This window comes from Dermacentor albipictus, chromosome 1 (assembly GCF_038994185.2).
Source record: "Dermacentor albipictus isolate Rhodes 1998 colony chromosome 1, USDA_Dalb.pri_finalv2, whole genome shotgun sequence".
Classification (NCBI taxonomy): domain Eukaryota; kingdom Metazoa; phylum Arthropoda; class Arachnida; order Ixodida; family Ixodidae; genus Dermacentor; species Dermacentor albipictus.
The window spans coordinates 31,223,154-31,295,242 of NC_091821.1; the positions used below are offsets into that span (position 1 = coordinate 31,223,154).

The 72,089-nt window shown below is 45.9% G+C and overlaps 2 protein-coding genes across 2 annotated transcripts; both read left to right on the plus strand.

Annotated features, from left to right (window-relative positions):
* Positions 1-8,743: 8,743 nt before the first annotated feature.
* On the plus strand, positions 8,744-23,498 carry LOC135906064 (cation channel sperm-associated protein 1-like). The gene is made up of 2 exons (XM_065437213.1): positions 8,744-9,413; positions 22,566-23,498. The coding sequence occupies exon 2, from the start codon at positions 22,641-22,643 to the stop codon at positions 23,496-23,498; it is 858 nt and encodes a 285-aa protein (XP_065293285.1). The 5' UTR covers positions 8,744-9,413; positions 22,566-22,640.
* Positions 21,476-22,255, plus strand: LOC135906065 (spore coat protein SP65-like). The gene has a single exon (XM_065437214.1). The coding sequence runs from the start codon at positions 21,476-21,478 to the stop codon at positions 22,253-22,255; it is 780 nt and encodes a 259-aa protein (XP_065293286.1).
* Positions 23,499-72,089: the final 48,591 nt, after the last annotated feature.

Sequence of the window (72,089 nt, forward strand, 5' to 3'; positions counted from 1 at the left end):
GATTAACGCTATCGAAGCAGTGCAAAATCATGCTGCTCGCTTCATTCATTCTTCTTATTCATGATATCAGTGTGTCATCCCTTAAGAATGACTCTGGTCTGCCCACTCTTTCCTCTCGCCGCAGGATCGCCACACTATCACTTTACCACAAGTTTTATCACAGTTCTTTCAGCCATCCACCTTACATCGCTCCCGCCGCTCACACATCCCCCCGCACGGGCCATCCACTTCAAAGTCACCTGACCCCGTTCTGGCACCACTACTTTTTCTGCATCTTTTTTTTTTTGCCGCACAGCTTCAGAATGGAATGGCCTTCCCCACGACATTGTTTCAATCACCTGTCCATCACGTTTTATTCAAAGTGTATCCATATACCTGCCTTGTTAAAAACCTGTGGCATTTGTAGCATCTCTGTACAACCCACCCCATGTAACACCCCCTTGTGGGGTCTTTAAGGAAATAAAGTGAAGTGAAGTGAACTGGACTGCTACAATGTAAGAAGCCAACAAAAACACTAAATACAGCACAGGGAAAATTGCTTGTACTCATTAATTGAATTAAAGAAATTATAAATTAATGGAAATGAAAGTGGATGGAAAGACAGCTGGCCGCAGGTGGGGCATGAACCCACATCTTCGCATTACGCATGTGATGCTCCTATGCGGTCCTTGGTGTCTTTGTTGGGTTGTTATAACTAGTCAACATACGGCCTTTTGTTTCGTTTCTTTTTGTCTGCTACAAACTACACAAACATTTGCTATTCGTGTGAATACTGTTTTCGCGAGTCAACACGAAGGCATGCAGCAAAATGTGCTGAGTTAAATACCACCTACGTCATATGGCAATCAACTGCTCGCTTGAACTGACATTGGACAACACTCTTGCAACTTCATTTTTCTTTATCCGTCCACTACGAAACAACATCACGCTTTCAGTTTTGACACGTGTGCTTTCCCTTTGGAGGTACCCGGGAGAACTATATGACTGTGCAGCAAAAGCACTGGTACACGACTACCCGACTCTCAGAGACTGCATCGATACAAGCTATGAAAGCTTCTTATAATCTTTGAGGGTTAGCTATGGAGAGGCAGCATTTTATAACCACCCAATGTGTGTTTTGTGGTCATTAAAAGCATTGGTGATAGAACTTTTCAGGCAATAGGAAAAATTGCCTCAGTGTGAAAATGTGGAGTGCTGTTCCCTTTTCTGTTCACTCCTGCTGTCTAAGCTTTTATTGTGTGACATTTTTGCTGTAGCATATTTTATGTGAATACTATCCGATTGCCTTGATGTGAAAGTAATCATTACCCAAGTGCTTTCAGTCCAGTTTTGCGAGATTTTCACACTATGAAATTACTATTTATCCACAGGACTCACGCATAGAATGGGCAATGTTCATAAACTGATGTGCAATGTACTTTCTGTGGAAGCGACCAAAAGAAAATTTGGCCACAAAAGAAGTGTGCAGGACACATCTCGGACTTTGAAACAATGCCGCGTGGTCAGTCAAAACCTTTTATTTTCCATACACTTAAGTGTGCAGTTACAAGCCTTTCTATAGTAATGCACAATCCACTACATTATTGTGTGTATCATGCAAAAACATTGACAAGTACAATTTTCACCTTCAGTATGCCAAAACCCGCATGTGCAGCCCGTCACTCGACAAGTCGATCACTATCACTGAGGTGCAGTAAGCACTCCATGCACTCACACGAAACACCATGCCAGGCAAGGACAAAATAAATAACAAGCTCCTGTGCAACCTGGCTGATGACACCATTCCATCTCTTACTGACCTCTTTCATCATCATTGGGAAGCGGGTATGCTACCAGCAGACTGGAAGCACGCGGACATCATACTCATTCCTAAGCCAGGCAAACTCTCCAGCTTAGAAAATATGAGACTGACATCACTGACTTCATGCCTATAGGCAAGCTTCTGGAACATGTCATTCTGAACCTACTTCAACGTTACCTAGAATCCAGCGATCTCTTTCCCGAAACAATGTTCGGATTCCGGCCCCACCTTTCTACCCACGACATTCTTCTTCAGCTAAAGGAACAAGTCCTTGAACACATGTCACCACAGAACACCGGAGCGATTCTAGCACTCGATTTCAAAGGCGCTTTCGACAATGTGGCTCACCAAACCATCTTTACAAACCTAAGCCTCACGAACTGTGGTCGTAAAACTTACAATTACATACGCGCCTTTCAAAGCAACCGCACGGCCACATTAGGCATTGGCTCACTCAGAACTCCGACGTTATCTCCCCGCAACAAAGGAACCCCAAAAGGTGCTGTTGTGTCACCTACCTTTTTCAACATTGCTATGATGAAATTACCTGACAAACTCAACGCAATACAAGGAATCAGGCATGCAATATACGCAATAGCAAGCGACCGACGTCGTCCAGCAATATGCAAGAACACGCGGTCTCCGGTGCTCCCCCGAGAAGTCGGAACTATTAGTCGTTCGACATAAATCACGAAGAAAACTCAATCAAATACCCCACATCACACTTACCCTCGACGACAAAGAAATACCCACAGTAAACCCTGTCTGCATTCTCGGCCTCCACGTACAGCAGGGCGCCGGAGGCGAATACACCATCTAACGTCTCAAGCAGACCACCTCCCAAGTCATGCAAATGGTCAGCCGCATCACCGCCAAAGAATACGGACTGAAATAAGACGACATAATACAGCTCGTCCAGGCCCTGATAATCAACCACATTGCCTACGCTGCCCCGTACTTACCCCTCACTCCCAAGGAGATAGACCAATTAGATGCACTTCTTCGGAAAGCATACAAGCAAGCGCTCAGCCTACCACCGGGAACACCGACACTCAAGCTTGAAGCCCTAGGAGTCCATAACACAATAAGAGAAATTATAAACGCCCACCTCACAAGCCAACGAGAACGCCTAGCCCTCACACCAACAGCAAAGTCCAAATCCAGGTCCAGGTCCAAGAACTTAGCGCTCAGAACCTGCACTTTTACGGCATTATCGCTTTCATTGACGCCATAGAAAACCAAATTGCAACGCCTACTCTGGTTTTTCAGAGTGTCGACTTTTGCAGACAAAGATTTAATCAATCGACGCTGGTCGTCCCATTGTTTCTTGCACTCACTGACGGTTGTGCAAAGCTGATCGAAGTTGGATAACTTTGCTTCCAGTGATGTAATGCGTCTGCTAAGGTCATCTATGGCATGCTTATTCTTTGTCTGTATTACTTCGATAGCCGTAAGTTTTGTTTTAATATCTTTCTGACCGTCAAGCAGGAGCTCTAGTTTTTCTCGAGTTGTGGGTCCCGGGTTAATTACGACGTTTCCGCACAAAAAAAGCAAAATGAAGTAGAAAGCGTAACGTTGCAAAAGATGGAAACGACATTTAAGCTGTTTCCTGAGTTTGAAGCTTTTTTTTCACGCATGGCACTGTTTGGGGTGGAACCGGCAAAAGAAAGACCCCAGTGAAATCAGACCATTTCGTGTCACTAACCTGGAAGAACAGTGAAAACAGCGTGAGCGGCATCGTCTTTGCCGTGCCGGCAGTGCCGGTTCCAGCAGACGGCTGCCTTACTTAGCTCGGTGATAAGCTCGTAGCACTGCCAATGTTCGTAGACTGGTACAGAACACCGACAAACTCAGCTGAACTGAACACAGCCGCAAAGTCCGAGGCCACGTCCATCCTGTTCTGCAGAGCGTCAGTTCCACTGGCTGTCGAAGGTGAACTGTCGGTCTACTGATTAATGGTAAAAGCATCACGATGGCCAAGGGGAAGCCTCAGACAAATGGAAGCGCTGACTTGGAAGAACAGTAAAAACAGCGTGAGCGGCATCGTCGTTGCCGTGCCGGTTCCACGCCCCTCATACCGCTCAAAGTTTTAATTCAGCCCTAAGTCGAAGCGACGTAGTGTGTGTGTCCATGGTTTTGCCTATCCTGGAGCTGACCGTGTGAGCGAACGTATGCGTGCCATGGACGGCACACTTGTCTATGATACGAAGCGGCACGTCAATCTGATGACATATAAATAAAAAAAATGACGAATAAAAATCAGATACCACCATTGATGCACGTTATTGATCAGAAGCTTTTTCTTAGGCCCCGTTTTCTTCTAGCCGTTTGAATGTAGTGTATTAAGTGTTGGCGGCGGTGGCGACGTAAACTAGCGCACTGTGGGCGGTACAATACTTTGTTCTTTCTTGGAAACGTGCCGTCGACGAGTACTTCGCATTCTAAAAAGCGTAACAGCTTCTTTATGTGATAAGTCATCCCTCACTATTTTTCTCAGTGTGCTCCTCTCCTTGATTCCTGGACCCTCATTTGATGAAGCATCGTTAGTATATTATGGTAGATTCTACATTTCAGGATGGTCACTTGGCAGTACTCTGTGCAGTGAAGTTCGGCCCATTGCGAGCAGGTTGGCTTGTCTTTACAGACGCCCTTCTGGCATGGCATACCCTTCTGGCACTAAAGAGGCCTTGCAAGAAGGGACTAATGGCAGGGCGAAATTGAGCCACATCCCTATGCGAAGAAATCCAGTCACCTCTGAAGATCAACTTGACACAATGGGAGTGGACAATGCCCCAAATGTGCGTTATGTCTGTAGCGTCGTTGACTAGGACTGGAAGCCCAACATTTGGAATGGAAATGACGACAATAGACAGTTTCAGAATAGCGTCTGTCGCCTTATGTACGTTAAACGCAACCACATTTGCGTGACGTTACTGTGCGCGGCCCTTGAAGACGTTTAGCTTAAAGCACGGGAACGCAAACGTAAGGAACACGTTAGAAATCAGGGCAGCGTCAGGTGGCTCGTGCCAAACATGTCCTAGCCAAGACAATCTATTAGCAACAACACTGACATTGCCATATGCAACGCGTCTCGTTAATCCCACGGACGGCAGAATCGCCGAACGGTCTGCGAAATTTGATGCGCTATGCACTCACAACTAACGTGTCAGGCAAGTTTAGAGGAAGCTAAAACTCATTTTAATAGTTATTGGCAATCAACGACAGCGAGAGCGTACCCATCACAAGAATTCATGCTGAAGTGGAGCCATGGGTGCCGCTATATTCGACAACGCTATTCCTTAGCATGAGTAAACGTTACGAACGTGAAACTCCCGAACAACGTACGTTATCATAGCGTACGTCAACCATGAAAATCCAATACCGTTCGGAGCATGCACAGCGAACACAACGCAATTTCTTTACGTACGTAATGCGTTTACGTTGGTTGCAAGCGTTAACTATGTTCACACTACGGTCGTAACACGCGTAACAGCTCTTTCGGCGTATCGAACGTAACGATTGTAAAAAAAGTAACCGTTAAGCCGACACCTTTGTTCACATTTACTGCTGCGTAAATTACGGCTTTTACAACAGGCCAATCAAATTTGGAGCTGCAGAATCGACGTCACCACGGGTCCAATATGGCTCAAGTCAACATGCGAGCGCTGGCCGAGATCGAAGAAATTCACGCTCAAAACAAACTTATAGTCATGTATTCAATTGCACAAAGACGACGAAGGCGATGCAGAAGGGTTTGGGAGTGGCAAGTATTTTTCGACAGGGCCGTGGACGGCGATTTTCACAACCTTTTCGCCAAGCTCCGAGTTGGTGACGCTGTTATGTTTCATAACTTCATGCGCATGTCGCCCCAGCAGTTCCGCTTCCTTGAAAACCTAGTGAGACCACTCATCGAAGTTCGGAGCGCGCATTTGCGGCCATCGATTTCCTCGGCGGATAAACCAGATGAACTGAAAACAGTCTCGCAAGGCGCACTGCAAAAATTTTCACGAACACAGCCAACCTAATCGTGCGCACGGAATGGCGGAATGGTACTTCCCGCGCCCAGAGCTGTCTGCAGACGGGAGGATGGAAGTGTCGTCACCGGTTGTTGAAAACTGAAAGCTTATCGGTCATTGGCTGTGTCGCAACGGTCGTAACATCACAGTCGTAAATGTTGCCAACCCTTTAATACTCTCACCCACAATTTTTGCGTGAATTGCGCACGTTGCTACCTTTACGTTCGCAGTCTGAACTAGACGCATACGCTTGTTGCGCTTCCGCTTACGCATGTTACGAAAAATCGGCGCCTTACGAACGTAGTCTGAACATAGCATTAGTCTGAAGCTCTCTATTACATGACGCCCGTTGTCGTGTCTCTGTCCTTAGGAATATAAGTGCGAAATTTGATGTCCCCAAGGTCCGTAACATATCGCAAGGTATCTAATGCGATCGGGCGCCCGATGCCTATGGCCAAGATTTCTTTCTGTTGGCCATTTATCTAGTTCGGTACGAGAGTCTCGAGTCGTGCCGATATGGATTCCAATTTATTTACATCAGGTTATCCGAAGATTCAACGGCAACAAACAGTACAGTGTGGCGCGGGGCACCACAACTGGCCTTGATGGGTGATGTACGTGTTGGTGACGAAGCACAAGGATCCTCCTGTTCGCTATGCTCTCCACCACAGTCACGAAACCGCTGTCACTGTCGTCGCTAGTCGCCGTTTACAGCTCCGTGATGTCATTGGTGGTGTCACAATATCGACTGCGTTACTTCCTTGAGGCAGCATCACTGCCAAGTCGGCATCACGTACAATGGGGTCAGAATTCATCATCGCCCCTAGGATAGCGATGAGTACTAGAAAACGAGAAAAATTGGCAAAAAGTCAGAAGACTGAACAAGCGGGGTTTTACAGGAGAAACACTTTGTCGTCAATTCAGTAACTTTTTAACATTCTTGCTTATCGTGCAAGCGCGAGATACATCTCAACTATTCCTAATTCATCCAGAAACTCTACTGTTGCGCGAGCGTTGCGTAGCAATATGTCTGATCGCCGTGGATCCAAGATCTTCTCTAATGACATCGGTCGCCTTTTACAGCGAAAGCAGCACATGACTAACCTTCCGTAGTTTTTCGGCGTCTGGAAACAGAAACGGACTTACCGATCTCTAACAAACCCACACACAATGGGTTTCATTGTTTGCTTTGTGTGTGATCACATACGGGTGCAGTGCGGTGACACAGATGTCAAAATGTGGAACAGATTAGAGGGCTCGCCATGAAAAATAGCGTGACGTCAATATTGTCGCAGTATATAAGCAGGAGAGGTACCGGCGCTAAAAACTGCTGTATTATCGATGGGGTGAAGAAGTATAGTTCGTACACCCGAGGAACAACATGAGTACCAGGAGCGCCGGAAGGAGCAGCAACGAGAATGTAAACGCCCCCCCCCCCCCCCGGCACGAAACGACCACCGACGAAGAACGTTCCCACCATGCTGAACAAATAAGTGACAACCATTTCACTCTGTGAAGATGGGATGTCAGCGAAAGCACATTGCTTTTCGTTTGAGAGCTTTGACTGTCGTCAGTTTTCGCTTCCATTCCATCTTCACAGAGTGGAATGGTTGTCATTTTTTCGTTCGCGTCGTACGATGTTTATGTAAGCATCTGCGTTGCGGTCATTACTGCCTGTGATGGCGCAACAGCCTTGTAGCCCCTGAAAAACAATGCAATGGTACTTTTCATACTTACGTTAGCGCATTTCCGTGGTCTCAAGTGCCCCGAAAAGTGAAGTGGAGTGCAAAAGAACGTGGCAAAGCCGAGAATTAATCGCGCTAAACGTCTGTACAAGCAAAACTACAAACATAAAGTGGATTACGTAAAACCGTGCGTGAAATCGAGGCTTGACGTGAATCCTCTCGGATTATATTTTTGTGCTATTCCCACCCCGTATGTAATTCCCCATGTATGGAGTCCATAAAAAAAAGGCTAAGTGAAACTCAAAGGTGACTAAAAAGAGCTACATCCAAACACGTGCCCCTTATCAGCACTTATGAGCTAGGTCTCACCTAACCGAAAAATTCTGCTCAGCACTCAACGACCTCCTTGCAGTGTCTGAGAAAGGCCGTGGTTAGACGTTAGTCCCTAAAGAAAGCGTACGATTCCGTGGCGCACTACTCTGACACCCAGAGTTCTCGCCTCTCATTTACATAAATATCATAAGAGATGTCCTCACCTGGTTCCCCACAAGCTTATGAGGAGAATTACGTGCGTCCAATTTCACATAGAAATTGCTGGGTGAAGGCGTCACCTGACCATAGACGCTTGAACAATGTTTCTATGACTCTCACAATGTTAGTCAAAAGTCTGTTGATTTTCCATTCAGGGTCCACTGCATAAGTGACCCTATCGCGGAATCGTCGAACCACCTCTTTAAAGATAACAGCATGTGCCATATCTCACGAGCATCTGCTGTAGTCATAGCAACTCCAAATTCTATCTTGGTGGGCTTTTTTCTGCGTGCTATTTTCAGGGATAGCTGAAAATAGCAGACATTATGTCATTGTAGGTATATAAGGCCCACGCTGCCAAGATTAAACTCCTTGCATGCAATGTATTCACAATCAGTCAACCGACAGTGAGAGTTTCGTGCAGTTTTGGACCTCGTGTCAGTGGCGTTATTCTAAAAGGTACCTGCTACACGACTGCCAATTTGGACGCCTCGTCTTGCAAATTGCACTATAAATATGTTGGACATTCGTATAAACCATAAACGCATTCACAAAACTACACGACGTCGACAAGACTTCGATTATAGTTAGCTTTAGAGAAATGAATGCTGAACTCGAGGCATAGCAGGAAAACGCGCACCCATCGCAATGTAATTCTTCAACAGATGTCATATATACAGCTGGTGGGACTCATATATTTGAGTAGTATACGTGTTGCTGGGCTAGTCGGCTCATACTGAACAATTTCAGACCATAAGATTTATGTCCAGTTAGCGCAACCGGAAGTTTTCAAAGCAACGGGCTGCACCATGCACCTAGACTCTTCTCTCCGCCTTCGCATTCCACCTGTACTCTGCAGCAGTGGCAGCGTGTCGGCACTGTCTAATTCACATGCTCTGCGTTTTTGCAGTTGATTGCGCATCGGCTGGGAATCACGATTGTGTGATAGCTCCTTCCACCACCAGACTGCCAGGAAGCTGAGACGATCGCCTGGAAAGTACATCGGCGCATGCGGACTGGAGAGCGACATCAGCGCGCTTGGGACCGTCACAGTATAAGAAGGGACGCAAGAACATCGGACCACCATTTGGCAGCAGTGGCAGCGTGTCGGCACTGTCTAATTCACATGCTCTGCGTTTTTGCAGTTGATTGCGCATCGGCTGGGAATCACGATTGTGTGATAGCTCCTTCCACCACCAGACTGCCAGGAAGCTGAGACGATCGCCTGGAAAGTACATCGGCGCATGCGGACTGGAGAGCGACATCAGCGCGCTTGGGACCGTCACAGTATAAGAAGGGACGCAAGAACATCGGACCACCATTTGGCAGCAGTGGCAGCGTGTCGGCACTGTCTAATTCACATGCTCTGCGTTTTTGCAGGTTAGTCATCGATTTGTGCATTTTCACTTTACCAATCGTCTAAAACCGCTGCCACTGCTGCCTTGGCATTTTAGCGTTGCTGTAGTAATAGCAAATGCTGTAAAGGTATTATTCTATTTTTTTTTCTCTGCCATGGCTTCCACGGAAAAAGAGATCTGTTTGTGTTGTAACGAGGAGTGTTTGGATAGCGAAGGACTGCTTTGCGCGGAGTGTGGCTACCGATACCATTTTGGAAATTGTTCTAACGTGTCTGGGAGCACATTTAAGTCAAAAGGCGAGTCATGGAGAAAGGCATGGCGGTGCCCTACTTGTAGAACGGGCCGGACGAGGGGTGTTCAGGAAACCAAGCCCAGGATTGAAGCTGAACTAGCAACACTCCTGGTTGCTCTAAATGAAAAGGTGGACGGACTTGCAACGCTTAAAGATACTGTTGAAAATATCGAAAAATCAGTTCAGCTGATGTCAAGTCAGTATGACGAAATCCTGATCCACATGCGTCGCCAGGATAACGAAATAGGCGAACTGAAGAAACGTGTTGAAACAATTGAAAGGCAAGAAAAAAGCTTTGATACCTCCCAGATCATGAAAGAGGTTGACCAGCTAGAATGGCAAAGCAGGAAAATGAATCTCGAGTTTCACGGCATTCCGGTAACTGAAAAAGAAAACTTGTTGTCAAAGGTAAATGAAGTGGCAAGGAAGATTAAAATCCCGGAGTTGACTGATCATGATGTCGCTATTCACAGGCTGCCAGCCGCTAAAGATAAGGTGCCAGGAATTATCATCCGTTTTGGAAGGCAGTCGACAAAGGAGGCGTTTATGAAACGAAGAAAGGAACTAAATGCGTTGAATGAGCGATTTCACATCCTTGAAAATCTGACGAAAAGAAACAGGACACTTCTTGCAAACATGAAAAACTGGGCACGAACGCATGGCTTCAAATATGCGTGGCATTGAAATGGAAACGTATATCTTCGCCAGAAAGACGGTGACAACGCCATCAACGTCCGCCACGAGGAGGACCTAGATAAGCTTGTTTAGTTCGTTTGATCTCTTGTTCTAACCTTGGTCCCACAGTTTGCCATGGCTGAGTCCGATTATGTCTTACCGTCCGATCTTGCCAAACAATCTTGCAATCTACACTCTAATTTTTTAAAGTTTTTCCACTTGAATGTACAGTCTGCCAGAAACAAGGTCGCTCAACTCGAAACGTTGTTCTCTGAAATTCCGTCGCATTTCGACTTTGTAATGTTAACGGAAACGTGGTACGTTGACGATTCAAACGCCTTTCGCTTGAAGGAATACAGTAATTTTTATCTCAACAGAACTACCGGCCGTGGGGGCGGTGTAGCAGTGCTTGTTAAAAAAACAGTTTTCATGTGAAATCTTGCCGGCCTACTCATGTATTCACACAGACTATGAAATCCTGTCATTAAAAATAGACAGAAATATTATTGCTGTTGTTTACAGGCCCCCGAGCGGAGACGCACGCAACTGGTTTATTTTTCTGGAGTCTTTACTGGCTTTTGTCGGTGATAATAAGTACACTATTATAATGGGCGGAGATTTCAATATCAACATGCTTACTGATACTCCCGCTAAAAGAGAAATGGAGCAGCTCATTCTGTCCTTTGGATGCTCAAATGTTATCAGTTCCCCCACCCGAATTACCGCTACATCTGTAACACTACTTGACCTATTTATAACAAATAACTACACACCTTCTTGCAAAGCCGGAGTAATATGCAGGGATGTTAGCGATCACAATGCCATATACATGTACCTTGAAAAGAACCACGCACGCCCAAAGAGCACACAGCGTATTCAGTTCCAAGAAATAACACCTAAAAACTTAGAACTTTTCAGACAAAGACTCAATAATTTTGATTGGAGCAATGTGCTGTGCGAAACAGAAGCAGATCATGCATATAACTTATTCTTGAGTAGCTTTGTGAAATTATATAATGCATCATTTCCTTACAAGTACCTTACGCAGTCAAAAAAAAATACGTAAACCCTGGATAACGCCAAATCTACTTACTAGAATTCAAGCGAAGGATAGGATGTATAAGAAGTTCCTGAAAACTCGCGATTCTGATCTCTTTAAAACATACAAATGCCTTCGTAATAAACTAACGAAAGATATCAGAACCGCTAGAGACGAGTATTATTGCAATTTCTTTTTTAACTCAACCTCTAGGACTGACGTGACGTGGAAAAAGTTAAAAAGTGTGCTTCATCCTCCCTCTCTATCAAACCAAGTTATAAAAATTAGTCGGGAAAATGAAGAATTGTCAGGCAGGAAGTTGGCTGATGCGTTTAATGATTTTTTTATTGATCTCCAGAGAAGTGATTATGATGTGATGGCTCTGGACTACATAAATTGTACCATGAATCAGACATGTTTCCTAAGTCCTGTCACTCAGTCCGAAGTAATGACCGTATTTTTTTCCTTAAATAATTCCGGGAGTTGTGACAAAGACGGTATTAAGGTGAAACCTGTGAAATATGTTATGGATGTAATAGCACCGAGTCTCACCCATATATTTAACCTTTGTCTGGCAAATGGTGTCTTTCCTCGGCAAATGCAGATTGCAAGAGTAGCAGTTGTTTATAAGAAAGGTGACAAGAATGACTTTGCAAACTATAGGCCTTTGTCAATACTACCCGTTTTCTCGAAAGGGCTTGAGAAAGTAATTTTGACCCGGATGAATAACTTTTGTAGTAAGCATAATATACTGATACCTTCACAATTTGGTTTTCGGAAACACCGGTCCACCGAACTCGCTCTATTAGAACAAAAAGAATACATTCTAAAATCACTTGATGACAGGAATTTAGCATTAGGTGTATATGTAGATTTTTCGAAGGCTTTTGACCACCTGAACCACAAGTTACTTTTAAAAAAGCTTCAAGTATATGGCTTTAGAGGAACGTCATTGATGCTTTTGAGCAGCTATCTCGGAAGTCGACAACAGTATGTTGAAATAAACGGTCACCGATCCAATGTTAAAACTCTCTCTTCCGGCGTACTGCAAGGCAGCATAATGGGCCCGTTTCTTTTTAATATATACGTGAATGACATAACACAGATAGACAGAGAAATGAAAATGGTCATATATGCTGATGACACCACCTTATTCTTTTCAGCCTCGTCTGCCTCGAACGTGATCATGAAAGCAAATACAGCACTTAGGCAGCTTGAGAAGTGGACAAAATATAACGCTCTAAAAATTAACACTTCCAAAACAAAGGCCATTATTTACCGTCCAAAAAACAAAGATGTTCCTATTAACGATGATATCATTCTTAATAATTTAAAAATAGAGATAGTAAATTTCTTTAAAGTACTAGGTGTACTTTTCAATGAGAAAATGACGTGGGATGACCACACAAACTACGTAGCATCTAAACTGTCACGTGTCATCGGATCGATTTATACTCATAAGAACATCCTCCCTATAAAAGTAAAATTGCTCCTTCACAATTGATTGTTCTGTTCGCATCTAAATTATTGTCATTTGGTCTGGGGGGGGAACATCCTTGGCGAATCTACGACAATTACACATTCAGCAGAAAAGAATGCTCAGGATAATATACAATGTAGCATATGACCACCCATCTAAACCGCTCTTTATGAAAGACAACATAATGCCAATTCATGATCTGTACGCATACCGCCTAATAACTAAATACATTACAGAGGTCAAAAATAACGTCTCGTTCATTGCACAACTGGCATCACTGCAGAAAAGAAATTTAGCCTACGCAACCAGAAACACCGATATTTGGCACATACATTCATTCAGAACAGGTTACGGACAACATATGCTCAGAAACACTCTTCCACATCTCTTAAACCTGTGCCAACATTACAATTTAAATCTCCAACGCACCCGGTCAAAAGATTTGCGTCATTTTGTTTCAGTTATTAAAGTTTCGCATCCATCCATCCATCCATTTTGTTTCAGTTATAAGTGAAAGGGCGGCACTTTCTGTCTGAAATGTACGACATATTATGCACATCACTTTGTTTTTTGGAATTGTACATTTTTGTAAAAATTGCCATTTGTAATATTCCTTTTTGACTGTACTGATATGCTTGTACTGTTTGCCTTTTTTTTTCTAAACATCATGCATTGTATCGGGGAGGCGAGAGCCCGTCAAGCTGGATATGTAGCTTTTTCTCTCCCCCTCCCACATCCTTGAGATGGAAAATAAAGGCATTATTATTATTATTATACCCTGCTTTGTCGAATATGGCTAGGAGTAGCCTTTACGAAGTCTTTTGCATTGCGTGTGATGAATGTAGTAGCGAGGAGACTCTTCAACAACTTCTCTGTGACTGTCCTCGCTACAATTTACAGAGACCATCGCGCACACTCGTGATAGCGCATTTTGATCAAAGACCTTTAACAGAGGAAATATTCTAGAATACCGACAGCCCAAGACATTGCAGGGGAGGGCGACGAGATTACTGTTACAGTTTTTTTTTTAAGAAAACAGACTTGTACAAGCGGCTGCAGTCTGAACTGATGTTTATACTGCTGTAACTGCTATTGTGCTGTGCGCTGAAAGTGTGGGGTGACAGTGACCTCACTGTGATCCTATATCTGTGTTCCCTTTCTTTCTCTCTCTCTACTTTCCTGTCACTTTGCCTCTCCATCCCTCTCCCCCCAGCGTAGGGTAGGAAACCGCATCTTCCCACCTGGTCAAATTCCCTGGCTTTCCCCTTTAAGCTGCCTCTCTCTCTCTAGCGCGAAATCAAAACAGAGAGAGAGAGGGAGAGAGGGGACAAGATGAGCGCTACCTTGCGCTGATTGCGCTCAATTTGTCCCTTCCCCCTTTCTGTTTCGATTTTGCACAAAGTGGCCATAAATCTCCTGGCCTGAAATTGTTCATATCTTCGACACTAGCTGCGCGGTAAGGCACTGAGGAAAACCCTGACAGCAGTACAACCCTCCACTCCCGGATTATAGTCGTGTCTGCCTTTCACTGGCCGGAGGAGCACGCGCAAACATATCACGGATTGATCCCTCTCCACAGCCCGGCTCCCCGTGTTGGGCTGCTGCTGGCAGCGACACCCTCGAGACCCGGAATGTGCGCAGCGCTTCCGCCCAGCTGGCGCCCAAGTTATCTACCTGCCGACCGCGATGTGCGTGGCACTTTCATTCGCTTCCGACTGCTGGTTGTGTTTTGCCAGGCCCGGCTATCTTGACGCCGAGCGTGGTCCTACCCGCCGCGGCTGCTGCGACCGGGTTGGAAGCGCGAATGCGAGAACGATCGGCGCGCGCGTGCGTGTTGTCCTCACCAGACTGTGCACAAACAGCCCCCAGCCACGTGCACAAATGACAAGCGGCGGCGCGGTTTGGCGACACGCAGCACCGCCACCGGCCCCCACGGGGACACACTCATTTGCATGCGCAGTTGGCCATTTCCCATGGAGGCACCCCTGTGGACGGGCGGCAATCGATCAGGCCGCGTCGCGAGTTATGATGAGCGGGGCACGCGCCAGCCCCGCTATAGGTATAGCAGCAGCTATACGCGCGCATGCATGCCTCTCCGTCTTCGTGAGCACGCGGCAGGACACCGGCGTATAGCGCTTCGCGCGGCGACCGCTGCTGCCAATTACGAGCTGCCCCCGACATAAGTTGCATTAAGGGGGCGCGTGCCGAAAGGCGCTCTACCTCCCCCAAGCCTATGCGCTCTCCCTGCTCGACCCCCACCTCTCACCTCCCCATCGAATTTGCATCACGAAGGCGACACAAACTTGGTTAGGAGGCTTTCGCATCGCGATGATTTTGTTCCTCCGGCTCCACTCTTCCCTACTTGTCGGAGGACCACGCGGTGCTCGGGCAGTCTTTCTTTGGTCCGGTCGCTTCTGATACTGGCGCCTCGCGTCTCGCCGCGCTGTTTGCAGGCTTTGCGAGGTGATTCCATCACGCGGGGGTTGAGCGCCGCTGTCCGTGCGTGAACCGTGTACGGCTTCGATCGGTGCGAGAAGCTCGTTCTCCTGTGATCTCCACTCTTCCGGGTGGCCTGGAAGCAAAAGCAACAAAAATAAATCCGAAGGAATAAAAACACATAAGAAAACAAAAACAATGGTGAAACAGAAATAGGTTCAAGGAGGGGTGCAGGGAAGGAGGGAATCGTGAATGTTCTTTCGCGTCGACGTTGTCTTTCATTACCTATGACATGAATAAAAAGCCACCGAAAAAATATAAAAGTGCGACAATTACTCCACACCGGCGTGTGTCAAAGGAAGGAAAAAGAATGAATGAGCAGAGGCCGTGGTTGCGCCTACTGTGAGAACCGTTCTATACGGTATCCATCGAGAATATCTGTTGGTGAATTAGAAATTCTCTCTTCCTTACCGTCACCAGAAAACTTCCTGGCAATCAAATACCTGTCCGTAAATTTCATCTCATTTCCGAGAAAGCTCGAAATGGTGAGCCTTCGATTCTTTTAAGGCCGTCGATGAATGAGGACTCTACGACGACTTATTTTTCGAGCGTGTTTACGCAGAAAGTGGGCAGATTGTTCTTTTCTTTTTTGTTGCTGTTGCTACTACGTAATTTCTTGCGACGTCAATCCTTTCACTCTACTGACAACCTGGGAGAATATAAAGTTCGAAGGGATTTATATTGAAGTTAAATGGGATTCTCATTTAAAAAACAAAGAAACGGCGAATGCGCATTAGACCTGGCGGCACGTAAATCTGAAGAACGTTTGAGAAAACACGACTGATGAAGGTAAATATTTGATGCATTATGTATTATGTATTAAATATGTATTTAAAATGTCTCGTTCTTCAACTGACTCAATGAAATCTTTGTTGTTGTCATTCCTTAATATTAGTAAATATAATCACCCCTCTTGCACCGAATTCCTATGAGTTGCTTGCTGTCTTTGCTAACTGACCTGTCCTTTTTTTTTTCACGCTAGGAGTTCGCTCTAGACTTTGCAGTGGCTGCTTTCATATTAAAGCACTTAGGTTAGTTGACTGCCACTTTTGGAGCTAAAAAACATGCCCGGTAAATACAAGCTAATGTCACTGATCTCCTTCAAGGCGTGACAGCATCGTTAACACCTCAAGTAAAAATTATCCAATCATAGAGCTAAAAAAAGGCAAGCTGCGTCACTTTTTATGACGTGGCAGGACTAGAATGTAAGCGGTTGAAAAAGACATTGAAAATTTAGGGGGAAAAACTTTTTTTTTCGACCGGGATAAAATTGGAAAAAAAGAGAAGGGACAGAGCTTCCCCGTAGTATTCTTCTGTTGGGATGCGACACCCTTTCAACGTATCTATGAGTTTGTTCAAAAGAAGGAGTTTGGGGAGCCTGCTAATCACCTGGATTCATCCACATGGTGGCAAGGACTTTGCTTCAACCAACGCTTGAGCCCCCTCGCCTGCCGCGTACTGCAATTTCTCCCTTCTTTCTTTTTCTTCTTCTTCTTCTCTCTCTCTTTCTCTCGTTTCTCTTCTCCCTTCCCCCAGCGTAGGGTAGCTGACCGGACTCCTGACGGTTTAACATCCCTGCCGTCCTCATATCCCTCTCTGTCTCTGTCCCCCTTCTTCTGCGGCATGTGAAAGAAACTGGTCCGACTTTGGAAATGTGCCCGCCAAGCTACGCAAAAGCCTCGCAGGGGATCGCGCGCAAGAACTTGTGTACGCGCACTCGAACCTCAATGTCCGGAAGCCTTCGTCCGCTGCACGGCGAAGCGTTGAAGCGTTGATTGACAATTGTCTGTATTAACGCTGTGACGTGAAATCGGGCCTAAATTTTGAACCCGAAAGCTCTGCTGGTACTTTTGTGATGCAATAATGTAACGATTATATTCTTTTCATCGTTAGAGAAATAAATGTGTCGGGTTTTTGATATCTCTGTGCGGGATCGTCTTTCTTCCTTCAGTTTTTCCTATTTTTCTTAAAATATATGGCATGAAAGAAACCAGCTTTTTTTATTTTCCCGCCCCTCAAAATTTAACGAAATTTTACATATTTAGGCAGGACTTGGTATAGAGGCATCGTCACGAATCTCAAAGCATCGAAAAGTGCTCACAGCTGCGGGAATGAGCGACGTACGCAGTAGAATTCCTCCCGGGCGCCGTCATTTTCGTCCTAACGAGGCGCACTTAAAGACCAATTACGCGCCCCAGGCTTATACGTCGCTGGTCGCCCGAACAGTCTACAGAAGCAGCTCTCGTCGATCAGAAAGAACGATGCAGGCGCGCGCATGCGCCTTGTCATTTCCGGTGGCAGCTCAAACCGCCACAACAGCCCCGTGAACCAACGAAATCGCACGTTCGTCAACGCACCTCTGCGCTTAACCGCTCAAGGGGACGACCGTTTCCGGTAGTATGCCAGCGCAGAAACGAAACATCTACGAAAGTAACAGGACTTGTTGCTTTCATTTCGCGCTGCTGCCTCTCTTCCGACCTGCCATTGAAGCTCTCGCCACGTTAGCTTTTTCTTTTTTCGATTTTCCAATTTCCCGTCGATTGAGGTAGCATCAACATTAGAATTCCTTGCCCCCTAAAAAAGAAAAGAAAGAACTATTCTATAAAGTAATGGTTCTGCTGCTTTCACCTTAATCATTTGTTTCTTGTGTGCCGACTTTCGGCGTCCGTATAACTAAACGTTTCTAAAAATGGACCACTGGCAGCTCTGGCGCTTTTTTCTTCCGAACCGCTGCCGCGTTTCCAAGAGCGCAGTGTCGGGAGCTATACCGCGTAACACCCTCGGAACTCTCACGGAGAGTAAGAAGAAAAAAAAAACGTGTTTTGTTTTTAAGCCAACAACCGCGGTTGTAGTTAACTCTCGTCGCTGCATGGTCTTCCACGTTTCCTGTTGCACCATACCACGGCACCCATGCAGGTGCGCCGAGCGGACGGCCTCGAAGCAAAGCCCGTGACGCGACAAGAGCCGGCCGTGTCCCCGTGTCTCCGCAGCCGAGGCGTTAACCCAATTAACCGAGAAAAGTCATCCAGTGAAACGAACCTGCAGCCAGGTCACGGATGAAGAGTAATGACGAGGATTTCTCTTCGGCTGAGAAGCTTCAGGCCCTCCACGCTATATACAGTAGCTGCAGGCGCGAACAAGAACTACAAGAAAACAAAACGTCGTAGAAGAGTGCTCTCATTTCCGCGGCCGCAACGTTTTTCTAGCTTCACGGCTGCGCACGAAAGAACGCCAGCTGGGAGGTTCCCAGGATGGCAGAGCCAGAGGGAACATGGTGGAACAAAACCAGATACTACAGACAGAAGGAACAAAAAAAACGGGAGGGGGGGGGGGAGGGGGGGTCTCCTTCGGACTTTTTTGGCAAGAACAAATGTTGCGATACGCTTGAGTTGTGTAACAAGAAAAGTAAACTGAGGCATAGAAAGGAGAAAAAAAGAAGAAACAAACAGAAAGAAGGCGAGAAGCGTCCCGGGACAGGAACCGCTTCACCTCCGCTGCGGACGATTGCGCCGGTTCGCCGATGAATGGAACACTGGACATGGACGCGTTCTCGACAAGGAAAACTGTGACTACTGGGGATGGACGAGCCAGCCACTGCTTCTGTGAAGAAGAAAAGTCGCCAGGCTCGGTTCTCGCCGTGACGTCACGGGCGAGACATCCTGCTCGGAGTATAAAGTCAAACGCAGGTCTGCGCGGGTCTGTGCACTAGACAGCAACCGTGAAGCGGGACAGACGACAGCGGCTGGGCCGTCTTCGTCGTCGCCCACAGCGCCGCTATGACTTCCCGCGGGATTATAATGGTGAGCTATACATCCTGCATACACAGTGGGTGCATTGTTAGACAGAGGACATTGCAGCGTGCATTCCACGCTCCAATCTCCTCGGTCTGACGCTGCATGGGAGAAAGGACGTGTTTCATAATTAGCAAAAATGTTCCATTTCGACGATCAGGAGAATGCGTTGCTATCTTCGGCAAGTTGCATTTGTAATACGTACGCTATAGCGTACGTATTCAAATGCAAAAGCAAAAATAAAAGTTGGTAATATATTATGAACTTTTATTTTTGTTTTGTTTTGTGGTGGCAATGAACGCACAATAGAACGGTAGCGCAATAGCCGGAGTCAAGTCGTAAGAATTCCGTACAAATTTCGTTCGATTTCTTCCGACAGGATTACGGTCATGTGTTCCATGTGAACTGACATTAGGCGCTATGTGCTAATGACTCGGCAATGTAGATTATGATTACCTCAGTATTCCTGCTTTGCTGCAACTGAAAATGGACAATCAAATGATGAGTCTGTCAACAAACTCTGAAATGCTCTAAAAAAAACAGGTGTACACTATCTGGTTCCTCATTTTACGTTCCAGTAGTTCGAAAACACGCTCAGAGACCGAGAGTGCTCATGAAGCAGTGAAGTGCGGAACGCGCAGGTACCATCAGCATAAATTAAAACGCTAACAGGAAGTTACTTATTAGAATGCCTGGTACCCGCGATTACATGAAAGTACGATGTTTAATCGCTCTGTAACCGGTTTCTAAGCACGGAGTAGTCCCTAGTGTGCGTTTTGGAGCCCGAATTTAGCCAATGCAGGTGAACGTGTCAGCGGAACACCATGCTGAACTTGTTTCGGAATTGTTCGCTTCTGAATTTCTGCTAATAGTACATGCTTCTTTTATTGTTAAATGTGCATCCAGTTGTGTATCGAATTACTCTTTGTCGTGAAGTGTGCCTAATGACAAGGATGTTTATTTAACAAAATCGTGGAGGGCCTTCTCATGCAGAGATTGCAGTAGTGGCTAAGCGATATCATCGTCCACGAGGCGGCGCCTACAAATATCGTTCTGATGCGTTCGTAGCTCGGCACCTCGTAGTATCCTTTCTCGAGTAGCTCTCGTTACTGGGCAGAGTTACAACAGGAGGTGAATGTCCGTTGTAGAAGCTGGAGCAGCACATTTTGCATAGTTCACTGTGTTTTCAGGTGTTGGACATCAGGCCCGGATGACGGAAGGTGTACGGGAGCACCTTTGTCTGTCTTAGCAGACAATTGTCATGCTCTCGTATTATGGGGCGCGTATGTGCCGTTCAATCCCAGTAAGCCACAATACGCAACTCGCACGCCGTCGTGGATTTCTCTTGCTAGCTGAAGCATCCGTGGACACTAAAACCTAATCGTAGACGTATAGCTGCAACAGAAGTGACTGATAAACGTGTCCTCTTGAGCCCGTGATTGTGCATGTTCAAGAAAGGTATTTGCCACTATTTGAACCAATTTTGTCAAGAAGGATATATTCTTTTACGAAAGACAAAAGGCTATGTATGGGCTACAGAGATCGAGCAAAATAAGGAAAGATATGGAGGTCATTATGAACAGACCGAATTTCACAAAATATGCCGGCCATTTGTGTCCGTAACCAGCATTGTTCCTGTGCTAAGCATACATGGTGGTGCCCTTACCTGGTGGATGCAAGTTCATACATGGTGGATGCAAGTTCAAGCTCTCGAAGTATCTTCAGTACAAAGGCCGGTAGTACTTTTCACTTTCCGTAACTTTTGCGCTTCGGAGGACGCTGATGAGGGCCCTGTTGTTCGACCCGTGGTGAGCCTCGGTTGCGCGGGCGAGGCCTGTATACTTTTGAGAAAACGCGTGCATGTTTCTTATGGAAACTCACTTTAACAAAAAAAAGCTGGTATCGATGTCTTTACACATGTACAAATACTGTTAGTACGTGTTGCAATCTGAAAGTGACCATAAGCTAGGGTGGGGTATGGACTGGTTTTACTGTACCTTAACTTTACTTGACATGGCACCACATTACCTAAATTGCTCATTTGGCGAATTTATTTCGCAGGGTCTTGCATGAGTGAAACAAACAAGGCTTATTTAATAGAATTGAGACCCATAGATGTAGGACCTGTCTTCTGCCTTTGCACCCATAACGTCTGCCTTTATCGAACAGGTCCTGTTGGCGCTGTGCGCCGTCATTATGTGCCATGCCGACGAAGCCGCTATTGGTAACGTCACCGAAGTTCTGATACTGGACGACGTGCCGCTCGTCACTCAAGAAGACATCGCCAAAGCAATGAGCGTAAGTGGCGACTATGGAGACCGCGGAGGCAGGCACTCCTACGGACATTACGGCGGCGGGTACCGTCAACACGGCGGCAGCCATGATCGCCACCGAGACAGCTACAACAGACATGGACAGCGCCACGGTGACCACCGCTACAACAGATACCACGGCAACCACCACGGCAGACATCACTATGGTGGTTATGGTGGCCGCCACCACGGTTCCGAACGATACGGAGGTTATGGAAGGCACGGAGGAAGTTACGGCGGTAGCAAATACAGAAACAGGGGCCACCGAAGTCATGGCTATAAGAATGTCTATCACAAGGAGGAGTACGCGGACCACAAGACATACTATGACGACTACCATGAAGGCGACCGCCAAAACTATTACAACAATCATCACAACTACCGGGACCACCACGGAGGTAGGGAGCGCTACGGGCACCACTACAGGGGCTACGAAGGGAAACACAGGCACGGAGACAATTACCATCGCCACGTTGGAGGTTACCACAGCAGTCACAGAGACTCACATGGAAACCATGGGCATTACCATGGCAGGAACGGTCACGGATACAAGAGTGGCGGGGGCGTTCAACATATGGGTGGTCGAGGGTACTACGAGCATCCAGGCCAATACGAATCCCACGCACAGGCTTCCAACAGGGCGCTCTTCTACTTCACCGGGCGCAGTGACGAGAAGTGTGCAAGTGCTCCTGGGCGCATCGCTGCGCCGTGAGAACTGCTGGGATCCCAACCGGTTTCTCTCTGTAGATGCTGCTGGCTTTCAGCTGCAGAGAAAGTGAACACTATAGCATTATTGCTGGTCAATTGTATTCCGTTCACAATATATATGCATATAACTGAGGTTGTTATTTTGCTTGAACTTTCTGTCTGATATTTTGGTACTTATGCTGAAAATTTCAGCATGTATCGGCATAAGGTGAGTGTCTAGAGTGTTTATATTGAGCGTATTTTTACCCATGAGAAAGGTTTCAGACAGAGTGAGATGCGTTCCAGTGATGACACATCATAACGTCGAAGAACTGTGGCGTCAGTGTCGTACTCATTAAGTATACTTGTCAATAATGCGGCCTTTCTTCTAATGCTTCCTAGGTGCCTTTCGGTCTGTACTTCCTTGTCTTACTCTGCCGAGCGTCAGCGTTGGAACTAAGAAGCAACCGAACAGACATGATCCATCAATTTGGGCCGCTACCTGATGGCAGCGAGCCTGATCTCAAAGCCATGGCTACGGGCTACGGTGATCACCAGAGTGGCTACGGTGGCCACAAGAACCATGGCGGCCACCACTCGCACGGCCAGTACGGCGGCGGCTACAAACACCATGGCGATGATTACGACAACTACCACGCAAAGCATGGCCGTCATGGAGACGAGCAACATGGTCACGGCTATAATCGCTACCACAACGACCACAACGGAAAATATGGTCATGGAGGCTATGGAGAAAAGCACTACGCCAACGACCACTACGGAGGGCATGGAAAGCACGGAGGCAAGTACGGCAACGACCACTACAAGGCTCGGGGACACAAGAACTACGGTCACAAGAATGTATATCACAAGGAGGACGCCGCGCACCACAGCCGCTACTACGATGACTACCACGACGGTGACCACAAGAAAAAGTACAATCAACACCACAACTACAACGACCATCATGCGGGCCGCCAGCACCATGGACACCACCACAAGCAGCACCATGACAAGTACCGCCACGGCGACGACTCCCACAAGCATGGACACGGCCATTACAAGCACCACCACGGATCACATGGCGGCCATGGCAGAGACCACTACCGAGGTGGCAGCGGCCACAAGTACGGAGGCGGCGGATATCACCGTGGTTCTCACGATCACTACGGCGGCCACAAGCACCATGGAGGCGGTGGGCATAGCGGCGGCTATGGAGGTCACGGAGGAGGCGGCGGCTACGGCGGTCATGGAGGAGGATACGCAAGCAATGGTGTACCCACGTACATCAAGGTTCCTGTGTCTCAAATTGGATTCGCGGCGACTTTTCGATGATTACTTCTGAAGTTTCCACTGTCTCTTGTTACAAGAAGACTGACTTGAAAATACACTGTAAATAAACCTAGCTCACTGAGGGGTTCTCTTCTTTGTTTTGTTTTTCTTTTCAGGAACTCTAACCCGCATTGTTTCCTCATGAGTACTGAAAAACTACATGTTCGTCTTTTCGTGTTTATCTCTCCTGGCGCTAAAGTTGCCCTACACTTGTAATTCTAATTATGGGGTTTTACGTGCCAAAAGCACTTTCTGATTATGAGGCACGCCGTAGTGGAGGACTCCGGAAATTTCGACCACCTGGGGTTCTTTAACGTGCGCCTAAATCTAAGTACACAGGTGTTTTCGCATTTCGCCCCCATCGAAATGCGGCCGCCGTGGCCGGGATTCGATCCCGCGACCTCGTGCTCAGCAGTCCAACACCATAGCCACTGAGCAACCACAGCGGGTCCCTACACTTCGAGAAACGATACTGGATGATGATGATCGTCGCAGACGACAACGAATAATTCGCAATAGTGCAACATTAAGGTCGAATTTCTCAAACATAAATGTTAAATTGATCAGCGCTCTGGTAAGAGCTCCGAAACGCATTTTAGAAACGTGAGCAGGTTCATCCATTAAAATCCTCTGAAGTCGGCCTGAGCTGCTCAGCCGAAAGAGTAACACTTGAAAGTTCCCTACGTACAAACGGTATAAATTCAGTCGAGCCAGAGCCAACAAAAAGTGATTCGTTTAAGCTCTGGCTGTCGTTATATCACAGTCAGTGCTAGTAGACACGAATAACTGCCGTTAAAGAAAACGAACCGTTGGCTGAATAACACTGTTATACGACCCTTCATGGCAGGTCTATTTACTATTATTTGAGAGCAAAACGTAGCGCCTTTACAAATATCATTTACAAAAAAAAGCCCAGGATGCGAAGCATACTAGCCTTTATTTTAACGCGACAGCGTTAAGGAGCTCGTGTCGCAGAAAAGCCGGTGTCGTCGGCGTCTGCGGCGTTCGCCGTGAGCGATAAATCCCAGCAGGCACTTCATGAATAAAAAACAACTTGCAAGATGGGCTTGGTGGGAATCGAACCAGGGTCTCCGAAGTGGGAGACGGAGACGTTACCACTGAGCCACGACTTCACTGCTTCATAGCGGTACAAAAGCGCCTCTAGTGAATGCGGTGTTGCCTTAGAAACGAGCTGTTTCTAAGGCTCAGGCGTGCGTCGCTTGCTCAGGCGCACATTTCGTTGTCGCGCCGAACGCTGCGTTGCTCGACGCTCACCGCGTCCGATGCGGGGCGCGTAGTCGCTGCGCCGTAGCCCATTGTCTTACACCCCTTGGCGGGTCGACGGGAATGCTGTCGCGTTCCACTCTTGAAGGCGAAGCTTAAGCGTCCGCTTAGCAGCTGTTATGACGTCATATGGTAGCTACGAGGCCGCGCGTGGCGCAGCAAGGAAGAGCTTGGTTGTGCGGCTAGTATGCTTCGCATAAAAATCGATGTCTTTATACCCAGTGTGGATCGAGGGACAATAAATTGCTAAAAGAAGCCTCACAGGTTATTAGGAGTTATTGTAGATCTCCCCTGGAGTCCCCATGTCTCCTACAGCATGTCTCCTACATGTCTCCCTGGAGTCCCCATTTGTAGCTGAAAAATCCTGGGGACCATCCGTGCGCTTCATGTTACAGCTGTACATGGCATTTTTTTCTCGGATTTCTACGAAACAGTCTTCCTCTCTTGTCCAACACCTTCAAGACTAATCTCTTTTTACTGCAAATTGTAACCCGCCGTGATGGCATAGTGGGTATGGCATTGCGCTATATACTAAGCCCTAGGACGCGGGATCGAATCCCGGCCGCGCCGGCCGCATTTCGATGGGGCTGAAATGCAAAAACGCACATGTACCGTGCACTGTGTGCACGTTAAAGAATCCCAGGGGGTCAAACTTAATCCGGAGTCCCTACTACGGCATGCCTCATAATCAAATTGTGGTTTGGCACGTAAAATTTCAGAATTTATTTATTTATTTATTTATTTATTATTTATTTACTTATTTTGCAAACTGTACACGCCCAAGCACTTGGGACATGTCGTCTCCTGCCGAGATGTTCTTCGACAGCTGGAACGATTGTCATTGCATCGAAACACCCGATCACAACTTATATCGTCGGTGAGATGCTAAGAGCGCACATCCAACCCCTTTCATGGCTATCATCCCACCATTTAGCCGTTTTACCAGTGTGAAGACCACTCGCTACATTCTGTGTCATTGTGACGAGACACTATGATACGATACCATCTGGCTTCAAGCCTGCGAAACGCATCGTGCTCTCACCGTCAAAGTGACGTGTGTCACTCAATTGCTGGGATTGCTAAGAAGGCAGACTTGCACCGCTAGTCTGGAAGCAGTTGTCTCTGCTTCTCCTCAACAAGTCCTGTTTTGACCACATACACATTTACATGTGTGCAACGGTGCAGCCGTGGCATAGAAGTAGAGCATCCGCCTCGCGTGCAACAGGACCGTGGTTCGAATTCCAGTGCCGCGCAATTTTCCACCGGATTTTAAAAAAGTTATCCGCGTGGTAAATGAATTGCATAAACAGGCCTGGAGTACGGCCGGATCCCGGTGACCAGAACCGGTAACGCACTCCCTCACCAGAGCAGGATTGGCCACCCTGTTGCAGCACTTTGCCACAACCTCGTATACGTATACAACAATCTAATCCCGGCCCTTAGTCACAAGCAGCTATGAAACAACTGACCACGGTGGCGGCCAGACCTGTGACACAGCAGAGCGTGCTAAGAATCCCTGGATCCGAACAGGGCTCCAATGGAATCTGAACCCGGCAACATTTAACGCTAGAACGTTACCTAGCGAGGTGAGTCTAGCAGTGCTATTGCAGGAATTAGTGGGCAGTATATGGGATATAATAGGGCTCGGTGAGGTTAGGAGGACAAAAGAAGCATATACAGTGCTAAAAAGCGGGCACGTCCTGTGCTACCGGAGCTTAGCGGAGAGACGAGAACTACGAGTCGGATTCCTGATTAATAAGGATATAACTGGTAACATACAGGAATTCTATAGCATTAACGAGAGGGCGGCAGGTCTTCTTGTGAAATTTAGTAAGAGGCACAAATTCAAAATCGTACAGGTCTACGCCCCTACATCCAGTCATGCTGACGAGGAAGTCGAAAGCTTCTATGTAGACGTGGAATCGGCGATGGGTAAAGCCAAAGCAAAATACACTATACTGATGGATGACTTCAATGCGAGGGTAGGCAAGAAGCAGGCTGGAGACAAGTCAGTGGAGGAATATGACATAGGTTCTAGGAATAGCAGCGGAGATTTATTAGCAGAGTTTGCAGAAAGAATAATATAGGGATAATGAATACCTGTTTCCGCAAGCGGGATAGCCGAAAGTGTGCCTGGAGGAGCCCGAATGACGAGACTAGAAATGAAATAGACCTCATACTCTGCGCCAACCCTGGCGTCATACAAGATGTGGACGTGCTCGGCAAGGTGCGTTGCAGAGACCATAGGATGGTAAGAACTCGAATTAGCCTAGACTTGAGGAGGGGACGGAAGAAACTGGTACATAAGAAACCGATCAATGAGTTAGCGGTAAGAGGGAAAATAGAAGAATTCCGGATCAAGCTACAGAACAGGTATTCGGCTTTAACTCAGGAAGAGGACCTTAATGTTGAAGCAATGAACAACAAAATTATGGGCATCATGAAGGAGTGTGCAATAGAAGTCGGTGGTACCTTCGTTAGGCGGGATACCAGTAAGCTATCGCAGCCGACGAGAAATCTGATTAAGAAACGCCAATGTATGAAAGCTTCTAACTCTACAGGTAGAATAGAACTAGCAGAACTTTCAAAGTTAATCAACAAGCGTAAGACAGCTGACATAAAGAAGTAATAGATTTGAACATTCTCTCAGGAATGGAGGAAACCTAAAAGCAGTGAAGAAGAAACTAGGAATAGGCAAGAATCAGATGTATGCGTTAAGAGACAAATCCGGCATTATCACTACTAATATGGATAAGATAGTTCAAGTAGCTGAGGAGTTCTGTAGAGATTTATGCAGTACCAGTGGCACCCACGACGCTAATGAAGGAGAATTGTCTAGAGGAATTGGACATCCCACACGTAACGCCGGGAGAAGTAAAGAAAGCATTGGGACCTATACAAAGGGGCAAGGCAGCTGGGGAGGATCAGGTCCCAGCATATTTGTTGAAAGATGGTGGGCAGATTGTTCTAGGAAAACTGGCCACCCTGTATGCGCACTGCCTCATGACCTCGAGCGTACCGGAATCTTAGAAGAACGTCAACTTAATCCATTAGAAAGGGGCCGCCAATGACTTGAAAAATTATAGACCGATCAGCTTACTGTCCGTTGCCTACAAAGTATTTACTAAGGTATAATCGCAAATAGAATCAGGAGCACCTTAGACTTCTGTCAACCAAAATACCAGGAAGGATTTCGTAAAGGCTACACAATAAAAGGCTATATTCACGCTATCAATCAGGTGATAGAGAAATGGGGGGAATATAACCAACCCTTATATACAGCTTTCATTGATTACGAGAAAACGTTAGAGTCAGTCGAAACCTCAGCACTCATACAGGCATTACGTATCCATGGTGTAGACAAACCGTACGTAAAAATACTGAAAGATATCTATAGCGGCTCCATAGCCACCGTAGTCCTCCATAAAGAAAGCAACAAAATCCCAATAAAGAAGGGCGTCAGGCAGGGAGATACGATCTCTCCAATGCTATTCACAGCGTGTTTACAAAAGGCATTGAGAGACATGGATTGGGAAGAATTCGGGGTAAGACTTAAAAGAGAATACATTAGTAACTTGCGATTCGCTGCTGATATTGCCTTACTTAGTAACTCAGGGGACCAACTGCAATGCATGCTCACTGACCTGGAGAGGCAAAGCAGAAGGGTGGGTCTGAAAATTAATCTGCAGAAAATTAAAGTAATGTTTAACAGTCTAAGAAGAGAACAGCAGTTTACGATAGGTAGTGGTGCACTGGAAGTGGTAAGGGAATACATCTGCTTAGGGCAGGTAGTGACCGCGGATCCGGATCATGAGACTGAAATAATGAGAAGAATAAGAATGCGCTGGGGGGCCTTTGGCAGCCATTTTGAGATCATGAACAGCAGGTTGACGTTATGCCTCAAAAGAAAAGTGTATAACACCTGTGTCTTCCCAGTACTACGGGGCAGAAACCTGGAGGCGTACGAAAAGGGTTCTACTTAAATTGAGGACGACGCAACGAGCTGTAGAAAGAAGAATGATGGATGTAACGTTCAAGGATAAGAAAAATTGCAGGACGCTTAAGCTTCGCCTTCAAGAGTGGAACGCGAGAGTGTTCCCGTCGACCCGCCAAGGGGTGTGACATTGCACTACGGCGCAGCGATCACTTATGAGGCGCCCTGCATCGGACTTTGCACCCACTAATCACGCGGTGAGCGCCGAGCAACGCAGCGTTCGGCGCGGCAACGAAACGTGCGCCTGAGCAAGCGGAACGGAGGGAGAAATTATCTACGCGAGCCAAACGTCGTGATCGGCGCGGAAAGCCGGGCCACGACGTGCCATGAAGGCCGACGCGATCATGGGGCTGACGCCTCGATGGGATCGTCCTCTATCTCGCTTGGGAACACCACGCAGACGCACAACTCCTTGGAAGCAGCTCGGCACGCAACGCAGGGGACGCTTTCCCACCAGACGCGCTACGGCGTAGCGATCAGGTCAGAGGCGTCCCGCATCGGACGCTGCACCTAGGAATCGCGCTGTGAGCGGAAAGAGGAGCCACGTCGCCAAAACGCGAGGGTGCAAGTGACGAGTGAAGTTGGAAGGGGAGAGAGCGAGAAAACTTATTAAACGCAAGGGTAGTGGGGCATCCTCGCACCGGTCCCCGCACGGCCCGAAGAGGAAAAGCGGGCGAGTAGCGCGCCACGTGTCGGGGCAGCGCCGCACATTTCGAGGAGGGGGTCTTCTGTGTTTGCCGCAAGATGGCTCTGCGTGTGCGCAGAGCGCAGAAGAAATGTAGCGGAAACGTACTTCGCTACTAGTGTAACTGCGACTTCTGTACGTTACATGCTCATAAATACCGATATACACCGCAGTATAACTTTCTACGGCACGTTTCTAACGTGGTGTTGGGCTGCTGAGCACGAGGTCGCGGGATCGAATCCCGGCCACGGCGGCCGCATTTCGATGGGGGCGAAATGCGAAAACACCCGTGTGCTTAGATTTAGGTGCACGTTAAAGAACCCCAGGTGGTCAAAATTTCCGGAGTCCCTCACTACGGCGTGCCTCATAACCAGAAAGTGGTTCTGGCACGTAAAACCCCAAATATTATTATTATTACGTTTCTAAGGCAACGCCGCATTCACTAGAGGCGCTTTTGTACCACGTTGAAGCATCGAACTCGTGGCTGACTGGTAGCGTCTCCGTCTCACACTCCGGAGACCCTGGTTCGATTCCCACCCAAGCCCATCTTGCAAGTTGTTTTTTATTCATGAAGTGCTTCCGTGGATTTATCGCTCACGGCCAACGCCGCCGACACCGACGACACCGGCTTTTCTGCGAAACGAGCTCCTTAACGCTGTAGCGTTAGAAGAGCAGATTGGGTGAGGGAACAAACGCGAGTTAATGACATCTTAGTTGAAATCAAGAAAAAGAAATGGACCTGGGCAGAACATGTAATGAGGGAAGAGAACCGATCGTCATTAAGGGTTACGGACTGGATTCCAAGAGAAGGAAGGAAGGAAGAAGTGGAGAAGGAAGGCAGGGAGGTTAACCAGTTTAGCCTAACCGGTTTGCTACCCTACACATGGGAACACATGTGTAGGGTAGCACATGCGAAGAGAAGGGAAGCGTAGCAGGGGGCGGCAGAAAGTTAGGTGGACGGATGAGATTAAGAAATTTGCAGGGACAACATGGCGACAATTAGCACATGACTGGGGTAGTGGGATAAGCATGGGAGAAGCCTTTGCCCTGCAGTGGGCGTAGCCAGGCTGATTAATATTATTATGACATTTACATGGAAGGTTCTATCAATTACTCTCTCAAGCAACCACCAAATTATTAGGCAATTTTCTGTGATCCGAAAGCTGTCCTACAAACTCTGCAGTTGGCCCTACGTCACGGGGTACACGAGCAGCTGGTGTGCGAAGTAAGGCACGCTCATCACGAAGCGCTCAAGAAAGGACACGAGATTGTATTGGGCAATGGCGCGATTGCAGGCAACGACAGGGCAGATGAAGCTGCGCGCTCAGGGTGATCAAAAACATCAGTGGGTATCTATGCCACTCTCAAGATCGGATGCTGCGTGGCAACTTCAATCACTTGCTCGCCTCATCACACTTCTACAATGGAATTCACCGGGTTTCACCAACTCACGCTTGTATTCTCTCGACCCTAACTTGTGACTTCGCCTACCACCCGGACTCTCCTGGGGCGAAAAAAACTTTATTATGCCGCATGTACTTGAACGTCGCATTTACGAATGCCTATTCATTCCCAATAGGAATGGCCAACAATGCGGCGTGCAATATGTGCGAATGCGACAAGACAATAGAGCACCTGTGCCGCTGCCTATGCTTTGATGCTCAACAATGTGCTCTGCAAGCTAGACTCTGCTGACTGGGTGACAGACCGCTCTCGGAGGAAAGATCCTGGGACCATGGCCTGTGTATTCTAGCATACAGAAGGCGACAAAAGCCCTTCTGTACTTGTTGAAGACGAGTGGAATTTACGAACGCCTCTGACAGTGGATATTGCTCTGCGTGTGTGTTCCCAATGACAGACTCTTTATTATTTTTCTTCTCTTTCTTTCTTATCTATTCTCCCTTCGTTCCCCCACACCTAAGTGAAGTGTAGCTAACCTGCCCAGTCCTTGGTTATCCTCCCTTCCTTTCCGTCTTACTTTCTCTCTCTGTGCGTACTTTTCAACCGCCAAAGTTGCCCAGACCAGGTCTTACGTCCTTGACTGAAAATTAAAGTTTCTAATGGTGCGAGGAATTTCAGCGCAACCCCGTATAATCACAACGCCATCCGAAGGGTTCAAGCGCAGTGCAAAACCCCCGTGTTGCTGTCACTGCTTCGCTCTTGGGGCAAAACTGCCAATTTTTATTTTGCAATTTTCGTGAACTTTAGGAATTTAAAAAAAAATGACTGCCTAAATAAAAAATCTGCTTCGAGTGCTTTCTATAGATTCTGTTTTTTTTTATTGCGGCAAACCTCGTCAAAGTCACTGCAGTGGTTGCCGAGAAAACGATTCCTTTGTTCTCATTTGTTTAGATAAGAGCTCACGAGCTAAGCTGCTTCTTAGGAGGAAGCTTTAACTCGGGCCCAACTCCGATGCGGCCTATTCAAATACATGTAAAACGCAAAAATGTTTTTCTGAGATAACCCCTGGACCAATTTTAATGAAATGTGTTGCATTTGAGAGAGAAAGTTAAATTCTAGTGACGGTTGGAAGCGGAATTTCGATTTAGGGCTTGAATTTTCTTTAAAAGATTTTCGAATATTCGACCCTTTGAAAAATATATAAACACGAAGTTTACAAATTCATAGCTCTGCATCAAGAACAGATATTGCGGTTCTGTAAACGGTATCCATTAGATCATTCAAAGCGGACAAATTCGATATCTCATTTTACATCTTACGTGAATTCATTACGATGGTGACAAGGGTTCTGCAAAAGCTGTATTTCCATATTACTAAATTGTTGCATATTCATGTGCAACTAATGAATTTTGTCCGCTTTGCATGTACTTTTAGATGCAATTCACAGAAATGCATTATCGTTTTTTGTTGTTGAGTTACAGAGTCGTAAACTTGATAGTTTGGTTTTCAGAAAAGTTTCAATTTTTGCCAATTTCTGATAAAACATTGACGACCTAACTCAAAAATTCGAAACCAACAGTCACTAGATTTTAAGTTTCTCTTTTAAATACAACAAACTTCGTCAAATTTGGTGCAGTGGTTGCCGAGAAAAACGAATTCTCCTTTTACATATATTTAGATAGGAGCACCCGAGCTAAAGCTTCCTCTTATAGGATATTTTAGAAGCATTGTATCATATCGTCCTGCACCATCATTAAATATACAGAGAACAGGAGCAACTGTGACTTTTTAGACGTAATATTTAGGAAGTAATGAAGGCGAGAGAACAAAGAGAAGAAAAGAAAATGGAAGTTTGAAGCAATGATAGCAACATGTTTCGCCGCTCTAAAGGTGCTTGTGAATCGTCGCTTTTTTTTTTTTCGGGGAAAGAGCACCAAGAAAGGCGACAGTCTGCTGTGCCTGTCATGCATGACGTCAAACAAAATGCGGACATAAGAGGCAATTGGAAAGGCCAAATACGTTCCGCACATCAGCGACAAGGTATTCTGCAATGTTGTGCTTCAGGTATACGCCAATTGTATGCAGCAAAAGTCACACTGGGGTTAGAGATGTATGAAACAAAAACCAGTAGTGTTTATTTCTTTACAATGTCAATCACGTTAATAAGATCGCTAGTTTGATGAATGCCCATCATTTTCTCTCTCTCTCTTTCTCTCTCTCTCTCTCTCTCTCTCTGGTAGGTGCATCGGTAGGCAAGGGATCACTTTTTCTTGCTAGTCTGGCTCAGAAACATGGGCGCAATGTTTTGTGCAACAAATTTGAATCGCTTTGTACCCACTAGGCACATGTCTCACTACACGCATCACAAAAATTTCTATTGTGCGATTATAAGGTTATCTCGCGTTTTAAAAATTGGAAACGTTGATCAGCTGTACTCCCGATCTTGCATTGTTAAAAAAATACTTAGCATCATTTAATATAGCGAACGACATATTTAAGAGGATTATAAATTATCTTTGTTTTGACGGTGGTTACGCGCAGTTATTAGTGCAAAGACTTGCAAAGCTTACGACAGCAGATTAAACTATGTGCCGAATAATAAGCAGTGCGCAAGCGGAAATGCCAATTGCGTAAACTACTACAGCGGTCGTTACACGCTAGCAGACCGCTGGTAGAAGTCCAGGGAAATGCTGATGATATTTGCCCTTTTCATTTCTGCCAAAACAAGCTACCATCATTGGAGTGTTTCAAAAAAACCGCATTGTACACTTAAAGACCACAGTGTTTCTCATCAGCTGGTCCTGTAGCGCGCGCCTTCCTGAAGGGATCCAGCATTGAGTGAACGCACTTAGTGGCAACTTACGAAGCTTACAAAACTGTATCGCTTGTAACGTAACGGTCACTCAATTGCCACGTGACACAGATGAAAAGAAGGCTAACGAAAAGTAAAATACTCAATTTGACTCTACGTACAGCTCGGCGCTTGCCTCATAGATCTGCGAATTTCCCCTGAAAAATATGCAGTTTCTGGGGCTGGACTCATTGTTTCGTGCTTGCCGGGATGACGAGACCACGATTGCCATCTTGGAAACGCAATTGCCACCGGGAGAACGAGTAGCTTGCAACCAACACGGATGCATGGTTGTTCCGAAGGGACAGGAGGCGACCATCGACTTTCGAATCTTCTCGCCAGGGGAGCAATGGGCGTGGGTGTAACGGGCGGAAATTTGAGGTTGTCTCATCTATACCCTCGAAGGTTATGGACGACACTCGTTCTTTAGTCAATGCACGTGATTTATAATGGGTGCGAAGAGTGCCATCTACATGCATCGCTGAAGGCGTGTATCATAAGTGAAGCAGGACACGCCGAGGCACAATACACGCGCAGCTCTGCATGGGCCGACCTCGCAGACGTCGCCTGTTGGCAAGCGCGTACAAGGAGCAAATTGTGCGGGGTTTACTAGAGAGGAGCTGGCGCACTTTAAGTCTAAATAGAAAGAACAGGACGAGGCACTGTTGAGCCATGAAAAGGCATTAATCAACGGGAAAGTAAGCTTGCGTGAGCTATTGCTGATACTGCTTCGTACTTACGGCGATATTGCGAAATTTTAAAAGTCACGTTCTACCTCGTTAGTCGACATATGTAACATCAAATAAATTTCCAGGTTCATTGAAGAATCATTTCGTAAGCCTGGTGTTCGTTCTGAAGATAATGTTCCTTAATGCAGAGGGCAAAATAGAAACACAACTTTGTAGGGAACGTGTCGGTTCGTTCGTTTGGTTTCGGTGCAATAAAGCATTTCGGTTAAAGGGCACATCCTTGCAATAAACTGGGAGAGAATACGGAAAGAGTCCGCTTTTTTTGCTAAGCACTGCAACCTTAATTTCGCTAAGAAGACGTAGTGCAGTTTAAGTTGGCATTATTCGCTCTCGTAATCAGTGTTTAGTTACTATTAAACCAGGTAAGTGTCCCAGCAAGTGTAACATAGCAACATAGCAGCACTCGCTTCGAGCATGGTGGCACGGAACATTGTTTTATATTTACTTCTTTCTGGACTTACAACAGCTTAGAAACTTGCTTTTGAAGTTAAATAGTCTTGGTCTTGATCACAACCTGCCAAACTGGCTGGAACAATATTACGTCCTCGAAAAATGAGAATTATGTGGCTTAAATCTGATGTATACGACTTGACCTATGGACCTTAATATAACTAAGAATGCAGTGTTCTGTGCGTCACTTTTATTTTATTTTTTACTCCGCTTTATGGTATTTCCTTAATGCTTTCAATATCGAACTCATTAAGTCCTTCCAATGCATAGGGATGCAGATAAATTTCTGGTTGGCTTGGTTCCTTCACATAGGCTAAACAATAATGCTCATTGAATCTTAGAGTCCATTCATTGTAGCTTTTTCTTTGCCCCTATTCCATCCCAACTGCTCTTGTAAAAAACTTTATTGCGTAGTAACATGAGCACGCTTCAGCTATATGACACCCACACACTGGGAAACCTTATCAACTCGCAACATAAAAGAACGCAAGAAATAATATTTAACGCAAGGCAGTGCTGAATTACTTATCTCAACCAGACATCTCGTCTGGGACATCAACGCCTGAGACGTCAACGAGATGTCTGGCAATATCTGCGTTTCATTTACAGTCGAACAGTTAGCTCGCCGTCTTCGAGACAACGCTGTCTCATGAAGGCTCCCCGTACCGCGAACTGAGGTAAAGCGACAGTTCTCCAGGTTATGTTATTATTATTATTATTATTATTATTATTATTATTATTATTATTATTATTATTATTATTATTATTATTATTATTATTATTATTATCATTATTATTATTATTATTATTATTATTATTATTATTATTATTATTATTATTATTATTATTATTATTATTATTATTATTATTATTATTATTATTATTATTGCATTTGGTTCACAAAACAGGTAGGCTTGCGCCAAGGCAATCATTTCGAATTAGTTAAGGTCGGTAATTCAAGAGGTGGCAAAAAAACTCAAAGGCCCTCGCTCTTAAGTTACGAGACTGCAATGCGATAACACTATGAAACCCTAGCTATCATTCTATAATTACCTATCTACAGCGAAACACACAAAAAACAGATGACTCGCATTCTCGCATTTAATGTGCCGCAAGCACGATGGAGCAGAGTGCAGGGATCTCCCCACTTTTCAGTTTGTATGTTTCTGGCCGTTTGTGGGAGGAGGTTCAACTTGGGCCCCTATAGGTATGTGCGGGCTGTTGTCTTGCCGAACAGAGAACATGGGCCCCTGAGTATGATCCCGAATAGACGGCATGCTTCTGGCCGCTGTCTTGACTAGCACACAATTTGGGTCAGCAGTGTTGGTGACATCGGTAAGAGCCCATACCCATTTGGTGGACAGCCATTCGAACAAAATTGCAGCAGGATACTAGGAATGATGGGGTTTCGGAGTTCCCACTAGGGAGCTTTGATTACAACATGATCTACTATGTCGTTAAATCATCTGGCATTGTTGTTGGCAGTGGAATTGCAACTTGGTGGGTCTGGGGAATTGCCCATAAGGTATCGTGATTCACGGTTGGCGTGGGGATATGCAGCAAGTCACACAAGAAAGCTATCGCTGCAATTGTCGATCATGTCTGATGGTTTCTGCCCAAATTCTCTCAAATACGGTTCTGCATATTAAAGAGTTCAACACTTTTTTAAGGCGAAAGCCATAGACGGCTCATGGGACGAAATCTTGGTGGTCTGGCGATGTTAATTAAGGGACCGCTAATTAATATATAGCTAATTAAGGTAAACGAACCTACAACCTTTGGTGGGAGTGGAACCCACTTGGAGATATTGGCGAACCAGTGATATCTCTAAGTTGGATTCAACTTGTCATTGCGAAGGACGAGAGTCGAACACACTACCCTTGGTGTTAATGAAGGTACGGTTAATTACAATATAGGTAATTAAGGCACTCGAACCCACGACTCGACATAGAGATCTGCGCGAACCGGTAATATCTCCAAGTTGGATTCAACTTGATATCGCGAAGGACGAGAGTCGAACACACTACTTCTGGTGTTATTTAAGGGGGAGTTAATTAGGGTATGGTTAATTAAAAAGTTAATTAAGGCACTTGAGCCCACGACCTTTGGTGGTAGAAAACAACCAACAGGAAGTTACAATGTACTAGAATTAATATGTCAAGTAGTGTAATAAATGTCTCGTGAGCGGGCAGGCGGTCGCATATGCTAGTGACTCAACTTTTTAACTAGCTTCTGCCACAGTGAGCTGAAAGTCACTGAAAAGTGACGTCATGTCTTTTCTCTGCTAGTGTGTGATATCACTGTCTTATTTGCAGCGCTAGTTGCAATGATTGGTAGACTACAGAAGGCTGGAGTAGATGACTGCGGCTTTTTATATGCATAGTTAAGAAAGGCACCGACAGATGGAAGCACACTGTGCGAATAGAACTTGTATAAACAGGGATAAACAGCCTCATAAAGGCTGCTGGCATTTCGTAGATGGGCCTATCTTTTTGAAAGGCTGATTTGCGCATAGTGTGCGTGGTATATTAAAAGCAAAATTGTCTTGTGGCTTTCTCACTGATACAAAGGAATTCAGGAGTGAAAGTTTGCCTCGCCTATTCAGAAGAAAATAGTGATAGATCAGCTTTAGACATTTAGTGCAAACAAGTACATGTGGATGTATGGGACCCAAAATGAGTACTTTATGAACGAGTTTGACGAAAGCAAAACAAAAATTATGTTTGATTCCTCCCATTCAATCTTTATTTTGTCTGAATGCAAAATAGCGTTTTACCACCTCAAGGGTGCTTTTGTTTGTTTCATTTGCCTCCTTTTGTAGCTGCACAAGCTCTTTGCGCAGCTCAATGGACTGCTTAGCATTTTTGTGGCTCTCTTTTCTGCGCGACTGCGCAGCGCCGACACATCCTGCAAAAAGATGACGGCCGCTTTCGCTTTCTGCTGCCAGGTGGGCAGCTGGCGGCAGGAGTTCCAGTGTTCTGGGCTTCTTCTTCACATATTTCATTTGGTAGCGCAGAGCTGCCTTCCACGCATCCTTTCTTAAATGTTCCTCTTGTTCTGCTTCCCATGAAGCGATGACTTCAGCGTCATCAGGTGCTTCATTAACTTCTGGCCCCTGTGTATGACAGGAAAAGACGACGGCGCATACATGTAAACTCAAAGTGCACCTCAGCAAACTAGTTGCTGGATCAACAGCATATCTACTTTAAAACCGGCAGACCAACCAGCTGCGTTCTTACATGTTACAGCTTTTGCGGCTCCGCGCATGTCGATGGCGCGCTTATAGACGGGCACAGCACTCTAAACGACGCACCGACTGGACTATATACAATCGCATTGATGCAGCCATACGGCGGCATACAAAACAGCTTCGTCGCAAGAGCTGGGAAGCTTTGTGTAGTTCGATGCATACTGGAAGTGGTTTTGGAAATGTATGGCGCATACTGAAGGCTCTCCGCACTCCTGAAATCTGCAAGAATCCTACGGCTACATTGAGCATAGCGACTGGCCAGTCACCAAAAGTAATAGTGGAGGTATTTGCAGACATTTTCGTCTCTGCTGCATCCAGTGACACCACAATTAGCGACCTTCCTTCTTTGACGAGTCACAGCACAATAACCTCTTCCTACGGTCCAGCCTGCCAGATGGACGAGGCAGATTTCAATCTTGAGGAGCTGCGACACGCGCTGAGCCTCTCCAAACGCCGCACTGCTCCAGGCGCAGATGGTGTGACGTACCAAGCATTGCGAAACGTTGATAAGAGTTTCCATGACCGTATATTGGACGAGTGTAATGAAGTATGGAGAACCGGTGTAATCCCTGCTGAATGGAAATCATCCGTGCTAATACAGTAAAAGCTCGTTAATTCGAACCGCAAGGGGAAGCCGCTTCAGTTCGAATTAACGAAAGTTCGAACTAACGAAAGTGAAGGAGAGCAACAGTACACTGCGATTTGGAAGCAGTAGGGCATGTCAGAAATTAGCCGAGTCAAAAAGTGATGGCGTGTGCCGCGGGCACACGCCATCTTCGAGTCGAAGCTCTGGGTCCGACTGTGCCACACCACCGATGTCCAATGAAACGAACGTTAGCCGAGGCTTAACACCATCACAATGAATCGCGACGGCCGATGCCTCCTAAGCTGAAAACAGAGGTGCACAACCGATGAAGACTGCCGAGACAAAGACGCTGAACATGTGAAGGTGGCGAAGGCCCTGATTCATTGGTTCTTGATTGCAAGCGCAGCTGCGACGTACTTGATTCGCTGTGTTTTGGCGCTTGTCGTGCCATCTCCGCACAGCATTAGCAGCTGTACAAGATTTGCGAAGCCTCCGAGATTCGCAGCGGGCAAGAAGTCTCGGAGGTTACGTAGAACGGAGAGGCGGCAGCCGCCGCTGCCTTCTGGCTGACCCCGCGTCGGTTAGATTTTTTTCCGATTTTGCCTTCTCTCGCCGTTCTCTCCGTTTCGGAGGCAATACAGCCTTGTGTGTAGGCAGTAGGCGCGTTTCTCTGGCCGTGTGCCAGGCGAGCGTAGTTCGAATTATCCGTGAGGGAACCTTCTCGTGTTCGAATTAACGGACTTCTTTATACATAGACTTCTGTGGAGCTTGGCCGGACCAAATCGTACAGTTCGAATTATCCATAAATTCGAATTATTGAAGTTCGAATTAACGAGCTTTCACTGTACCAATTTTAAAGCCCGGGCGTCCTGCAAGGCACTTAATGTCCTAGCGACCAATATCCCTAACTTCAAATGTCATCAAGTTAATGGAGCGAATGGTCTTGTTTCGCTTAGATGTCAGGCTAGAGGAGCTGAATTTTTTCCCTGATGTCATGAGTGAAGTTCGTCATCGCCGTTCGGCTCTGCACAGCATATCAGACCTTGTCTCAGCACTCAGCACTCGAACTAAAGAAAACAAGCATTCCGCCTACATGCTCTTCCTAGACATACAGCAAGCTTTCGATTCAGTTACGCATAAGGCGAAGATTTTCGCTCTTGCAACCGCGGGAATTTCGAGTGGTCTGCTCCAATTTGTGCATAATTTTCTTATCGGAGCGCCGGATGAAAGTGCGTGTCGGAGTAGTAACTAGTGAATACCGAAATGTGAAGTGCGGCGCTCCACAGGGCAGCGTATTGTCGCCGCTTTTGTTTAACGCGGTACTCGCCGCGCTTCCAAGTCGTTTGCCTCGAGACACTGACTTCCCTCTGAGCATAGCTATCTACGCAGATGACATTGCTCTGTGGATAAGCGGCCCTTCGCACCTAGGTCTGCGGCTTCGTGCAAGCTTGCAAAGAGCTCTCAACGCTACTTCGGAGTACTTGGGTGAAGTTGGCCTGCTCATATCACCTGCTAAGTCGGCTGTAATAGCATATCACCCTAAACAACGCGCTCGTCGAACAATGAGCCGACTGTACCTTGACGAAACGCCTATAAACTGGGTGCGACAACACCGTTATTTGGGGTTAATTGTGGATGGTCGCATCTCTTGGCATCCTGCCGTTAAATCGGTACGACGCAAATCACACTCCCTCCTTTAGTATGTGGCCGCCTTGACTGCTTGAGGTGCTGGCTGCGACCAAACAACGGCTCTTCAGGTGTACCAGTCATCTCTACTCTCAGGTATGCTGTACGCATTACGAATTTTGACCATACCACCTAGTTTGATGGCCCAACTGGAGCGAGATCATCGCGTTGCCCTTCGACTAATGCTTGGATTACCTCATAAGGCGCAATCTATCGCATTACTCACTGAAGTGCATAAATTACCCCTGAGGCTGCAAAAGAGAGAGAGAGAGGAAAGGGGAAAGGCAGGGAGGTTAACCAGAGAAAAAGATCCGGTTTGCTACCCTACCCTGTGGAGAGAAAGCAGGGGGATGTAAAGTGGTAACAAAGTAGAGGCTGCAAGCAGATCAGCGAGCTCTGTATCATATTGAGCGTCTGCACCGCGCATCGACTGGGCGATCGCTTCTTGATCGTCTCATTCACCACCCGTTATCTAGCATGGGAAAAAATGGCGGCATTATTTATGGATATCACTACCATTTCTGAACATGCTGATTCAGCTACGTCTCCGCCCTCAAAAGGTATCACGAAACACGTATTCCCCATTTACCTCACAATCCCTGACATGCACAAAAAGTTTTATATGGCTGCTTCGGCAATATTCCGATTGGCTCAGTCTCGCATGTTCGAAGAGCTTCCAGATTATCTTCAAGTTTTCACAGATGCATCTGTACACAACGACGGTCAAGGCGTCTCTGCAGCTTTTTTCTGCCCTTCAACTCAAGTACGACGTATCTTTCAAGTACCTCATCCAACTTCGTCAACAACTATGGAACTAGCAGCGATTAATGTTGCACTGAAATACGTGCAAGAGGAGTTAACTACATCGAAGGTTGTCATCCTTACGGACTCCCGTGCTGCCCTTCGCAGGTTACAACGCAGTGAGCTTGATTGTCCACTTGTGCGCAGCATTACTGACTCTGCGAGCAAAACTACATCACGTAGGAAATCTCTCGTTGCTCAATGGATACCTTCACACGTAGGAATCACTCGAAATGAAGAGGCTGATCGGCTCGCTTCAAGTTGCGCTCATAGCAACTGTGACTGCCCAGAAATTTTGTGCAAGCTTGATGACGCTCATCGGCTGATTCGTCGCCACCTACTCAAGCAGCATCCAGATAAGCGCGTCGCAAATGGAACGTTCCCGCCCCGTGTTCGTGTTCGAGGCTTGCCTTGTCGCGCTAGAGCACAACTGTTCAAGCTGAGGGTTGGTTGCGTGAACGTGCACGAACGTTTATACAGACAAGGGCGTGTGACAAGTCCATTGTGTACGTCTTGTGGGTGGTTGCTACGGGACACTTCAGCACCTTATATTTGAGTGCCCCGCTTTCAGTGCACAGCGCATGTCGCTAGTGAGAAACTATCATCTCCTTGGCCTGCGGTGTGTGACACTCGAGGAATGTTTATACCCCAGTGGTTGTGCATCTAAACGTGATCAGGCCCATCGCGCCCTAGTAACCTTTCTAGAGTTAACTAACTTAGGTTCACGTTTGTAGCGTGAACATTCAACATTCTGTAGTAGCGTGACCTTCAGTGACCGGCCCTACTGTGTGTGATCAATACTGTGCCCTAACGCTTCTTCCTTCGGAGATGGGAGGTGGCGGGTTCAAACACATTGTAGTGTATATTGTGAACCAACTACCGGTGAAACGGTGATTGCATGCAGCTGTACTTGGTGGCTTATCGTGGAGAGCACAATTAGCCGCATATCGAAGTTGCCATGGATGTGGTTGATAATTGTGGAGGATGTTCGACGCGGCGCCACTTTAATTCCGGCTGCAGAGTCGAAACTCGGCAGAACAACGCGCGTAGTGCACTGTGTTCTACTTTAGTCTTTACATTTGTCTTGTTGCTCTTCCTTTCCTCTCTCCTCCCCTCCTTCCTATCTTCCATTTCTGTGTTGCTGTCACCTCCCTTCAGAAGAGTAGGCAGGCGTTGTGCCCCTTCCGGTGGCAGTTGCCAGCCTGCTCCTCGCTTTCCCTTTCCTGTTAATTGTGTATATGTGTATATGTGCTCAAAACAAATAATAATAATAATAATGTTACATGTCAGGATCAAGAGTTCTCTCCAGTTGTGACAACTACTGCTTCTAGCGATTAGATTTGCAAACAAATGAAAGTTTTCAATGCAAAGTGCGTTCTAACAAATCAGTTAGTTATGCGAAAGCCCGCAAGGTGGAGAAAATTTTATGAATGGGAAAAATTGTCATCAGCTCTGTGCAACTTCGTGCTACAGTCAGGTGGATGACCGTTTTCTCTTTCACTTCCAGTGCCACTTAAATACTGCTATCACAGATATATAGACTCCTGAAACATTGTTTAAGAAAAACATTTCTGCTCTTCACATACTACAAATGTGCTACCTACTGCTTACACATGCGTGGGCATTCTATGCCATATTTAATTTTATTAACAATACTTCCTTTCACAATATAATAAAGCTTAAGATTTTTGTGTACGTTTTCATTCAAATTCGTACCCTCTAATGTATTTGTGCAAAAATGCATAATGAAGTGCTACAACTTCAGGGAGATGTGGCTCACGGTTCCACACAGTTCAGGTACATGTTTCAACGAAGTGAATGCGCTATAAGTAGCTATTTTTATTGTTTCTCCTTTGAATGTGGTGTAGCTAATGATGTAAATCAGTTACCCCATTTAAATGTCTAATTGAATCATAAGTTACTAAAGTGCATACATGTGTTACAATATTTTCACATTATATCAATAAATTATAATTTGCGCTAGCATTGTTTGTCGCTATGCTCATAACTCTGAGGCAGTTTGTTCGCATTTCTGTGTGCCTTGCCAAGCGAAACTGCATGCGTTTAGTCCAGGTGCCCCTGTATATTTGTTGTAAATTTGCAATTACAGTACTAACTTATATGCGCTAATGCATGTAGAAACTGTGTATTTTTCCAGGCTGCGTACCCACTGACACTAGTTGACACTCACGCCCAGTCATGCTCACCAACACTGACTTGCGCTCATAGTCACTTCACATTTACTAGCACCCATTCACTCTCATACATGCGCCTGCTCGCACTCATTGACACTCACTCACATACATGCACCCACTCACACTCGCCAACAATCGTTAATACTTCGGTCCACTCAAAATCACCGTCACTGAATTTCATTCATACTCTAATTAACTAGCACTGATTAATATTCATCCTATTCAGTTCGAATCAAACACCAGTACTCACTCCTGGGAAATGAGTGGAGAGCAAGTACGAGTGAGAGTACTCATGAGTGAGTACACCAACTATGTATAGCACTGTAATGATAAACAGTTCAAATTACCTCCACGCTCTCCTCCACAAGCTCACTGTCGTTGACAGGAAGCGTACCCAAAAATGAGTGTAACTGCCAATAAAAAGGCCACTCAACACCTTTTGAGCCTGTTGATGAGCCAGTGTGCCTTAGCTTCCTGAAAGAAAATTTCATTTAGTGTACAAAACTCCTCACAGCATGCAAATGTACTTTTAATAGAATTGCCCGCCTTAGTAGGGGAAAAAATTACATACAGTGCTATTTATTACAGATATAAAAAATTGCACACAGACTGGCAATGCTTTCGCAAGTTACATATCGCCCACCTTTGTGAAGCTGTGCACAGAAAAGGTACAGGAAGGAAGAGAACACTGCGATGCACTTTAGCATTCGGCGGACTGAGAATGTGTACAATGTCAATATAGCGCAATAGGACTTCTTCTTGGGCAAGTTCGTGGGTTCTGCTAAACATCACATTGGGTCGCATGACAAAATAACCCACACGGACTTTTTATGTATGTCCTTTCTTCGCATGTCTCTTTTTGGGCCCATAAACAATGTTTACAATGCAAAATGCTTCGTGTGAACTCGGAAGGAACGCAGACTTTGTGAAGTCTGTTGCCTTATCTTTTGAAGCAGTCAAACAAATGTAAGAAAAAGGTCAGCGAACGTGTGGTGTAGCCGAGAATAAAACGGGCACCCGTTTACGCAGCGTGAGTCGCTTGATTTTCGCTGGCCAGCTTCCTTTTCAAAACAATAGAATCACCGTGGGGTGAACATGCGAGGACATGCATTATCACGTTTCAACTAAGGCCGGATCCAAGACGCCTTGTCGGTGCCTCGGCCCATCCAAATCGTATGTCGGAGCAATATGTTCACTTAATACTGGTGTTCTCGATCGAGCACGATCCCGACTGAAACTCCCGACTGCAATTGACTCTCCCATAGCTTTCGCAGAGGAGCCAATAACGACCGAGAAATTCGATCCCTATCGGACTCGACCGCGATCGAGTGTACGCCGTGTGACACACACATAAGATTAGGCCCAACTGCACCGGCAGGCGCAGCGTGCGAGCGCTTATTTTGCACGCTATTGAGTTAACGCGTCGGATTCAGCCGACACATGCACACAAACACAGTCGCTATGCACTATCACAACGTGATTAATGAAGTGTCCGTACCCACCAGTACTGCTTGTTTAAGTTTTCCAGCTTCTGGCGTAGCTGCTTGGCTGTGTATGGCACTTCGCCGGCAGGCACGCGTGCGTTCAGGGCTCGCGTCATTTGCTTGTAAATGCGCGCATTACGCGTGTTCGAACGCAGCGCGGCAAGATTGTCTTCCCAAATGTGTATCAACGACTCTGTTGTTGCAACAGACCAGTTGACACGCCTTTGGGAAAACGTTTCGGCCGTCATCTTCGTTCGAGCCGCGGCGCGCATTCGTCCATCCGCATGGGTGTAGCCATATTACCTGTTAGCCTCGTATAGCTGAGCTAACTGAGGTGGCCAACCTCAGTTTGCAGCGACCATGGTTAGTGGAATAACCGCAGTTAGGCTTTCCGTCTATCTGGGTGTAATTTCGCTTAGCCGGAACTCAGGTGCGTCTTAACTGCGTCTTAAGCGTATTAGCCGTAAAGATGCTCCATTTTAGTGATTCTTCGTCATGAATCATACAAAGTGCGCGGCGAAGTGCAGCAAGCTCCACGGCATTAACGTCGTCCGATGAGAGGCTTCAAACTGAATGGTGACAACTTTTGCGAGGGAGATCACAGCTCCCATAAGTAGTCAACAATGACACCGACGATAGCATACGGGAAATTACTTGTAATTCTTAATTACCGCTAATAAATTATAAATAAATGAGAAATTAACGTAGGTGGAAAAACAACTGGCGGCAGGTGGCATACGAACCCACGTCATCGCATTACGCGTGCAATGCCCTTACCAATAAGCTACCGAGGCGCCATTTTCACATCCACTTTCTCGGGTATCTATGTCTATCGACTGCAACTAACCCTGGGGGTGTTAGCCGGCGCCACCACTCAATTTTGATACGACTAATAAAGTCGGGCCCCCTCGGCTTCCTCGGCTGGTTGCGCAACCAGTCGAGGAACGCATTCTTACAGACGCAACCACCACCACTAAGGAAATATGAGTACGTGGACTGGGATCTCTTTCGTAAGTTGCGTAAGGAAACCAGCATAGATGACGAATCTTATGAGGAGCTCTTAGATCAACTAAAGGCAACGATTAAGAAAGCTACTAAAGCAGTCTCAACAGAAATCGAAGTCCCAAAAATGAACTCCAAGCTAGCTCACATGCTGGAAGCGAAAAATTCCCTCCTAACCAGATGGAAGAGTCACAGACTCAATAGAAGACTTAGAGCCAAGGTCGCCCAAGTTAATCGTGATATCGCGACATACGCGGCTCAACTTTCACGTCAACAATGGGACGAAACTTGCTCAGAAACAGACGGCAGATTGCACAGAGGAGGCAAATGGAATCTATTGAAGAGCCTACTTAATGACAAGCTCTCCAGAGGTACTACAAACCTCGCCATAAACAGACTCGTCAATAAACAGATAACTATAGGGCGGACAGCAAGAGAGGTTGCAAACGACCTCGCACACATGTACCTGCAACTTAAAAAGGAATATGAAAACGAAGAAGAAATAAGCGAACCTTACTCCGGAATAACGCAACCGGACTTGGACAGTGACTTCACTGCGCCTGAGATAAGGCATGTACTTTTTAATTTAAATGGGAGATCTGCCCCGGGTCCGGATGGCATCACAAATAAACTTTTGCGAAACCTGGACGATGATGCCATAGACATAATCACGGTCAAAATTAATAGTCACTGGAGATCCGGCACTGTCCCACCGGAATGGAGGGAGGCCAAGGTGACGTTTATACCGAAACCCGGCAAACCACTAACAAAGGAGAACCTCAGGCCCATATCACTTACATCCTGTATTGGCAAAGTAGCCGAACATGCTATTCATAACAGGATAATAGAACACATAGAAAACCAGGAGCTTTTCAGGCACAATCTCATAGGCTTTCGGAAGGCATTATCTACACAGGACGCCATGCTCATGATCAAACGGGCTATTATTGACGACCCTAGCAGGGACGTAAAGGGCCTCCTGGGTCTGGATCTTAACAAAGCATTTGATACGGTTGCACATAAACATATCCTACATGAAATCTCAACCTTGAACCTGGGAGGCAATTTTTACAATTATGTGAGGTCCTTTCTAGCTAATCGGACAGCTAGGGTCAAACTCGGGATAGTCACAGGCGGTCCATACAATTTAGGCAACAACGGCACACCACAAGGTTCAGTATTGTCCCCACTCCTCTTTAACATTGCCATGCACAGGATCTCGGAGGAATCATCCAAAATCCCGAGCTTGGGGCACGTCATATACGCTGACGATATCAAAGTGTGGGTCCCAAGGGGGTCACTCGCAGCACTAGAGCAGACACTACAGGCAGCGGTAGACACCACAGAATCCTTCCTTAAGGGCACCGGACTCAGGCTATCACCTAGTAAATCTGAGCTGCTGCTTTTTAGACAGGGGAGACAAGGCGTTGGAAACATTGTGCCTTTAGATACTCTGCCAATAAAAATTACAGACAACACACGGCGGGTCATACCCAGAGTAGAACAAATAAAAATTCTGGGTCTTCTCATTGACGCAAGGAGCTGTAACGCTACACCCCTGAACCGTCTCACAGGTCAGGCCAACAGTACTTTAAAGCTCCTGGGCAGGGTTTCAAACCGAAATGCAGGCCTCAAGGAGGACAATCTCATCAGAGCATATCATGCATTTTTCATCAGTCATGTGACGTACATTGCATCATACCTGAACTGGGGGAAAGGAGAGAAGGCTAAGCTAAACGCACTTATACGCTCCGGACTCAAAAGGGCTCTGGGACTCCCGCACGGATCGAGTACCGAACTCCTCAACAAGTTAGGACTACATAACACTATAGATGAGCCCATTGAGGCACATTCGATGTCACAAATTGCAAGACTCTCCAACACTAAGTCAGGGTGTAAAATTCTAGATGAAGTCGGAATACTGCCTCGAGGAGGACACGTCTCTAAGCTCAAAATACCCAAGGAGGTGGAGACACAATTAGTTGTGGACCCTATACCTAGAAATATTCATCCTGTGTACAACAAAGGCAGAAGGGACGCCAGGGCCAAATGCATTCTGGGTAAACTGCACCAACAACACAGCTCAACTCTTTTTGTCGATGCAACTAGTTATGGATCGGGCAACCGCTACGCTATTGCCGTGGTCGATGAGAGCGGTAAATTAATAAGTGCGGCGTCACTAAGAACGAGCTCCATTCATGCCGCCGAAGAAGCAAGCGTAGCACTTGCAAAAACAATGAGGAGAGGCTCCACGATTTTCTCCGATTCCCGTACAGCTATTAGGAATTACTCAGCCGGCTTCGTCTCAGCGGAAGCACACAAGTTACTTAAACACAGTATTAATACTCATAATTACGACCAACTGGATAGCTCACACCTAGTCTGGTTTCCGGCTCATCAGGGCCACTCGGTCAGCCCCAGTGGCTGCAATCCTAACGAGCAAGCTCACTCTGCTGTGCGAGATCTCACATGCCGCGCATCAGATAAGGAACTGCTCCAGGCAGACTACGGCTCCTACAAAGACCCACTTACTACTTTTCACGAGATCACCTCACACTATAGGGACGGCAGGAGGTTTTTTCCTCACCCCATCAGAAGCTCAACCGAGCTCAGTCAGTCACATTAAGAATGATTCAAACTAAATCTTATCCCACACCTTTCGTGCTTAACAAAATTGACCGGGACTTTCCCGCGGAATGTTAAAGTTGTGGACACACTCCGTGTCTATTTGATCATATGTTCTGGCTGTGCCCCAACCAAAGGGCTTCGGATCTCAACAGTGAGGAGGACTGGAGTCGGCGCATATCCAGCGAAGTCCTCCAAGATCAACTCCTGGCCATCCGGAGAGCTCACGGCATCGGGAAAGCCTTTGGCCTACCGGTGCCTTGCCATGCTATGCCCCTCGGCTTCCTTTCTATATATATATATATATATATATATATATATATATATATATATATATATATATATATATATATATATATATATATATATATATATACACATATGTGTGTGTGTGCGTGTGTGTGTGTGTGTGTGTGTGTGTGTGTGTGTGTGGTGTTTTTCGCTGTACCAAATTATTTAACATAGCGTAAAGGAGACAGAAAAGTATAACCCTTGAAAAAAGTAATTTACGCAAGTACACTAATTAAATTTAACTAAATACTTTACTGCACGTATTTCAATTTACTAATTGTAACCGCTGAGTAGCAAGGCATATTCTCTTAAAAGGAGCTCTCAGGACTACACCAGTTTCGAGGTAATAATTTTCGAAGTGTCCGATTGGCGTTCCAGTTACTTATGTGCCTTAATGCATGTTTTCTTTAAAAAGGAACAGCAAGAACGGTGCACTTTTATCGCAGGTATGACGCCGCAGATCTGCAGTTCTCTAAACTAGTGCCATCGTCAGAATTCATTCCAAGTGGATGTGCCTTGCGAACCCACTAGCTACAATTCTTAGATTGAAGTATGTGCTGTAAATTTTAAAAAAAGTTAGACCGGTAATTGGGGTAGTTAGGATAATTATTCAATCAAGCATTTTTATTTCTCGTAGATGCTATGGCTGCCTCCTCGAGTAATTGAGCTCAAGGTGTAGAATTGTGCTATCTGCCTCAGGGAACTTTTATAAAATTTGGCTCTGCTAAAGAAACACCGCGTATATATATATATATATATATATATATATATATATATATATACATACATACATACATACATACATACATACATACATACATACGCCGCGTTAAGTTTACTGCGTAAACAGTTTCAACGCGTTCTTTTGGTGGTATATTTTGGGTGGTAAGGCATCTCAGGAACGTCCCCTCACCGTCTTTTTTAAAGGAAGCTTAAAAATGTTAGTTAAATGGGGTTTAATGGCGCAAAAGCAGCTAAGGCTATGCTGCGCCAGAAGCTTAAAAAGATTAAGCACCGTTATGACCGTGTGAGTGCACAAAAGCATGATTAGGAACTTTCCATTCTCTTACATGTTCTTTTGTTTATTAACACCGGCAGAGGATACATTTCGCCACTGAAAGGGCCTGATATCCCAAAATATTTGCCAAGAAAAACAACGACAAAACTTTAGGAGTAGCAAAATACTATATCGACACAAGTTCGCATAATAATAAGAAAGATGGGGGGGGGGGGGGGAACCGAGCGAAGAAGACTGTATGTATAGACGTACAATATGCGAGCACATGGAACTTGAAATACAACACAGAGTTATTTTTCACTCGTGCTCTAAGGATTAAATGAGTACAAAAACAACTACAAGGATAACAAGCTATCAAAATACAACAAATAAAGGCACATATACACAGTTCACAGAGGCTTAATCAGTCGCTTTCCGTGGGAAAATGCTGCAATGCTTTGATCTCTAACTTCTACTTACTTGGGCACAACTAGAGTCCAGAAGTTTACGGTACAAAGAAAAGTCGTCTACCTGAAGCACTGAGACGGTCATCTCGCGCTGGATATTGAAGAAGTCGCGGCGAGAGAAAAAGCATTCACACCTTTCTAGTAACAGTATATAGCGGTTAGAAAAGCTTATGGTACACGAACTGTTTGCCTGGGAATTCCATGGGTGTTGGTCAGCGGGCTAGAGCATCATAGAAACATAAATAATAAATCAATTTCACTATTTCGATGAAGCTGCGGGTAAGGCTGCTGAATGTGCAATCCTATGATCCATCTACATGCATGCGCTTAGGGACCAGTCATTTTATCTGTCCTCCCTGATATGTGTCAGTTTTGTCCCCATTTTTCTTAACTCGAGCTTGCGGGAGCAAACATTTATGCTGTTCCGGTTAGCCTTAGTGCCTCCTATCCTATATTCTTATCCTGTTTCGCGCGGTTTCGTGCCCTTCCTGAAGCGGCAGGTATCAGCATATTGTTTTCAAGCGTTGCGAAGCTGCTTGTGCCTTTAGAGTGGCTCGTTCCAGCCACGTAAACTTATTTTTGACGTTCCCCAGGTCGTGGTGGCCCCAAATGTAAGCCTCTTTGATGTGCGTTTCAAAAAAGACAAGAGACAGATCAGTGCTTTCTCTGACGTTGTGACATGGTCCGCTGTTTCGCTTCAACGAGGCGCTTTCGGAGTCCCCTTTCCATGTCCACGGTAACTCGCACCATTTCAAGGAAATGGTTTGGCGCTACAATATTGGTATTGCTTTTTTCTGCAGCCAAAAGGCTTTTCAGTTTATGTGCAACCGTCGACAAAACATTGAGAGCAAGAGCAGGAAAGAGCATTTGTAGGTGCGCAGTCAACGCCTTCAATAGGCCCACTGACTGTGACGTGGATGCTGTGTACAATTTGCCGTTAACGCGTGACAAAGTATATGTCGGGAAGACGGGTCGCAGCATTCATGTTCGTTTAAGAAGTGGCTGCAAAACTAAAAACTAGCAAGGGCCAGAACCAACTTCTCTGGGGGCCCCACGGGCCACACCTAAATCAGAAATGTTGTACGTTTCGCGTTCGGAAACGCATCTATGTTTGGTATCATTGCATTCGTTGCTATCACTAGCACTCATATAATGTAATATATTCGGCAGCAGGTCATATGTTTTGCAACCTTCGTTTAGAAGAAAAGGCTAATTCTTTAAAAAAAAATTGCTGGCTCTCCCGTAATCGAAAGTAGATGTAAGCATGAAATGGCTACCGGCAAAGCAGATTACTTAGAAATGATAATAGCCACAATGTTAAAATGAGCGCAGTGGATGTTCGCAACAGCATACCCCACCGCACCACACCGCATCACGTGATACTGTGCACTGGTCCATATGGACGCTACCCAGCCAGGAGAAAAGCGGCCGAAGGCGGCATGACAGGCAGCGAAAGACATCAGGGAGGCAGAGCGCACGGCCCAGCTAGAAGTAAAGCGCCTGAACGAGGCGCCGCGCAGTGCGGCGCCATCTCTTGAGGCGACGGAAAACCCGCGCCGTGGAACTCACGGACCGCTAGCGTTAAACAATTAGGGGGTTTTACATGCCAAAACCCCGATCTGATTATGAGGCACGGCGTAGTGGGGCAATCCGGAAATTTGGACCGCCCGGTGTTCTTTAACATGCACCGAAACCTAAGTATACGGGTGTTTTCGCATTTCGTCCCCCATCGAACTGCGGCCGCCGTGGTCGGGATTCAATGCCACTACCTCGTGCTTAGCAGCCCAGGACCATAGCCATTAAGCAACCGCGGCGGGTCCGCTGGCGTTGAAAAGAGCACAAGCAGCCCTCCCTGAACGTCAAAAGATGACAATGACGTGTATAGCGCCCTGTATCTGCCCTTTTGAATGTCACCCCCCCCCCCCCCGAATTGAACATGACAAATAAAACTTCAGCCTACTAGAAGTTACAGCTTGAGTGATATGGTGAACAAACATTAGCAAGAACACGGAAGCCATATCTTTTGCAACTTGTCTGGGCAGTAACTAGCGTATGTAATGCGGTCCTGTACGAAGGCTTGGGGGCCAGAGACCACACGTTCTCAAGTTTTGACTGGTTGCCCGGATGATCTGATTTTGTTCTCGCAATTTGCCCGGATAACGGCACTGGCTTTTCGCTCAAGGGCACACGAAGGTCGCTGACAGCGGTAGCTCTAAAATCGTTGCCATCAGTGTCGTCACGTGCCGTTATTTGACAGCACGTCCGCAATCATTAGGCATCGCGATCAGTGCATGCGTGGAATAGCTGAAGGTTTTCGCATTGTCAAACATGAGGACATGTGCATCAACCACGTCTCGGTATTGCTATCAAGAGATGAGTGGCTGTTATTGATGGTTCATGATTTCGTTGTTCTTGTCACCTGTAATAATTTTCTTTATTTGTATCAAGGCTGTCGTATGTTAGCAAGCTTTTCTGAATAAACCTTCAGCTGATAGACACCATTCGTCCTGTGCTCTTTCCTTAATCCTAGTCAGTTTCTGTGCTGCTCACAATGGGATACCGAGGTCGCAGCCGAGGACAAAGACCACTCTAGATAACGCGCACCAGGGTTCGAACAAATCGACGCCCCCCAAAAAAGTGGGATACCGGGGATAGCAGCTCCAGCGGGGGACAGCGCAGAGACTTTGGAACAATACGCTCAAGATTATGAAATTAAACCAGGCGTCTATGCCTCCGCGTCTCCTACTCAAACTTTTGCTATTTTCCTCACCGGTGTAGACGAAGTGAAAACAACCCCATGGTTGGGAACAGGGTGTCGAGTGTCATACGATACCATCGTACTTCTGAAAGTCGGTGCTCGCTTGTATCGTGTATGCAAGCACTGCCATCTTTCACATTATTTACCGATGCATACGCTTCGTCGTAGCGCAAACTCTGAAGACAGAGACTGCACGAAAAAAATATTTGTTTAAGACGGCACAGTTAGCGCCTACAATGGGAACTTGCCGCTCAAGTACCCTCGCACCTGTAGAAGTTATATCAATTCCGCGCAGGGCGTCGCCTACCGCCTTCCTGTGTACACTATGCGGATTATGAAAATGTGTACACTGCGCTTACTATGAGCGCTGCCGTCGAAATCAAGAACTGTACTCCGTATGGCCTGTGCCCTTGTTAACCTCGAAAGAACATTTGCTTCTGTCGATCTATAGACAAGAGATTTGACAGAACAATATGTTAGAACAGTTGCTAGTGCAGTGTCTTGTTTTCACCGTCCTGCTCATATCTTCATATCATATGTCATATCTTCATTAGGTCCTTTGTTGCTTGGGGAAGACTATGAAGTGTGCCTCTAGTTGACAGGTGCTTTCCCATCTCCTGCTGATTTTGGGTTTTGCGGCGTTTATCTGCGGGACATCGGTCCCCCGCCGGCAGTGATGGAAGTTGGCACTGCCCGGCATGCTCCAGACCTGGCCTCGCGTTCCGCGGTGCCATCGCGGAAGCGTAACAATGAACTGAACGATACCGCCAATGAAGCACGGAGCTCTACTCGACCAGCGGAGAAGATTCAGAAGACGACTACGAATCCGTGTGAAGCCGCAAGGCAAAGTGTAGGAGCCTCAGGACACCTTCGCCTTCAAATACGTCCACACTACAGAATACAAGCCGTCCTCGAGCCCCCGCCATATTCTTCATGCGGGTGGTTCCCTCGGACAATCTGCGCCACTTGAATAGGCAAGCTCTGTCTACTTTCCTTAAAAGATTAATACCAAATCAGATAACCGATATAAAAATTTACACTCGCAAGAACATACTCGCTGTAGATGTCGTGCATTCAACCGCTTTTGACATCTTGCGTACAGTAACCAATTTGAACGGGATCAGAGTACGCTCCCACATTCCAGTCGACAAGGATACAGCAACAGGTGTCCTCTACGACGTAGATGTTGCAATACCAAATGGAGACTTGCATATCCTAGTCAAGGCACCCACTCCTGATGGTACCATCATGCAGGTATCACGGATTGGCAATTCACGGTGTGCGAAGATAGTCTTCAAGGGCAACACCATACCACCTAATGTCAAGGTGGGCTATTTTCACCAACACGTAAAACCGTCCATTCCGAAGCCTCTACAGTGCCACAAGTGCCTTCGGTTGGGTCACCTCGGAGGCGTTTCTAATAACGTGGCCGTATGCAGTGCGCACATAAAGCGGTGCAGTGGTGCAGTAGGTGCAGCGGTGGCGAAGAGGTAGAGCATCCACCTCGCGTACAAGAGGACCGTGGTTGGAATCCCGGTGCCGCGCCATTTTATATTGGATTAAAAAAAAGAAATCCACGTCTTGATAAAATTGCATGAACAGGCCTGGAGTGCGGCCTGATCCCGGTGAACAGAACCGGTAACGCACTCCCTCACCAGGGGTGCGATCAGGGATGGTTGTTCGGCGCGTTCGTTCGGTTACCGGCCCGCGCGATTGGCCGACTCCGCGCCGACGTCGCCAGCCGCGGGGCGCCGCCCCATTTTTGGTGACGTCAAAATGACGACACGCTCCTGTCAGTCATCCGCCCACCGAGCATTTCGTCCGAACGCGATGGGAGTTGACAAGTTTGGAGCGATCATACGGCTTCGCATGGCGCGTCTGGTGGATTGGATTGGATCCAACAGGCGGCCTTTTCGGATGCGGAATGGCACGTTTGAATCCAATCCATTGTTTAATTCTATAAAATAGAGCTTCCGTTGGAAACTTAGGTTGTTGCGCTGGCGTTTCTAGAGGAAGGAGGAGAGCGGGTGGCGGTGCGAAACGCGTTTGAAGAAATGGCAGAAAGTGAATTCCGGCGTCGTTTTTGTTGCTCGAAACAAATAATTCGTTGGTTGTACAGAGAAATCGACAACATCATCGGTGCCAGCGAGCCACTGGGATGTTGTCGCTGCCTTTTTCAAAAGTGCGCCACTCTTCCCGTCGTTTTTTTTTTCCTTCTCGCTGTGCGCGACACCACCTAGGGACGACGCAAATAACCTAATAGTTAGAAATTGCAGTAGTCACACGTACTACTATTTGAAAACGTGTTTGGGCTTGAGAAGAAAAAAATACATTTTTTAGATAAAGATTTCATTGAATTGGAAGACGAGAAACATTTGGCTTTGTAGTATACTGTTTGCAAGCAGACGACAAACGACGGAGGTAAACTTCCGGGGAGGTGACCGCTTCCTGATTGGCTGCTCTGTCCGCCCCGCTGTCACAAATTTTGCATACTGCAACTTTGTGACGTAGCAGCAACTGAACAGAACGCGTATCGAACAAAATATCTCCGATCGCGCCCCAGAGCAGGATTAGCCACCCGCATGCAGTACTTGGCCACAACCTCCTATATGAGTACAACAATCAAACCCGGGCCCTCAGTCTCCAGCAGCTGCGAAGCAACTCACCACGGTGGCGGTCAGACCTGTGACGCACCAGAGGGTGTTAAGAATCTCTGGGATCGGAGAGGCCGCCATTGGAATCTGAACCTGGCAACGTTTTACGCTAGAGCGTTATCTAGTGAGGCAAGTCTAGCAGTGCTATAGGAGCAATCGGAGAGCAGTAAATAGGATATAATAGGGCTTAGTGAAGTTAGGAGGACGAAAGAAGCATATACAGTGCTGAAAAGCGGGCACGTCCTGTGGTACCGGGGCTTAGCGGAGAGACGAGAACTAGGAGTCGGATTCCTGTTTAATAAGGATATAGCTGGTAACATACAGGAATTCTATAGCATTAACGAGAGGGTGGCAGGTCTTGTCGTGGAACTTAATAAGAGGTACAAATTGAAGGTCCTACAGGTCTACGCCCCTACATCCAGTCATGATGACCAGGAAGTCGAAGGCTTCTATGAAGACGTGAAATCGAGGATGGGTAAAGTTAAAACATAATACACTATACTGATGGGTGACTTCAATGCCAGGGTAGGCAAAAAGCACGGTGGAGACAAGACGGTGGGGGAATATGGCATAGGTTCTGGGAATAGCAGGGGAGAGTTATTAGTAGAGTTTGTAGAACAGAATGATGTGTAGAAATGAATACCTTCTTCCGCAAGCGGGATCCCACAAGTAACGCCGGAAGAAGTGAAGAAAGCCTTCGGAGCTATGCAAAGGGGGAAGGTAGCTGGGGAGGATCAGGTAACAGCAGATTTGTTGAATGATGGTGGGCAGATTGTTCTAGAAAAACTGGCCACCCTGTATACGCAATGCCTCATGACCTCGAGCGTACCGGAATCTTGGAAGAACTCTAGCATAATCATAATCGATAACAAAGGGGAGGCCAAAGTCTTCAAAAATTATGGACCGATCAGCTTACTGTCCGTTGCCTATAAAGTATTTACTAAGGTAATCATAAATACAATCAGGAACACCTTAGACTTCTGTCAACCATAGAACCAGGCAGGATTCCGTAAAGGCTACTCAACAATATACCATATTCAGACTATAAATCAGGTGATAGAGAAATGTGCGGAATATAACCGACCCTTATATTTAGCTTTCATTGATTACGAGAAAGCGTTCGATTCAGTCGAAACCTCAGCAGTCATGGTGGCATTACGGAATCAGGGTGTAGACGAGCCGTACGTAAAAATTCTCAATGATATCTATAGCGGCACCACAGCCACCGTTGTCCTCCATAAAGAAAGCAACAAGAGAGAGAGAGAAAACAAGGGTAAGAAAGGCAGGGAGGTCAACCAGAACAGCACCCGGTTTGCTACCCTACACTGGGGGTGGGGGAAAGGGGAATAGAAAGCGGAAGAAAGGGAGAGAGTAAACACTGAGTATGTGTGGGAAGGACACCAAACACAAGGACACTATAAACGGTCTGTTAAGCCCGTGCACTTCAAGTACTGCACTAGTGCACGAATCGCTTTTCGAGCCAGTGACGCGTGTGGCCACGGTCCGAGTATCTTTGACTCGGTGAAAGGTCTCGAGTCCAGTCTGCGTAAAGTTGCCCGCAGAGAGAGGCGTTGGACATCGTAGCGAGGGCAGGTACACAATAGGTGCTCGATGGTCTCCTCACACCCACAGGAGTCGCACATCGGGCTCTCGGCCATTCCCATACGGTAGGAATATGCGTTCGTCCCTTATGAAAATGGTTATGTCCTTTATGTTTACTGTATGTTTCCCGCAGTTCACATGAGGAAATATCCTTTATGTTTCCTCCATGTTGAAATTTGGCCACTGCTTTTATGTTTCCTTCGTGTGTCCTCCCTTTATGTATCCCTTATGTTACCGTACTTTATGTTTCCTCCATGTTGAAATTTGGCCACTGCTTTTATGTTTCCTTCGTGTGTCCTCCCTTTATGTATCCCTTATGTTACCGTACTTTATGTTTCCTCCATGTTGAAATTTGGCCACTGCTTTTATGTTTCCTTCGTGTGTCCTACCTTTATGCATCCTTTATGTGGCCGCAGTGACTAAATCCTGTATTTTACGTAGACATGCATAGATGAAGAGTTCCGTGTACACATTTTATATTTATAAATTTTTCCTGAGTTAAAAAGTTTTGCACTGGTTTTCATTGTAAGGTTACTGTTCCCTACATGATGCAGCGCATGGATTGAAACTCTGTTATGGCACAGAAATTCATGACAATTTGTTCTAAAATTGCAAACTAATTAGCCTTCATAGATTATTTCAGTATAACACTTGGAGAACCACTGTACGTTCCTCACTGCAGTGCTGCTGTTCTAGTTATGTCTTTGTGACTAATATAATATGTAATGTTTGGATGGAAAGATCAGGTTGGATCAGTGCTTGCACTTTTAAAAGAAAGTTTTGACTATACTTTGCAAAAGTTTGTCTGAAACTACGAACAGTTTATTGGACTATCTGAATGTTACTTCAGTTTGCCACGTCTGCTCACAGCAGACCTCTGGAATGTGTTGCTTGGGTGAGAGCTCACAAGGCACCTGAAAAACAAAACAAAAGCCAATCTTTTTCACTTATTCAAAAATATTCATTTAAGCAAGAACAGCCTGGCCTGTATGCACACAGCGAAGAAACGTGGAGAAGTCAAAAACAGATCATAAAAACATCAGGGCAACACAGAAGCTTTTAACTAATTGTTTGAAAGAGACTGACCTGCCAGTCCACTCAGGTATTAAATTGCTCACAAATTTTTTTAAACATTTCTGCAGCAGCTGCTAAGTAGTACATGACCTATAGGAGTAGGCAACTGGCCAACAAATCTTTGTGTGCCTGCTTGTACAGATGTCTCGTAGTTATATCTCAAGTGGTTACACTGTTATATGGTAAAATTCAGGCGGGAATAAAACCAGCCGCAAACATCAGACTACATGGGAAATTATCACCAAAACTTAAAGATCTAGTAAATCAAATGACCAATCGATTACGAAGGGTCTAAAACCTAGACCGCGATTTTGTAGCGATCCCTTTTCCGATGCTACTCCTTTGCTCATTGATCTGACCGACATTCCGCTATCGTTATCAACTATAACAGCCAGCCGTGAAAGGTGGGTTATAAGAGTGGCAAACATCGAGCGCAAAGCATCGCAAGCAAATCGCATCCCTTATTGGGCAGTGCTACAAACCACTGTCTTTAACAATCGCAGGAACTCACATCCCGTTCTTCGGATGAAAATATTAATGAAAACGAGCGTCTGATTGAGATGCCTCGATTAAAAAGAAATTTCGCTGTTGTAATGTCGGTCTACATTTGCCCTACAATATAGAAGACAAATACACGAGCACGTCGAAGAACACAAACAATGCAGACAAGTTCTCGCGAAGCTGCACTTCAATCTGAACACTATCAATAAAGTAATCTTCACACAAGCTAATACCTGTTCAAGTGTCAAACATCGCAGTCGCGTGCCAACTCGCGATGCCCGTGACACATCGACATCCATTACAAACGTAACTTGCGGAAATTCATATCTACGGAAGAATTTCTTGCCGGGAAACTACCGAGAAAACAGTAACTTTCAGCGTTTAGGTAAATATTTGCCCATTAAGTCCCAACAATCGGCGGTGGTAGCACATCACTCCATAAAGCAAGTAAGCGGTAAGAAATGATACATTTCACGGAAACTCCCCTCGTGAAACGCTTTGCTAAATGTGCACAGCAACATGGTCAACGTACGCTCAGAAAGTGTTCTGTTGTCGTTCCACAAAGCTTACTACATGAACCAAAAGCTGCGAGAATGCGCGCAAGCGTCAGATCTGCTTACCTTCAATGTGGTCAGCAAACGGCTTCTTCGTCTCGCAGGCACCACGCGGCGACACTCTTTCCAGCGCGAACACTGTTGAATCGCCGATGAACACCAGCGCACGAAAGCACAACTGTCAACAAATTCTTTCACGCACCATAATTCGAAGCCACAGTATCAGGTATTCCACGAGCGAACGCGGACAGGCGAGAACAAAGGCCGCTCGGACGGGCGCTACACAAGACACTGGCGTATCACACGAAACATAAGGCGAACTAATGGCGTTACACGAGTCCAGAGGTTTCCTGATGGTTAATGCACACGGTACGGATCACAGTTTGTTTAGGCACTTCGAAAATATGATTAAATTACTGTGTAACGAACACTCTCACTGCTCACAGCAAAACAACGTGACCCAGCTCACCGTCAACCGTTACACTGCGGCAGCGCCGCACTGCGGTTAAAACGTGAATTTAGCCTCCGAGATCTACATTTTTCTTTAGGGCGTGAATTTTGGAAAAGCACGGCCTTCGAGATTTAAAAACGTCGTTGCTGGAAGGAAGGCTGGTATTTAAACACAAATTATTGATTTTAAAGTGTCTTGGTGCGCTGCCTTGTTTTTTTAAAGTATATGCAGAGATTTTAGACGAACTATGCGCGAACGCTTGTCCTGTGGTTTGTCGGCGGACACGAGCCAATCAGCGCGCATCATGTGCTGTTCCGTCGCTTGGGATGGCGCACGGTGTGCGGGCAGCCGCGAGAGCTGTGACGCCTACCGATCAGAAATTCGGAATTGCCACACATATACACGCTTCTTATGGTGCCCAGTGGCGTGTTTTTGAGAATGTCAGGCTTTATCTTGCATAGGTGGCACCATATTTGCTCGTAGCGTAAGGAATGAAGGCGACAAAATGTGGCGATAGCTGGCTTGCAGCGGCAGCGGAACTTCGGCCAAAGTGAAACAGGCGTACTGCTTGCATGCTCGCGTAATCAAATACGGCCATACTCCGCACACAACTTTCATACTTAGCCAACTCACAATTATAAATTGTTCAGTTGTACGCCCAAGCAAGCATTTACGGGATCCGCGCTGCCCTGCTTCTACGCGTGCTAATATCGACACAGCAGTTACTCGTACTTGTGGTCAGCGCGAAAGCGACACGGACAAAAGGAAGAAACACAACAAGACGGCGCTGTTTCTTCGGAGTGTTCCTTGTTTCCGCGTTGCTTTTGCGCTGTTGCTAAAGGTACGATGAATCGTAACCAACTCGCCCACTATATGCTCTATGTTACCTACGTGTGTACTGAAGTGCACACCTAGGTAACATCCTGCCGTAAACACAAAGGACACATCCTACAAGAATTATAATAAGGGTTGTTTTCTTGGACCAAATGAAAGCATAAGTCAAGATTTAGTACTTACAATGACTCTGCTGAGTGTATCAATGCCTGTCACACAGTACAGATAGATCTGCCTATATTATATGTAAAGACAGTTGTTATGTGCACTCTATGTTACCTACATGTGCACTCAAGTGTACACTCAGGTAACACATAGTGCACATCCAGTTAACATCCTGCCGTAAACATAAAGGACACATCCTAGAGGCATAATAAAGGTAACTTCCTCGAGGTATACGTTAGGATGAGTAAACACGTAGTACACACAAAGTTCACATCCTGGAGGTCACACAAAGGACAAGGAAACATAAAGGTCACATAGGACACAAGAAGGAAACATAAAGGAAACATAAAGGCAATGGCCATTTTCATAGGGGGTAAACGCCACTCCCAGCCACAAGCGACACAAGAAGGTTGCTTCGCCGCGGGAAAGGCTAGATGGTAGTTGTAGCCGTAGCGTGGGGTCCAGTTGGCGTAATCTGCAATTGAAGCCACTTGAAATCCAGAGATCTTGGGACTTCTTGCGCGCAAGTTGGCGAAGTTCTCTGGCAGCGTCCGACCTCGCCAAAGGTGTTGGACGCGTCTTGGTATCCTCGTGGGCACACCGGGCAGCCTTGTCAGCTAGGTTGTTGCCGACGATGCCACAGTGAGCAGGGATCCACTGAAATATAATGTGGTGTCCTCTTTCCAGAGCATGATGGTGCAGTTCCCTGATTTCAGATGTCATTTGCTCGTAAGTTCTGGGACGTAATGCGGACTTGATGCTGTGAAGGGCTGCCTTAGAGTCACAAAATACGACCCATTTCTCTGTTGGCTCTTCGGTGACGTACATCATAACGGCATGGAGAGCTGCAAGTTCTGCCGATGTAGATGTAGTCGTGTGGGACAATTTGAATTTAGCTGTGACGTTCTTGGCTGGAACGACGAATGCGGCAGGAGCTGGTAGGTGAGGTCGAACCATCAGTATATATATGTATGCGGTCATCATACGTCTGGTGCATTAACAGGAGCGTAAGTTGCTTCAGAGCCGGCGATGGATGATTGGACTTTTTCGTAAGTCCAGGAATAGCAAAATTCACTTGAGGTGGTCGCAGGCACCACAGGGGAGAGGAAGGCTTCGCCGCCGGTGTAAAAGGTGCCGGTATGTACTCTTGATGAGCGCTAATCACTCGTGAAAAGGTCGCTTGAGGTCTATCTGCTGGTAGGGAGGCCAAATGATGGTCGGGGATCCTTGACAGATGGCGAATGTGCGCTCTGAGAGAGTCGACAGCTACATGAGTCTGGATTGTATGGTCTCCTGCGATGGCGATTGTTGCTGCGGTTGAAGTGCACCGAGGCAGCCCTAAACACGTGCGTAGGGCTTGACCTTGTATGCTCTCCAAGGCGCGAAAGTTCGTCTTGCATGCACTTGACAATACTGGTAGGCTGTAACGTAGGAGTCCGAGAAACAAAACCCTGTACAGTTGCAACATAGAATGGACTGGTGTACCCCAGTTTTTCCCGCATAGAAATTTGAAGACCTGAGCAATGGCGACTAGCTTCTTCTTCAGATAGACGCAGTGAGGGCTCCACGAGAGGTTGCGGTCAATGATGACGCCCAGAAAGCGATGCGTCTTAACATAGGATACAGCTTGACCATCGATGGTAACAGGATACGATGACATTTGTTTCCGCAACAAAATCCCAATAAAGAAAGGCGCCAGGCAGCGAGATACGATCTCTCCAATGCCATTCACAGCGTGTTTACAGGAGCTATTCAGAGACGTGAAGTGGGAAGAATTGGGGATAAGAGTTAATGGAGAATACCTTAGTAACTTGTGATTCGCTGATGATATTGCCTTGCTTAGTAACTCAGGGGACCAGTTGCAATGCATGCTCACTGACCTGGAGAGGCAAAGCAGAAGGGTGGGTCTAAAAATTAATCTGCAGAAAACTAAAGTACTGTTTTACAGTCTCGGAAGAGAACAGCAGTTTACGATAGGTACCAAGGAAGTGGAAGTGGTAAGGGAATGCATCTACTCAGGACAGGTAGTGACCGCGGATCCGCATCGGAACGGTCCGCGGAACTTCACCAAGGGCAGTTGCACTCGCGAATACAACGTTACTTATCCCTCTGTGCCAACGAGTGAACCTCTCCGTTCGAAGTGGTTAAGTGCCGTACCTCTGGCACAGCGCGTTGGCAAAGAGCCAAAAAATCGCATAGTGTGCTCGCTGCGCTTTCGTTTAGAGGACTACGAGTTCAACGCCAACTTACTGAAGTCGTGTGGAGTGCCTTTCAAAGCAATGCTTTCCCGTAGCGCTGTTCCGTCGGTCTTGCCTGCATTCTCCGAAGCGCAAGAAAAATTGCAGGTCGAAGACGGGGCGGTGAGTGCGGCATTTGGTTTTCACGAAGGAAAAGCTACAAGTGTGCGAATATGTACAGCCATGACATACAGTTGCCGTCGCAGTAGTACGCAACGACGTCGGCAGCGCAATCCCTCAGAAGCAGGTCACGTTCATCATTGCTTAAGTCGCTGAAGTCGAACCCAGCATCGCGAGCCAACGTGTCGTTCTCAGGGTCGTCCATTGCAACGAGGGTCGAAGTTGGCGTCATAAAATAAAGAACCAGCTTATCGTCGCGCGCTTTCCCTTCCGCTAGCCACCATAGTTCCGCTTTCGCGCTGCTGTCGGCTCTGTCTTGGCTCTGTTTCTGGCCGCGCGTTTGCATTTTGCGCAGAAAAGCCGTAGCGCCGTTTGCGGGCGCCGTTTTACTCACCGACGGCGCAACGTCACTATGAGACCATGACGTCACCACTCCTCGATCGGAGGGCGGGCGATTTGAACTGCCCTAGAGGTACGCGGACGCTTCAGAACACATATTCTCTTAAAAACAAGTCTCTTCTTCGCATGAAACAAGCGTTTCGAGGTTTCTGGGAGGATATTTCAACAGTCCACGTTGAATTAATAGTAACCTTTAGTGTCCTTTTAAGGGTCACGGACTGGATTCCAAGGGAAGGGAAGCGTAGCCGGGGGCGGCAGAAAGTTAGGTGGGCGGATGAGATTAAGAAGTTTGCAGGAACAACATGGCCACAATTAGTACATGACCGGGGTAGTTGAAGAAATATGGGAGAGGCCTTTGCCCTGCAGTGGGCGTAACCAGGCTGATTATTATTATTATTATTATTATTATTATTATTATTATTATTATTATTATTATTATTATTATTATTATTATTATTATTATTATTATTATTATGTGCGCACTGCGCTGAGTCCAACGCATGGAATCTTTCCAAGCAACTGTATTTAAATACAGAAACTGCAAAAGTTCTAATGACTCCACGTCGAGAAATATTTTATGAACTCGGAATGCCCAAAATAGTAAGGGAGAGACTGTTTTCACTGCTCGTTTTGTACTCCGAACACGTGTGAGTTGCACTGAACGTCAATTTAACTTTAAGACTCGGAGGCTATCATTATCTGGCATTTCCACCATAAACTCCGGGCCTTGATGCGCCCGTGTGAACATTTTCACACTTACTGTTTCAGTAACATCTGCGAAAGGTCATATGGAAAACTAAGAAGAAAATCATCGGCGTAACGGAAACATCCGACTGCTCCAAGGCTGTCTTGCTTTTTTTTCAATATCCTGTCCTCCATAGCTAGAAATATGTCGCACAGCAATGGGGCTGAACATGATACAATACAGATGCCTGCTTTCTGTAAAAACACTTGTCCCTGAAGCATGGCGAACAAAGATTCAAGGTATAACCTTAATAGTTTCAAAAAGACATCAACCCTGGAAGTGGTGAACAAGGAATCCGCTATGATATTGGAATTTTACTGCCTTGTAGGTACCGGTAACAGATTGCAAGGCTGCTTCTTGTGGAACATTATAAAAAAAGATATTTTGCTTCTATGTAAAGGCACTTGACTGGTTGTGCTCTACTGATCAAGTCGACTACTTCTTCCGAGTTGCGTACGTGGAAGGGGTCATCCAGGGAAAGCTTGGAAATTTGCTGCTGCAGAAACGTTGACAGAACGCGTTGCCAATTGCCGCTATCTTCAACGATCGCACGGAAAAGGTTTCCTGCCTTGTAGGTCTTCACAGAGAAGAATGGATTCAGTGTTAGCTTTGGAGTAGCTTTAATTTATTTGGCTAATTTTTCCAACCCTGCTTTTTCACATAGCCGCACTACTTGTTTTCTTCGTTGCTACAAGTAGTTATTAGTTATTCATTGTTTCTTCAGCTTTGCTGTTGCATTCTGCATCATCTAGTATGAGAAATCAGCCAGTTTTTTCAGACGTCAGCAGTCTTAAGTCTTGTTCTTTTAGAAAATTAAGAGCAGGTGTTATGTCGTTCTTTTTCTTGCTCATGCCGTTCTTTAAATACGTAAAGCCTTCAGAAGTGCAAGCTTCCTTCTCATCATCTGGCACCCTCTTCGCCATGTTATATACCATTTCCACCAATTCTTCAGGCTTTGGCTGTGGCTCGACTGCAAACTTGAGTCCCTTGTCTAAAACCGCGCTCACAAATCCTGGAACATTCACATTGGCGAAATTTACTGATTTTTGGTTGTTTACGTTTTTTTCTTTTCTCTCCTTGGCAAAGTTTTAAAGATCACGTTCCAGGTGCCCTCGCTCCTGGCTTCCGCTAAAGTGGCAAAGTGCCTGCACATATACCGTGCGGCCTTTTCCGGCAGCATCGATGCACATACTGTTCATATATAAAGCCAGAAAATTCATATCTGCCTCCAAGCTTCAGCAGGCAAGAGCTAGCACAGGCGCCTTGAAGTTGATGCTGACGGTGCCAAGGAAGCAAACATGAGGGTTATGATCCTTGAGGTCAAGCCATTTGTCAGAGCCTAGGTTAGCATCCTTGTTCTGCATCTAGCTTCTATGGTGAGGTTGATGAATAAAAGAATACGGTGAAGTGGCGGACCGCCGAAAACGCTCACGCCCGATGTACTCGAAGTAATGTTTAATAAAGATTCGACTTGGGCTAGTTGGTATGGCCTCTTTGTGCTTGCTGCGCTATACTGTTATACGAAGGACAAAAAAGAGACAGACACACATGTTCCCAAACTTTCAACTGTTTATTGTTTGATATCGCACGTAGAATATATACACAAAGGGTGACTGACCAGTTCGCAGAAGTTACTGAAACAGTAAGTGTGCAAATCTTCACACAGGCACACCGAGGCCTAGAGTTTACGGTGGAAATGCCTGATGGTGGCCTCCGATTCTTAGACTTAAAATTGACATTCAGGGCAACTCACACTTGTTGGGAGTACAAAACGAGGAGTGAAAAAAGTCTGCTCCCTTACGATTCGGGGCATTCCAAGGTAATAAAAAGAGCAATTGTGAACTCGAGCATTAAACGAGCCATAAAAAACTTATGTGACCACAGCATCAATGATAGTATGCAGTGACCGGTCGCGAAACTTAGACAGAATCGTCCATCGTCGAAACAGTTTTGAGAGGCTTAAATAACAAAAAGAAAGCTACAAGGGAGCGTGAAGATAAGAAGGTAACTGTCATACCTTCTATGCATAAAATCTCGCATGGCCTCAAAAAGTTTGGCGAAAGGCATGACGCCAAGGTGGTTTTTCCATCTCCTTTAAATATGAAAGGCTTACGAAAAAAAGTAAAAAACGAAACAAAAATCTGACAAGAACGACTGTGAAATAAAGCATGCAAAAGAAAACAATTATTTGGAATGTGTCGACAACCTTGTGTACAAGATACCTTTCGCGTGCGGAAAACACATAGGCCAGACAGGCAGATGTATTAATATCAGGTTAAGAGAACATAGGTATGCGACAAAAATGCTCCAGTCACCAGGACATTTGGTGACGCATTGCGCACAATGCCGCTGAAAGCGAATCTTCAGACAAAGCAAGGTTTTGGCTCGATGCAGATTTAAAAAAGCATGTTAAATTTTGAAAGCGTTTTTCATGCTCCAAAATTACTCGGGAGACCACGTGAGTACACCTTCTATGGCGCTGGGAGAATCAGCTTTTAAATTCATAGACGGATGTTTGATCTAGCCATACTTTTCATTGTTAAATCAGATGTGCGTAGTTTGACTTCTTTTTCGTCTTTCATTTCGTGTTATCTACTTAATTTACAGGCACCCTTCGTGTATATATTTGACGTGCGATAGCTGACAATAAACAGTCGAAAGTTCGTGCATATGTGTGTGTCTCTTTTTTGTCCTTCGCATAACAATACAGCGCAGCAAGCAGAAATATAGCATTCGCTTTATTGCACGGCTCTCCGTGTAAAGTTGATTATGCGACCCCGTCCGTATACTATACTTAAACACGTTACACAGGCACGCTCATTAACATGCTACGCCCTTTGGGGTGTAAGGTTTTTCACGTGCGCGGATAGTGTCCCTGGAAGGAAAGCACCGTGCACACGGCGTTGGAGCACTTTGGATGGTCACGAGAATAAAGAGAATTTTTTGCATTTAGAAAAATGTATACGTCCAAAGCGTGTACCACCTTTTACGACTGCTCATCTTTAGGCGCTATGGACCAGACGCGTTCTGCGTTTCTATTTCTGTTTAATACTATGCTTTCGATCCCTCATTTGGCTTTCATAGCAACGGAACGCACGAGCTTTCCATTTCTCAAGACTTGCCGCTTCGATACTTCGATGCCGTCGACGATGCACTGGAAGGAATTCGTCCCCTGGCATTCACAGTGGCTGTCGCAATTCGTGTGACGGGCGCCACTGAGGCACGCCGCCGGACCAGCCCTCGGTAGCGCCCTGCAATGCATGCCTCCTTCGTTTCTAATCTTAGTCTGCTATTAGGGGCGAGCTCCGCCACTGGAAAAGCTGGTGCCACCATCGGCGTGACGTGGCATGATGGATCACGTGGACACAGCGGCCGCATCGACTGCTGCGGAAGCGCCGAAGCGTGCTGAAAACGAAAGTTTAAAGTCCCACCTGCGCTGCGGTTCTTATGAAGTGGTGAAGTTTTCAGGCCTTGGGTATCTGCTTGACAGCATTTGAAAGCACTATAATAGGTAGTGGCTGCTTTTGGGGGTGTGCAGCATGGTAGGTTACTGCTCGGTGCCGCAGTGCCGGACGTACGCTACGGAGCATGGTGTCAGCCTTATTCACACGTAGCCGCAGGACAAGAAGCTGCGTGAAGCTTGGCTTGCGAAACTTAGAACCGGCAAACAGCCATCGGCTACAACTCGGGTATGCAGCAAGCACAGTCGGAGGAAGATTTCTGCTACGGCGTCGGGACTGCGATGTTCGGTGAGTAGCCGAAAACGCGCACTGAGACGCTCGCCCGCGCCCGCTGCCCGGCTAATGCCATGACGCTTTATTTGGTCTATGAACTTGTTGATGCTAGATCCTGTCAAGTTCACTGGAATGGAAAGGGAGCGGTAAGAATCACGTTAAAGAAAGGCATGGCACATGGTCATGTATGCGTTATGAATTAATGTACTGGACTACCAAAAAGAAGCAGCGGGAAATCGCACGCTGACAAGACCGATAAACATACAGTGCGACGCAATTTGCGAACTAATATTGAAACGTCCAAGAATTTTGCAGAAAAAAAAAGATTGAATCGTCGCGACGGCACATCGCAGTCGCCGTACGCATCGAAGTCTCTCTAACGAAATGATTTTTGAACAGATCTGATAGCGTCCACGCAACAATGGTTACTTGTATACTGTCAAATGCTCATACTATGAGGCCTGAAGCTCACGGCACGGTGCGAAAATGCACGGCGGCCGCATTTCGGTGGGGGCGAAATGCGAAAACACCCGTGTACTTAGATTTAGGTGCACGTTAAAGAACCCCAGGTGGTCAAAATTTCCGGAGTCCTCCACTACGGCGTGCCTCATAATCAGAAAGTGGTTTTGGCACGTAAAACCCCAAATATCATTATTAAGAGAATGATATAAATGATGTTGGGTTAATCTGGTTTATTTGTCGTGTTAGAACATCGGCTGTGAAGTTAACTTCAGCATGTATAAGCTGTCAGCAGATCTAAGTTGTCAACATGTCTAAGTATTAACGAAATTGGGGAGGTAGCACTGAGACTCCTTGGGGAAGCAACACCTCAATCGTACTAATGGTATAGCTTCAACATATAATTTCATCAGTGCTTGTTTATAAATATCATGGAGGGTTAGAACTTATGAAATGGTACGCCAGCAAGGCTGAACCTCCATCCTTACTTTTCAGATACTTAAATAATGATAAAGAGTTATGCTTTAGAGCACATTTTGGTAACAAATATACGCCACGTTCTTTTCAGTGGAATGGAAAGAGGTGATTGTCACAGCTATGCTATTGTACCATGCGTGAAGGAATACAGTAGAGCCTGGGGGCTAATATATGTTAATAGAGTGAACAAGTAGCTGTGACTTGGAAGGTTATTTTACTCCACAAAGAAAGCTGCAGTAAGGTTCGTACAACTGTAAGCAATACCATAACGAGTGAAAGATTAATAGTAATATATGGACTTGTATGGTACATGTGAATGTTCACGCGATTTGCCACTACGTATCTTTTCTATCTTCAGCACAAAGTATGAGTCACTGTGACTTCTTAACTGCAAATTTCTGCATTCCGTTTCACAGTGCTCATGGAGCTATGTGCATTTGTTTGACTACTAATGGAGTGACTGGATAATACAACACGTCCGCATTGCAGATTTACACCGAACATATTGTGCAATCGTTACTAAGCTCCACCCAAGAAACTATCTGTTGGTTATGAAAACAAAAAAAACGGAAACAAACATTCCCTTACTTTCTCGTGCTGCTCCGCACATGGTGCTAATGAACTGATTACTACAGTGGAGGCATTCTGTTCTTTCATTAGAGGTTGGTGCAAATTGCACTGACACAATGAACATGCATTAATTACCTACAAGCTACTGCATGTTAAAATTGGTGTAACATCAGGCATGGCAAATGTTCCGCCCTACTTGTGTCTTGTGCACCATATGAGCCAGCATTTCATTTCATTGTCATGCGCCTGTTTAAGCACTTGCTGATTACGAAAGGCAAATATAAAACCACTTACTAGATCAGCCATTTCAAATGCAAAATCACTGCACTCAATGCAAAGCTTATTAAAGAGTTTTAGGTCTCTCAAGTCTCTTGTAGCTTTATAATCTTGGTTTGCTATGAGATGAAATACAGGTACTGTGCAGCTGTTTGTTAGCCTATGCACTTCTCTTTTTTTATGTGGCTGTCCATTAGCTAACTAGGTTTTCACTACATGAATGACATTTGGACGATGCCCAACTCAATCAAATAACATTAGTTTGCTAAAGCTCACTTACTTCATGCATATTGTAGAAGCTTCTTTTTGATCTAGGGAAAAGAATAAAAAGATAACGCATGCATAAATGATCCTGACAGCAGCAAACAGTCTCAAGGCAATCATCCTTGATTGTCACCATTGCTGAGAGAGGAAGCATGCTGTATGCACTTTCAGTTTGAGTTTATTTGTATTAATGATTACAAACGTTGCTCAAGATCACTTGGGCCCTTAGCAATACTGCTAGTTCTGGGCCCATGTAAATGAATACAAAACACAATTGCAACTCAGGTTAACAGGTAGTGTGGTTTGTAAGTACAGATTCCACCAACCTTGTTGCTAACATGATATTAAAAAATGTGCTATAGTACAAGAGAAAAACCAACAATAGCAAAATCCATTACTATCAAGATACAGAAACATATTGTTCATGAGTTATAAATTGCTTAAGAACATACGAAAATCTTGGACTCTCTTTTATCCTCTTCGGAAAATTATTCCATATTTTCGTTCCAATGTAGGCTAACCTACGCCTACCGGCCGTTCAAGTTGCTAACAGGTGGTACGTTAAAATTTCTGTTCAGTTGTGTCCTCTTGTCTCTGTGTGGTGTGACAAAAATGGTACTTAGAAGGGGTTATTGTCCGGAAGTATGGCATGAGCAGAGCTCGCTCTTTTGAAGTGCCTGACAATGAGGATTGGCATAATGTTAGTTTTTTTTGTAATAGCGGTCTGTGTGTTCCGTATAAGCAGAGAAAGACATAATTCGGAGCGTTCTTTTCTGCAGTTTGATTACTGGATCTAGGTAAGATGAATACGTATATTCCCGTGTCTCAGTACAATAGGTTAAATTGCTATGAAAAATACCAAAGTAAATCATTCGTAGTGTACATGCGGGAAAACACTGACGCGCCTGATATAAAGTAAAGCATGCATGACTGAGCTGGTTGCAAACATTTGCTGCGTGTTCCCTGTAATGAAAGGATGAATCGAAGTCCATACCGATTTATTTATATTCTTGAGCTTCTTTAATTGTTGTCATAACAATCTTCGAAGTGATCGGTGGTATTTTAACTCTATTGGACGAAAATATAATGCACCTTGTTTTAGATGTATTTAGTGTTCATTTGTATTCCATAAGCCAGTTTCTTAGTTTTTCTAGTTCTCTATTAGCAGTGTTCTTGAGCACTTTGACCACAGGCTGTACATTGTTTAAGTGCTGATAGAGGTATGGATAAGTAGTGAAGTGGCAGCAGATTGGCCACTGGACCTTGTTGCATGGGCACTGCTGCCTTGTGTGCCCCCGTAAAGCTGTCTCAACTCTTAAGGTATGGATGAGATAACACTACTTCTATTTCCAGGGAAATTTATCACTAAAAAGAAATGTAAAGATTACGTGATTTCACGGCCTATATGGGGTGTCTTTTCGGCAATATAAATTAATATTTATTTTCATGCAAACATTATTGAAAACATATCTGTAAGCATCTGTGCCTAAAGTAACTATCATTCGTACATATCACTTTTGTGTCTCTCATAACAATAATCAATTACTTAAGACGTACTGCTGGGCTAGTTGGTTAGACATGATATAATATGGCAGTGCACTTTGGAACAATGACGTAACATACAATGAACAAATACTAGATCTGTGTGTGTGTCGCATAGCGTTCCTGTACGTTCATTCGGTGTTACATCATTGTTCCGAAGTGCGATGCCATATTACATCATGTAATCAATTGTAGGCTCACTATTAACTGACAGCTACTAAAAAGACAGCAGCAAAGTGCAACTAAATCAACAAGCTATTGTTGAAGATTCTCACGCGTGCTCGGTGATGAAGTGACATGTCTATCAACATAGCTGTATTCCGCGATAATAGATCCATCTGCATAGGAGTATCTTAATAGATAACGCTGCCACGCTTCGG

Bases quoted from the DNA above. Each gene is read 5' to 3' on its own strand.
- LOC135906065 (XM_065437214.1), top strand. From the start codon at position 21,476: ATGGAGACCGCGGAGGCAGGCACTCCTACGGACATTACGGCGGCGGGT.
- LOC135906064 (XM_065437213.1), top strand. From the start codon at position 22,641: ATGATCCATCAATTTGGGCCGCTACCTGATGGCAGCGAGCCTGATCTC.